Consider the following 55,825-nt stretch of genomic DNA (forward strand, 5'->3'; position numbering starts at 1 on the left):
CTTTATTTATAACTGTCACCTTACTTTGAATTTATATTTCTTATGTGCACGGTTCACTTTATTGCTCGCTTTAGTCCAGTTCAATCCTCTTGTATTTGTGCACATTGTCACCTTAAATATTACCCGCCACTTTTTGGCACTATATCACTTTAATAATCTTCAGGTGCACTTAGTCACCTTATTTATATGATTATACATTTCTAGTCATTTTATGCATTTGAGGAGTTTTTTTAAGTTATTTATTCTTTATTGGATCACATTACCTTGTTTTTACTGTTTACACACAGTCTTATTTATTTATACTCACTTGGCTTACACACTATTGCTCATTGTTTATTTATCACATTATTTTACTGTTGCACCCAACAATATCTATTTAATTCACCACTACAGGCAGCGCCATTACCCTATTTTTACCTTCCTACAATAATCCTATCTCCCCCGCAGCAGCAGCAGCAGCAGCAGCAGCAGCAGCAGCAGCAGCAGCAGTAGCAGCAGCAGGAACCTCTCTCTAGTATAGTTTGAGCAGAGTGATGCGCGGCGCTATGTGACTCCAGCTTATATAGACTCTGGGTCACATGCTGCACTGGCCAATCACAGCCATGCCATTAGTAGGCATGGCTGTGATGGCTTCTAAGGGCACACTAGTTAAACGCTTGCTGATTGGCTGCCTTGCACCTGTTGAAACTGATGCAGAAACCTGTGCTGAAATGCTGAAATGTGCAGCTCATCCCTACCGTGTTTCTCCGAAAAAAAGACCTACCCTGAAAGTAAGACTTACTGTGATTTTCGGGGAGGGCTGCAATATAAGCCCTACCCCCGAAAATAGGCCCTAGTTTAAAGTGTTTGTATAATCCTAGAATCCACTCTATTACTGTTTTATATAATGTCCAATGTGTGTGTTTCTAGACAATAACTGTGTCAAATACCTTTGGTTCAGCTGACCTCCCGCTGCTCTCCCCCTCTTCTCCCAGCTGTCAGTGGGGGATCTCAGCCCCTCCCTCTGCAGAGCTCAGAGCGTGGAAGAGAGCTCCGGCGGGTCACGGAAGCGCCGAGCGGCGCTGTAACAAACGTATTTGCCACACTTAAAATACAGAAACTCACAGTGGATTCTAGGATTTTACAAACACTTTTACTCGGCTCACACTGGGGATTTCTGACATGCAGGGAGGGAGAGGACAGCACATTACATGACAAGGCCTACCCCAAAAATAAGCCCTACTGTGTCTTTTGGTGTCAAAATTAATATAAAACCTGGTCTTATTTTCGGGGTAACACAGTAGTATTGAAAAAAAATCTCTTCTCTTTGAAATCTTTGAGGTACCAAACGTCAGCATTGCTTCCCCTCCCCCCCATGCATATTTAATTTGAATAACTTTTTATTTTTTCTTGAAAACAAGAAAGAAACAAAAGCAAATTTAATCACTGCATGTGAGAAGTGAAAAACATGTATACAGGTGTAATGAATTGCAACTATTATGACATATAAAATCACTGTAACAGTAGAAATGTTTGGACACATAAGCCCAGTCTTGAGATGTACTGTATTTGTGTGTCCGTAAACAAATATTTATATGTCACAGCCAGTAAGACCTAGTTTACACTTGTGGCCAGGGAGTGGTAAATGCAGTCGGTTATTATGTGTTTTTACCAGCCCCCTTAACCGCTTAACAACTGCACGCCTCAGTTATACTGCGGCAGGCAGACGCTCCTGGGTGAACCGACGTAGCTATATGTCGGTCGTGCGCAGGCAGCTAGGTGGCGAGCGCTTGCCGCCGCACTTCAGTTGTAAACACAGCTGACCGTTCTTCTCCCTGAAATGATCACAGAGCTCCTGTGATCCTCCTGTCTCTGTGGTGATTTCAAAAGCCACGCCCCCCCCACAGTTAGAAACACTCCCCTAGGTACACATTTAACCCCTTGATCAACCACAGTGTTAACCCCTTCCCTGCCAGTGTCATTATTACAGTAACAGTGCATATTTTTAGCACTGATTACTGTATTAATGTCACTGGTCCCCCCCCCCCCCCCCAAAAGTGTCAAAAAAACAATATAAATGACATAAATCTTTCCCATAGTATTTTTTTTTACCAAAAATATGTAGCAGAAACAAATTGGCCTAAAATGTTAAAAAATTTAGATTTTTACATTTTTTATTTGGGAATGTTATATAGCAGAATGTGAAAAATATTCAGAATTGTCGCTTTTTTCTTTATAGTGCAAAAAATAAAAATCGCACAGCTGATCAAATACCACCAAAAGAAAGCTCTGTTTGTGGGAAAAAAAAGGACGTCAATTTTATTTGGATACAGTGTCGCACGACCGCACAATTGTCCGTTAAAGTAACGCAGTGCCGAATCGCAAACTATGGCCTGGTCAGGAAGGGGGTAAATCCTTCCGCTCTTAAAATGGTTAACCTAAGATGCCAGCACTTTGCTTTGCAGCAAAAATAATACCGCAGGTCCTGTTTGGCAGGTAGTAACGCCAACAAACGCAACCCATTCAAGTGAATGGGACCACTCTGCTTCCCTGCAATGGCATGTAATACACACGGTTGCGGTGCTGCGGCCTTTGAGGGGTAAAACAGGCATCCTAGAGGTGACTTATTGCCTCTAAGCCACCTGTCAAATGCCTCTGAAGAGTGATCCACTGTGGATCACTTTTCAGAGGAGTGGTAATGACAGTGTAAAGAAACCCTTGCTTCTGTGTTGAAGTGGAGGTCAGCAGGAGGAGCCACTGAGCGTAGTTCTAATTATGCTAGTAGTGTTAGTTATTTAGCAGACTTTGGTGTACATTTCCCCATCAATGGAGCAGAGTTTATTGGTACAAACAGCTGGAGAGATAAGTGTGTAATAGCCCCTTTGCAGGTACAGTTTTTAATCCTAATTTTAATTTAGAGATAGAATCACTTTACAATTTCAGCACATCATTCTATCATGCTTGCTTCTTCGTCATTGATGTCCCAGAGGAACTTGAGAGGTAGACCCTTCATCTTTTCCTTATAAACAAAGTCAAACTTCTCACTTTGTGCCACAGTCATTCTGTTTTTCCAGTCTCCAACAGTGCCTGATAAAGATGAATGGGAGAGGTTTATACAGGTGGCAATGAGCAACGCAAACCACATTTAGGAAAACACCATATATTGAACAGGAAAGCCACGAGTTCTATGTTGTACACCTTGAGTAAGTTACATGTTGGTGGGTTCTGCTCAAACATAATTCATGGAAGAGGGTAATGATTTGCATGTGCCTACATGACAGCACCATAGTTTATAATGTACACTTTTTCCTTTGTCTTCATATGCTTATGACTAGCTTTACTCACAATAATTTAGTGGAACTCAGACAGTGGGACATGCAGGCATGATGCAACCACCCAGAGACATGTCTGCTGGTTGGTTGTCTAATAAATGTACAGAATGCCATTGGAAATGTAATTTTCTACTTGTAAAGAACTCTGCAGTAAGATACTAAGTCAGGTTTTACCCATCCTCTGCAAAGTATCATATTTCGTGAGATACACCCTAAAGGCTTATTACTTCTGAAGGGATGCAGAGACTGCAAGTTTTCTCATCAGAACACTAATAGTGCATCAGCTGATTATAATGAACCATTCACTCCTATTCAGAATCACTCGGGGAAAAACATGGTGAAGCAAACAGCCATTTCTTCAGAACAGAAACAGGTAGGCATCTGCCTCAAGGTTTGTTAAAATCTAAAACATACATTAATCAGCCAGAGAGCATTCAAAAAAGGAAGTACTCTTTAAAGTGGAAGTTCTGTCAAAATGTAACTAAGGCTAAACCTACTCCCACCCCCATTTTAAGACAATTCTATCACCCTATGAAAGAAAAGATGCTTTTACATACCTATTCGGAAGTTGGTCTGGTCCCATCACATGATCTCTCGAGCAGTAGCTTCGGTGAAGAGGAAAGATCGCCAACAACGGCTGCAAATGCCTGTGCGGTTACCTCACCCATAGGCCTACTATGGGGCATCCGTTGTCGCCTGTCCCTTCTCTACACTGAAGCTGGCACTGGAACCTGATCATGTGACTGGACCAAGATTTTGATAAAACTTCCACTTTAAATGTGTTAGTGTTTCATTGGGGTGAATCTACTAAAAACAAATAGGAAGTTAACTTTGCAAGATGAGTTTCGCTTTGCAAGGGAGTTTTCCCCAGAGCTTAGTAAATGAGGTGAAGCTCTGCTAACTTTCATCATCCAATTATCAAAACAAGCAAAGATTTTTTTTAATTTTTTTATTTTTTCTTGCACTTCATCACAAAAAAACTAAGCTCTAGGACAAATTCTCTTGTACAGTAAACTGCCTATTTGCCTTTAGTAAATCAATCCCATTTTATCTGATAAGTTGACTTACTATACCAGATACCCTGCAGGGAAAACCCCTTTCAACACACCACTAACTATTATCTGTTAACTGAAATAACTAACAAAATGTTACCTTTGCGAATAAAGTCTCCTTTTTCAAAGTCAAAGATCTCCTTTTGCATAAATTGATAATTAGCAAGAGGATCTTGTTTCATTGTTCTGAATGATGATTTCTCCACCACTGTATCTACTGCTTGGTCATCAAGTTTGATATCCACAAAGTTGCATATTTTCATTACAGCTGATCTAAGATCCTAAAGCAAATCAACTATTGTAAAACACATTCAGAATAAAAACACAATGTACAGTATATTTAAATTGGTAATGGTGGCATAAACTCTTCTTTTTATCTGTAAAAGCACAAATCCAGCAGTTATCAAATAGCAGCAATAAATTAGTAGTACTTGCTTTTTTCATCTCCTCATAAGTCATAAAAAGAATATTGTAGTCCTCTTTGTGGGTGTACCAGCCTCTAAGATGATCAAACCACGACCCCCCAATCACTGTAAAATAAAGGAATGTTCCCAAGATTATAATGTTTATTAAATAAACAAATTGAAATGTAATAGCATGTGCATTTTATAATTTAAAACTCTTGTTTTGGATAGCTTAGGCTGATTTCACACTAGTGTGGATTTTCCTGCATCCAATTCACATCACAGGAGTCTATGACCGTCTCTCAATGGAGCCGGTTCACACATCTTACTGGTGGCTGCGGAGTGGATTGAACAGGGGTCCTGTGCATCTTTGGCTCCTTTTTAGGTCCGAATTCAGGCAAAAATTGGGTCCTGATTCCTCCCTGAAACTGAGAACAGGGATGCATTGGACCCTTGCTGTGAGCCATATCCGATTTAAGTGTGAACCCAGCCTTAGGGAAGGTTAAAACCTCAGATTTTTATTGCTCTCAGTATTTTTATTAGAGACTCTAGCCAGAGTCAAAAAAATGTGCCAGAGGTTAAAATTCTTCCCATGTTATCTAACATTAGAAAAAAAAAAAATATTTTATGCAGTTAGTGTAACTATAAAGTTATAAACAGTTAGTGAAAATATGATATCAGTGGGTACTTTATTCAGTAAAAACAATATTTATTTGTGAATCACCTCTCCCAGACATGAACAGGTCCAAGAAGGTATCCCACTGTAACGTGATGTGTAACTGGGTATATAATTTATGGAAGTGATAAAATGACACCAAGACATCTTTTGGATTTCTGCTCACATAGATAATCTGTAAAGATGAAAAAACGAAAAATAAATATATATACAGTGGGTACGGAAAGTATTCAGACCCCCTTAAATTTTTCACTCTTTGTTATATTGCAGCCATTTGCTAAAATCATTTAAGTTCATTCTTCTTCCTCATGAATGTACACATAGCACCCCATACTGACAGAAAAACACAGAATTGTTGACATTGTTGCAGATTTATTAAAAAAGAAAAACTGAAATATCACATGGTCCTAAGTATTCAGACCCTTTGCTGTGACACAAACTCAGGTGCTTTCCATTTCTTCTGATCATCCTTGAGATGGTTCTACACCTTCATTTGAGTCCAGCTGTGTTTGATTATACTGATTGGACTTGATTAGGAAAGCCACACACCTGTCTATATAAGACCTTCCAGAGCACAATGCATGTCAGAGCAAATGAGAATCATGAGGTCAAAGGAACTGCCTGAAGAGCTCAGAGACAGAATTGTGGCAAGGCACAGATCTGGCCAAGGTTACAAAAAGATTTCTGCTGCACTTAAGGTTCCTAAGAGCACAGTGGCCTCCATAATCCTCAAATGGAAGACGTTTGGGACGACCAGAACCCTTCCTAGAGCTGGCCGTCCGGCCAAACTGAGCTATCGGGGGAGAAGAGCCTTGGTGAGAGAGGTAAAGAAGAACCCAAAGATCACTGTGGCTGAGCTCCAGAGATGCAGTCAGGAGATGGGAGAAAGTTGTAGAAAGTCAACCATCACTGCAGCCCTCCACCAGTTGGGGCTTTATGGCAGAGTGGCCCGACGGAAGCCTCTCCTCAGTGTAAGACACATGAAAGCCCGCATGGAGTTTGCTAAAAAACACCTGAAGGACTCCAAGATGGTGAGAAATAAGATTCTCTGGTCTGATGAGACCAAAATAGAACTTTTTGGCCTTAATTCTAAGCGGTATGTGTGGAGAAAACCAGGCACTGCTCATCACCTGTCCAATACAGTCCCAACAGTGAAGCATGGTGGTGGCAGCATCATGATGTGGGGGTGTTTTTCAGCTGCAGGGACAGGACGACTGGTTGCAATCGAGGGAAAGATGAATGCGGCCAAGTACAGGGATATCCTGGACAAAAACCTTCTCCAGAGTGCTCTGGACCTCAGACTGGGCCGAAGGTTTACCTTCCAACAAGACAATGACCCTAAGCACACAGCTAAAATAACGAAGGAGTGGCTTCACAACAACTCCGTGACTGTTCTTGAATGGCCCAGCCAGAGCCCTGACTTAAATCCAATTGAGCATCTCTGGAGAGACCTAAAAATGGCTGTCCACCAATGTTTACCATCCAACCTGACAGAACTGGAGAGGATCTGCAAGGAGGAATGGCAGAGGATCCCCAAATCCAGGTGTGAAAGACTTGTTGCATCTTTCCCAAAAAGACTCCTGGCTGTATTAGATCAAAAGGGGGCTTCTACTAAATACTGAGCAAAGGGTCTGAATACTTAGGACCATGTGATATTTCAGTTTTTCTTTTTTAATAAATCTGCAACAATGTCAACAATTCTATGTTTTTCTGTCAGTATGGGGTGCTATGTGTACATTCATGAGGAAGAAGAATGAACTTAAATGATTTTAGCAAATGGCTGCAATATTACAAAGAGTGAAAAATTTAAGGGGGTCTGAATACTTTCCGTACCCACTGTATATATATATATATATATAGATATATACACACGCACAGTATATGTATGTATATATATATATATATATATATATATATATATATATATAATGAAATTAATATTATTGTTATTATTATTACGTATTCTACATAAATTACAACATTAAAATAACACCCATTTGGTGAAGGGCTTGGCGGGAGAACATCGCTAGTCTGTAGCTTGTGGGTGAGATGGATGGTTTATCTGGTTTCGGCAAAGTTACAATTGGGCCGCCAAGGACTTTGGGGAAGGAGGCTGAGAGTGACAAACTAATATACAATTGCTGCAAGTGCGGGTGAAGTGGAGGAGAGGAGGTGGTGATAAGAAGTGATTACACGTTCATATTCCTGATTTTGATACAATTAACAGAGAAACATCAATACGTGGAAGGAGCGGAGAAAGAAGTATATATTATCAAAGCCTGTTTTGTACATACAGCTGGTGAGTGGGGCACACGGGAGGGGAGCACACCACTTTGGATTCACATAGCAGCAAGACTCACCTAAAGTTTATGGACTTTTTTCATGTTTATGAACTATTTGTTTGATTTGATACTGCACTAACCACTTTTATTATTAGCGCTTTTTAACACCTTTATCACTTTATCTTTAGCACTTTACTTAATGTTTATTTTGTATCACATGTTATGTAACTATATGTTTTGCTCATTGTTTGAATGCACCTTATTAGTGTAGATGTAGTTACTACACATTATAAAATTAAATTAACATCCATTTTGCTTACTTTTGCTCTCTTGAAACTGAGATCTTTTGGCATAAGATAGTAAGGCAGGTGTGATGTGAAGAGGCGAGGAGATTTTCGGCTATTAAAGTCAACGTTGTGTATATTATATTCGATCCATGGAACTCTGGTAATGTTGTCAATATTTTCTGATCCATTCCTATGTCCTTCGTGAAAGATCAGACTTAGAACTTGCTGTGTCCATATTGTACCTGCAAATAACATTTAAGTAGTTTTTACATTTTTTTATGCCTACAGCAAAAGCTGTAAACCACAAAACATTCATGATTACTAAAATGCCTTTTAAAATTGTTTATATAATTATAGCTTACATTTTTGAAGTTCTCAATATAAGCCATGGCTCCATAATATCCCATTTAGTCAATGCAAAAGAATTGCGCAACTGTACGAAAAACTAAATTTTCGAGGAGCAAGCCAAGATAGAAAAGCCAAGATACCAAAGATTTGAAGGACACAATATTTTTTGAGACTGATAGCAGGAAAACTAAATTTAAAAAAAAATGACAGGGCTAAAATTACAGAACTCCGGTTCTTCTCCCTCTGCTGTCTTCTTCCTCTGGTTTTTCTCCCTCCGCTGTCATCTTCCGGGGCATTATGGGGCAGTGATGTCACAAGGGACGGGTTCTCCGAATGACATCACCAGATGGCCATGCCCCATGGCTATATAAGAAATAGCATGTGCCGAAGCTAACACAACTGATTTTATTTATTTTTGACACTTTTTTGGGTGAATGAGTAGGGGTTCAGTGTACCCTATACTCATTCACATAGGGGGGAGGACAGGGATCTGGGGGCCCCCCCTGTGTGTGCTCAGATAAGAGCCTGGTATGGTCTTGGGGGAGGGGGACCCAACGCTGTTCTTTTTTAAAAATGTTAAAATTAAAAGTGTGACAGTCTTAACATATAAAATATGTAATCCATATAAAACACAATCCCACTCAGCAGTGCTAAAACACTATTCAGTGCATTTTAAGGTAATATTCCACCACAGTAATAATATGTAGGGCAATATGAACCAATCAATCACCAAATATGTACACCATGATTGGATCACACAATGCCCTGTATAATCAATAAAGTCTCTAACAAAGTGTAAGTGTCCTTATTGGTAATGGTGATAGATGTTATTCCACGGTGTTCAAGTGACAATCAATAATGAGATATCCGTCACCTCACCACTTGTGCTCCCCCATCGGTAATGGGCACTCACCAGAAAACCATATAAAACTGCGCCTTAAGATAACCTTTACACTTCTCTCCTCTCCTCTGTAGTCTTAGACGCTCCTCCTCCACTTCATCATGTGAAGCACATACTAATCATTGGGACAAATAGCTCCATTAAGTTTGCCAGAGCTAGCCCATGGATAAACGTCACCATCAGGGAAAAAGAAAATCAGGGGGCCAATAGCATGATGCCGTTTAACAGTTTATTGCAAAAACACACACATGTCCCGCACCCCCTTTAGGTAATCAGCTTACATAAAATAGAACATGAACAGGCACAGCATAAAATAATGGCTCCCAACGCTCAGTCCCTCTCTCTCATTTACATACCGCTCCACACGGCTGTAGATATTGAGATTTTCAATTTTCAATTTTCAGAATCAGCATATCATATCAAATCATATATACCATAAACAAAACGAAACAAACAATGCATCAGTCCATAAAGTGTCCTTTGGTATGAATTTGCTTGCATATGCTCAATAGTTCATAAAAAACAGGCTTGTGTTCACATATCCAAATGACTGCTTCCTTAATTAGTGTTCACCACTATGTGCTCCAATCATCCACATACATTAGTAATTATCCCCTCATCGGATGTGCCCTCACCTAGTTATAATCCCCTCATCTGATGTGCCCTCACCTGGGGGATAAGTCCAAACAATGGTCTATATGCGCTTTTGTCCCTCTCTGGGCATCTGTTTTATACTGTTTTACTCCTTATCTCCATACGCCCAAATCATAAAGAGAGAAAGCTGGACTTAGTGCTTTATCTTTAAAACAACCGGTTTATTGAACACTAAATATAAAAACACTCACATTTTCCTTGTGCTTACAGTGCACCAAACCGTAAAAAGCATTAAGTCCTCACAGTGCAGGTATCAAACAGTAGTTCCACAGTATGCTCACAATGCGCGCCTCAGCGTGATGACAGATTGGCCCCTCCCCTACGCGTTACACCACACGTGGCTTCCTCAGGGTGATATCCCATTGTTCTTCTTTTCTTCAATCTCCTGTACTTGCTGGTCAGTGAACAAAGCATTCCTAGGGACAGCCACGTACCAGTAGGCTGCGCATGCTTAGCTTATAGTAACTGGGACTGCTATAGGTGACTCTTCACTAAGTTATTTTCCCTGACCACTCGTATCGAGGTGACCATTACAGTGCATTGGTTTTGACACAATTGGTTGATTTGTGTGATACACAAAATACAATGGGGTTGATTTACTAAAACTGAAGAGTGCAAAGTCTGGTGCAGCTGTGCATGGTAGCTAACAGGCTTCTAAATTCAGCTTGTACAAATAAGCTTTAACAAAAAAAAAACCTGGAATCTGATTGGTTTCTATGCAAAGTCTTCAAAAGACTCACCATGCCTTTTAAAAAAATACCTTGGGGTGTTTACCCTCCAAAATGTGTTTTCTTTTTTTTGGGGGGGGGGGGTATTTCCCCTGTCCTGGTGCTCCAGAGCCTCCAAAAATGTGATAGGTAGTCAGGAAATTCAATGTAATTTTTGGCCCTGGAAAGCCTGAAGGTGCTCCTTAAATTTGGAGACCCTATGTGTGGCTAGGCTTTGAAAATGTCTCATGCATGTGGTATCACTAACACTCGGGAGTAGCAGAATGTGTTTTGGGGTGTATTTTCAAGAATGCCTATGATGTGTGTAAGGGTCCTTTCACATGGGGCGGACCATATTTTCCTCCGCTCAGGCACTTTTCTTTTTTTTTTTTACACGGACACGGATGACACTCTGGAGTGTCTGTTCCGTATATCCGTTTATCATCCCATCCATTTGCGGATGATAGATGGAGATAATGTATGTCAATGGGATTACGGATGTCAGCGGATGACACTGCAGACATCCGTTTTTGCGTCTGTTCCATTTTTTTAAACTGAAGAAAAATAGGGTTCTCTTCTGTTCCAAAAAACTGAACTGATCGGAAAGGACACAAATCGGATGTTAGCGGATGGTCATTAGGGTGGCCAGAACACCTGAATTTCCCGAAAGTTCGGTTCGGATTCCAGAACCCCATTGAAATCAATGGGACCCGAACTTCTGGAATAAAAAAAACCCAAATTTGAAGCCCTAAAACCCAATAAATGCCCCTAAAAAGTGCCTAGGGTTCTGGGTCATGCCCCAGGGACTATGAATCACACAAAAAAAAGTTCTTAAAAATTGTCGTTTTTGATAGAGAGCCAATTATTGAAAAAAATAAAAATGAGATTTCTTTGGATTTAGTGTCTGGGGGGTCTAAAAAGTGTACCTGTGAAGTTTCAACTCTGTAGCATGTCCAGAACCAGAAAAAAACCCAGATTATTTTTCTTAGAATTTCAGTAGTGCAGGGATGGTGTTACCCTCCTTTCACACCTGGGCGTTTTTGTTTCAGGCTTTTATTGGGCGTTTTTTTGGATGTCTTTGGAGGCAGGCATGACATCTGAACTTCTGTATAGGGGTATATATATATATATATGTATGTGTGTGTGTGTGTGTATATATACATATGTGTATGTGTATAAATATATATATATATATATATATATATATATGTGTGTGTGTGTGTGTATATATATATATATGTGTGTATATATATATATGTATATATGTATACACCTAACCCAGAATCTGCATAGTGGGGTCACCCTGGCAGAGCAGAGTCAGTTCACCCTAAACTACATACTACGCTACGGTCACCCTGACATTGAAGAGTTCGGTCACCCTGGCATAGCAGAGTCAGTTCACCCTAAAATACACTACGGTCACCCTGACATGGAAGAGTTTGGTCACCCTGGCATATCAGAGTCAGTTCACCCTGAACTACACTACGGTCACCCTGACATGGAAGAGTTCGGTCACCCTGGCAAAGCAGAGTCAGTTCACCCTAAACGACACTACGGTCACCCTGACATGGAAGAGTTTGGTTACCCTGGCATAGCAGAGTCAGTTCACCCTAAACTACACTATGGTCACCCTGACACTTAAAACTTTCCCTACAAAAATGAGATTATTGAATCTAACTATAGTGGTATATAGTACCCTAACTACACTGCATATCCCTTTCCTCACACTAATAATTACAAAATGACACTGGAGCAGCAGGAGTAACAGAAATGCTTCCACTCTATTCCACAGCCTCTCTATTACAGTGCTAGAGTTTTGGTGGGGCAATGTTATATACTGGGGGGCATATTCACTCCTTATTGGCCTCTGGATCCCCTAGTCACTCCAATCAGCTTTTACTTATGTTTCTGGGCCAATCACATGCTTTTAAAGCCCAGTTCCTGTCCCATTGCATTTTGGGCGGTTCTGGTGGCCGAATTCCGAACTTATACCGCAAAAAGTTCGGAATTCGGCCGAATTTCGAACACCCAATGTCCGGGTCGAACCGATGGTCGACCCGAACAGTTCGATCATCCCTAATGGTCATTCGCTGACATCCGCAATCCCAATGACATGCATTATGTCCATTTTTTATCCGCAATCGGATGGGATGAAAAATGGATATACGGACCGCCCGTGTGAAAGGACCCTTAGAAATATCTTTTTAATTGACAGCTTTGTGTAAAAATATAATTTAATTTTCTTTCCTGTATTTTGCAAAAACGTGGCAAAAAAAAGACGTTTTCAAAAGACTCACTATGCCTTTCAGAAAATACCCTGTTGTGTTTGCTTTCCTAATTGGGGTCATTTTGTAGATTTCTCCACTGTCCTGGTACTCCAGGGCCTCCAGAAATGTGATAGGTAGTCAGGAAATTAGATGTGTAATTAATGCTGCTGGAACGCCTGAAGGGGCTCCTTGGATTGTGGGCCCCTTTGTGCATCTAGGCTACTCAAAAGGCATAGCAGGATATGTTTAGGGGTGTAATTGTAAGTATGCCCATGCTGTGTGGGAGAAAAAACTTGTTAAAATGACACCTTTTAAAAAAAAAAGAAAACACATTTATTTTCTAATTTTTCAAAATCTGTGGCAAAAAATACAACTTCAAAAAAATAATCATGCTTCTTACTAAACACCCCAGAATGTCTACTTTCCAAAATGGGGTAATTTAGGGGGTATTTGTACTGTCCTGGCATTTTAGAGCCTCAAAAAATCACATAGGCAGTCAGTACATCAGGATTGATCAATTTTCAAATATATAATATATTCCATAGTTTGTAGACTCTATAATGTTCACACAGACTAAATAACATACACTGATTTGGGTTCTTTTAACCACTTTACAACCGGAGGATTTTGCTGTCTTCCGTCCAGGCCACTTTTTGCGATTCGGCGCTGTGCGACTTCAACTGACAATTGCGCGGTCGTGCGACGCCGTACCCAAACGAAATTTACGTCCTTTTTTTCCCACAAACAGAGCTTTCTTTTGGTGGTATTTGATCACCTGTACGATTTTTACTTTTTGCGCTATAAACAAAAAAAGAGCGTTTATTTTGAAAAAAAATTTGCGTTTACTAACAAAGGGAAAGATTTCTGTCATTTTTGGTGTTTTTTTTTTAACGCGTAATGGCGGCGATCTGCGATTTTTTTTGCGGGACTGCGACATTGCGGCGGACAGACCGGACCCCTGACTGACATTTTTGACACTTTTGGGGGTACCAGTGACATTACTGCAGTAATCAGTGCTATATATATGCACTGTTACTGTAAAAATGACACTGGCAGGGAAGGGGTTAATTTTATTGGAGAGGGAGGGGTTAATGTATGCCTGGTGCTTACTGACGTGTAGGGGGGGAGGTGACTATGTGATTCATGGACAGATCGGATGTCCAGCTATGCTGAACAGTCCGATCTGTCACTCCCTGTCACTATGGAGATCCGCCCGCTGTGTTTACACACAGCGGGCGGATCTCCAGACTCGATCCCCGACGATCGGGTAAGAGCAGCGGCGATCGCCGCTGCTCCTCCCCTGGCCCGACTCCCGCTGTGAATGAAAACAGCGGGAGCGAGCCTCCGGCGGCGCGCAAGCGCCGCCCAGAAGGGGAGGAGTCCAGTCACGTTAATACTACGTGACTGGACGGGAACGAGCCACTCTGCCGCAGTAGTATTACTGTGAGCGGTAGTAGAGTGGTTAATCAAAAACATTTAGCAGAATATATGTTGGCCTAATTTATAAAGAAATATTATTTATTTACAAAATTTTAAAACAGAAACTATGAAAATTTTTTTTTTTTTCAAAATTTTCCTTTTGGTTTTTTCATTTATATTGCAAAAAGTAAAAAACTCAGTGGTGATTAAATGCCACCAAAAGAAAGCCCTATCTGTCTCAAAAAAATGATTAAAAATGAATTTCGGTACAGTCTTGAATGAGTATTTGTCATTTAAAGTATAACAGTGTTGAAAGCTGAAAAATGGCCAGGACTGGAAGGGGTTTAATGTGTCCAGACTTGATGTGGGTCATTTATTCAAGGTTCTTCTGACTATAATACAATGAATAGATTAAAGAGGAAGTAAACTTCCATACATGCCTTTTGCTAATAGGTAAGCCTATAATAAGGCTTACTAATAGGCAGTGTAAATATCTCCTAAATGTGCACAGTTTGGGAGACATTTACTCTACATGCAGCCAGTGACATCACTGGCGCATGCACTCTAAAGGAACGGCCACCCACCCAGTACTTTCAGAGCCCTGTGCCGTGAACATACGTGAGAGTCTGCGAATCCGGAAGCAAGACGGGTGAAAATGGAAGCCCCTGCATCGCTGACATCGCAGCGCTGGAAGAGCTTCGTTTTAAGGTGAGTTTCACATCGCATACTAGCACATTATGACTTTACCTTGCAGGAAAAAAAAACGTCCAGTGGCATACAACCACTTTAAACAATGCTAAGACAATGTGGATTCACAAATGTGGTACTCTCTTTACGGATGGCATGAATGAATGGACTGAGTTCATTCCAGACATCATATTTATACACTTATTCTCTGTCTTCTTTTTTTTTTTTCCTTATTGTTCTGTATCTATAAACTATTCATACAGATTTACCACTAGAGGGCAACCGTTCTTTAAATATTCAAATTTTTTTGTTTCATTAAAAAAAAAAAAACCTTTAGATAATACTGCTAGCCAGTCTTTTTTAAAACAAAACAAAAAAAAAAAACATAAAAATTTGCCATATTATGTCTAATATGTTTATTTCCTATGATGATGTTCCATTTACTGCCCACAATGTGTAATTTTCCTGATTGAGATATTTAAAAAAATACCTTAAGTTGGCCACTAGATGGAGCTGACGATCATAGGAAATAAATATATTGGAATAAAAATGCGACAATTATATACATGAAGGCTTGAGCTTTTTGAACAGAAAATATTAGGGATATTACTATGCAGGTTATATTACAGTTTTTTAATTTCCTTTATTTATTTTTTTGTTGTCTTCTTTTCAGCCTGTACCAGCTTCCCTGGAACTCCCTTGGGCACATCCTCCTACTAAGAAACAGGGAATATGTCACTGCACATGTGCCGTAAGTACTTCTTGTCTATTGAGCGCACCTCTTACAGAATGCACACTGTCTGACGTTCAGCCCATTGCTGCTCACAGTCGCAGAGCTGCCCTCCATCCTGAACATTGCCATATGGGACTTTAGTAAACCTGGCTATCTGATTTATTAATTTGATTTGATGGCTTTTTGCCATTATTAGCATTAAAAACCTAACAGCGGATTTTGCCTTTCTCCACTTTATAAAAAATGTAGCGGTTTCAACTCTTCGCCACTCTATCCACCTAATAATTAATGTTGCATTAAGTGCTACTTAGTCATTGATGATAAGAATAATAATAATAATTACCTGACTTAGGATATGTAACTAAAAACACATCGCTCTCTCTAATTTTCATGTGTTCCAATGAATCTATGATTTCAGGTGTTGTGAATCCATTATGGAAACAAATGTCCTTATACTGGAACATAAAAGAATTCAGTGCCTCTTCCAGACCTTCTTGTGCCATTGTAGGAAATCTATAATTGCAACAATTGCATAAATTAAAAGAAAAAGAACAATATAAATGTGAACATACTTCACAATATTAAATGAGATCTTACCTTTCTGCTCTCTGATCTTACCGCTTCAGTCAGTGTAGCACAAATACAAGGGGTCACAAAAGTTTTATTTATATCAATCCTGGATGATTACTGTGCCAAGATGTCCATGTAAAAAAAAAAAAAAAAAAAAACTATTTGACCCAATCTGAACCCTGTACCTTTGCTTTTTCTAATCTTATCTAATTCTGAACAGTAAAATGTGACCAGCTAAATCGGTTGTCATCTTCACAGTAAAACTATTGACAAATTTGCAGTCTTTATTTTCAGTGTTCGAAAGTTTTGATTTCAAGACATTTTTGTATTATTATTATTAATATTATTATTATTATTATTATACAGGATTTATATAGCACCAACAGTTAGACAATACAATACAGTTACAATACAATTCAATACAGGAGGACTTACGGCTTGTATGTCCCTACAAAGCAAAAGATGTACAATGTGATGGGATTTAAAACTCCTGTTACAACTATTATCCGGGTTACGTCCTGCTGTGTCGTCATTGTCATCTGCAATGACAGCAATTTAGTGACCACCAAAGACATAGCCAATGGAATGGGTGCACAGGTCAAGGAAGTCGAGCGCCCAGCAAAGAAGTGAAAGCAGTTTAGAAAGGCATATAGAGGGTTTTCTGGCAAATAAAGGTTGTAGATATACTAAAAAGGTCCATAAAGACATGGATCAGTGAGTTTGGGGTGGAAGAACTTGACTGGCTTGCACAGAGTCCTGACCCCAACCCCTATAGAACACCCTTGGGATGAATTTGAGTGGAGACTGTAAGCCAGGCCTTCACGTCCAACATCAGTGCCTAAATTTACAAATGCGCTTCTGGAAAAAATGGTCAAACATTCCCACAGACACATTCCTAAACCTTGTGGACAACCTTCCCAGAAGAGTTTAAGCTGTTATAGCTGCAAAGGGTGAGCCAACTCAATATTAAACCCTACGGACTAAGACTGGGATGCCATTAAAGTTCATGTGCGTGTAAAGGCAAGTGTCCCAATACTTTTGATAATATAGTGTAGCTAGCAGTGACTGCTGTTGTTAAAGAGGAGCTGCAGCCTCCCCCACAGGAAAATTAAAATTCAGCAGCTACACATACTGTAGCTGCTGACTTTTAATATTAGGAGACTTACCTGTCCCGGCATCCATCGATGTTGGCACCCTCAGCTAATTAGCTCTCGGGTGCTGCAGCCGCCATAGCTTGTAAGGGTAACTGGCAGTGAAGCCTTTTGGCTTCACAGCCAATTCCCTACCGCGCATGCCGGATGCGCCCTGCGCTTTCTGAATGGCCTGGCGGCAGGGAAGGAGGAGGGGGGCCAAATTTCTGACTAAAGCCCCGTACACACGTACCGATTGTTGGCCGTAAATATTCGGCTGCCGACCGATCGGCCGATTGAAGGCTTGTTAGTATGATGCTTCCGACAGCCGACAGCGCATTTTCGGCCAAACAGAATCTGTCGTGCAGACTTTAAAATTTTTGTTGGCCGACACCAGAACGGCCAATTGTTCGCCAGTCAGTACAGAATTCGGCCGACAAACAGCAGATTAGCAAGACTGGGCATGCTCAGAAAAGAAAAAACACACGGAAAGTTAACCATCACATGACATCACTTCTGCAGTCGGCTGTTGTTGGCCGACAAAATTCATGTGCAGTCTTTAGCAGTTTTCAACAGACACGACAGCCCTGGACAAAAGATGGCCGATCGTTCGGCCGACGATCGCTACGTGTGTACGGGGCTTTACTTCACCATGGCAAGGTCCGACATAAGTTGGGACGGGTACCTGTCAAAAACAGGTATCCCCCCCCCCCAAAGGTGCCAAATGTGGCACTGGAGGGGGGAGGAGACAGATAAGCGGAGCTTCCAATTTTGGGTGGAACTCCATTTTAAAGGTTAAAGTTGATGGCAAGCCTAAATACTCTGACATTATGGGCAGATTTTCTAAAACTCAGAAGCTGGTGCAGCTCTGCATGGCAGCCAATCAGCTTTTAACTTCAACTAATTCAAAAAAGCTTTGCCAATAAAACCTGAAAGCTGGTTGGTTTCTATGCAGAGCTGCACCAGATATATTTTGCATGCTCCAGTCAGTGGTGTATTTAGGTTTTGTGCTGCCCTAGGCCTGACTAAACTTGGGCACCCCCTCATTTAAATATGATCCACACCTTCCTGTAAAGGCCACACCCCTTCCTGTTACCCGCCCTATCATCTGTAAACCACAGACCACAACCACAGTCATGCCCATCAGTGCAGCATATCATTGCGGCCTCATCAGTGGCCATCAATACAGCCCCATCAGTGGCCACCAGTGCAGTCTATAAGTGCAGCTTATTAGTGCCGCCTCATCAGTGGCCATCAGCACAGCCTATCAGTGCCCATCAGTGCAGCATATCAGTGCTGCCTTATCAGTGCAGCTTTTCACTGCCACCTCATCAGTGGCCATCAGTGCAGCCTTATGTCACTGGATTAGTAAGATTTCTCCTTTCTTTTAAGATATTTGGACTTGTTTGCTTCCACTGATTGTAATCATAGGATTATTTCACCAGCCTGTGGCCTGACCAAATGTCCTCACCTGTCGGTATTATCATACCGGCAGGTAGTAGGGTAACTGCTTTATGGGGGTGCCAGACTGATTTTCCTCCTGGACATTGCCCTCTGGCCCAATTTGCCCCATAAGACTGGCACTATACTAAAAGTGTAGCGCAAGCCAGTGGGCACCCTTTTCGTACAGGAGCCGGGAGGAGGCCATTTTTTTTATCGTGCAGGGTGCAGCTTTTTTGCTGCCCCCTGCAAAGTGCTGCCCTAGGCCTGGGCCTTGTTGGCCTAGGTCAAGATACAGCACTGGCTCCAGTTGTAGTAAATCTCCTTCTATATTTCACAGATAACACTATGTATCATTGCCTCTGCAGGGCCTAATGAATAATGACTTGACGGGCTCCCCTGCTTACCAGAACAGGGTTATCTTGAGATATAGTTCATGGATCCCTTCCTTGCTCCTGATGGCTCGTCACACAAATAAACAGTCTAGGGGTGTTGGTTTTCTTTATGTTTATTTGGAACTGGGATAGGAGAAGGGAATAGTGGGATACTCCAGTTGAACTATACATTAGTTGAGGACTTCTATCGTCAAGCCTTCTAGGTATAACGCTCCTGCGTTTCTTATATGGTGTGGATTTTCAGCTGCAGAAATAGTTCCACGTCAGTAGTCATGTAAGAGATATGCTGAGATACCATTCCCAACCTCAATGACTCATCATGTGTGGAAGGTCTTATTTCAGCCAGTAAATACACACAATTAGCAAGCTGGTTCCTAGAGTGACTTTATGTATGTGGTAACACAATGATGAAGGTTGAGGGATAGGTTGAGTGGAGGTGGTAGGTGATAGACACTTGAAGGTGAGACAGTAGCAGATGGATACAGGAAGGTTTAGCAATGTTGTATGGTAGCAGATGACAGAATAGCAGGTGGACATACAAAAGAGATCAACTCAGTGCAGAAAAGTAGCAGTAGTCTCAAGAGCTAGCAATCTAGTTATGCAGATGTGATAAACAGTCTTTACTATGCAGAGCTAGATAGTGTAAGCTTAGTATAAGTTTATAGAGAATTCCCCTGCGGGGTACTTAGCACTATTAGCGATACAGCCAAAGGGGGGTTCAGGAGAGGCGGATGATCCAGTAGCGGGATACAGGGATCAGCGCAGCGAGGTTCCGTCAGCGAGGTAAGCTTGCAAGCATGGAAGCTTCAAGCAAGGTTAGCATCCAGGTAAGGGTGTTTGAACGAACACATGTGAGTGAGAACCGGCGATTTAAATAGCCATCTAGTCCGGCGCTGGGTGATGACAGCTCCAGTCTTAAAGGTGTATGCACACCTTTCCAAAAGTAAATGGTGGGGCGCATACACTTGTGGAAAGTGTAATTTAGGGTACCAAAGGTACCGGAACATTACAATACCCCCCCCTTAAGGCCTGCTCCTGAAGGCCTCTGGAGCTGGTTTGTCTGGGTATCTCGCATGAAAATTGCGGATTAATCTAGGGGCATGTATGTCAGAGGTGTTTAGCCAGGTGTCGTCTTGGGGCCCATAGTTCTTCCATCTAACCAAGTACTGAAGTCTTCTTCTGTAGATACGAGAATCCAGAATCTCTTTTATCTCGTATTCTTCTCCACCTTCAACTTGTACAGGAGGGGGAGGTGGAATATTAGGCCTTATTCCTTGGTCCGGAACATGGGGTTTCAGTAGCGACACATGGAAAATGGGATGGATTTTTAGGTCCATTGGCAATGTAAGCTGCACTGCAGCTTTTCCAATAAGTTTCTTGATTGGGAAAGGTCCAAAGAACAGAGGTCCAAGCTTTTTGCTAGGGATCTTCAGTCTCAAGTTTTTTGTTGAGAGCCAAACGAGGTCCCCGATAGTATACTGTGGAGAAGGTCTTCTACGAAGATCACAGTACTTCTTTTGTTGACTGTGAGCGTGTGCAATGGTAGTATTTAGTAAACCCAGAGAATCCTTTATTTGGGTAAGATAGTCTGAGGCTACTGGGTTATTTGATGGAAGGATGCGTGGAGGGAGAATAGAGGGATGGAACCCATAGTTCAAGTAGAACGGACTCTGCTTGGTCGTACTGTGGGTTGCGTTGTTGTAGGCAAATTCTGCCAGGGGGAGAAGATCCAACCAATCATCCTGTTGGTAAGAAGTGTAACAACGTAAATACTGCTCGATGCATTGGTTGACTCTTTCAGTCTGTCCGTTGGTCTGCGGATGGTAAGGAGAAGTGAGCTTCCGCTCAATCCGTAGTATGTGACATAGTTCTTGCCAGAATTTAGAAATAAATTGGGATCCACCGTCAGACAGAAGAGTTTTTGGGATACCATGTAATCTGAAGACATGTTTCATCAGGAGTTCTGCCGTTTGTTTGGACGAAGGTAGTCTGCGAATAGCAATGAAATGTGCCATCTTTGTCAGATGGTCCACTGACACCAAGATGGTATTAAATCCTTTGGAAGGAGGCAATTCTACGATGAAGTCCAATGACAAAACCTCCCATGGAGTTTGGGGTATTGGTAGACTGCATAGTAGACCGGATGGTCTCGTAGTGTCAATTTTGGACCTGGCACAGACATTGCATGAAGAGACGAATTTTTGTATAGATGTTTTCATGTCAGGCCACCAGAATTGCCGAGAAATCAAATTGAAAGTCTTTGTCATACCCATATGTCCTGCCATAGGCACATCATGCATTAATTCCAAGATCTTGGTGCGTAGGGTAGGTGGTATGTAAAGTTTGTCTTTGTAGTAGAGGAAGCCTTCTGCATCAGTATTTAGTTGTGGTGGGGGTGAATCCAAACTTATACCATGCAGAACCTCTTCCTTCAAGGAACGGACAACTCCAATAATGCGTTTGTGAGGTATTATAGGAACGGAAGGAATTTCAAAGTAGTTTTCTTCAGTTAGTCGTGATAGTGCATCCGCCTTTTTGTTCTTATCTGCAGGTGTGTAGGTCACTAGGAAGTTAAACCTTAGAAAGAATAGTGACCATCGTACCTGTCGATGCGAGAGAGTTTTGCTAGTCTGAAGATATTGGAGGTTTTTATGGTCCGTGTATATAATTATTGGTAATTGGGTGCCTTCGAGTAAATGTCGCCAATTCTCCAGAGCCAATTTTATAGCAAGCAGTTCCTTTTCACCCATGGGGTAATTTATTTTGGGACTGCTCAGGGATTTAGAAAAAAAAGCGACTGGATGAAGTGGTGAAGTGTGGGTAGGTCGTTGGGAGAGTATTGCTCCTACTGCCATGTTTGACGCATCTACCTCCAGAATGTATTGGAGGGATGGGTCTGGATGGCGTAATATGGGAGCGGAAGTAAACCTTGTCTTTAACAAGTGGAAAGCCTTATTTGCTTCTTCTGACCATTTAAATGGTATTTTTATGCTAGTGAGCTTTGTGATTCCTTTCATCTGAAATTAATTTTTCTTTATATATTCTTTAATGTAGTAGTTTTAAGAATAATTACACATATATATCTTTGTGCAGATTGGACAATAGACATTGTTTGTTTGTTTATTCACTTTCATAGTCCTGTTGAAAATGTCTGGTTTTATTGGGGATGACTGGAACACCCTAATGGCCAACTATTTGGATGAATATGAACACAAAGAGTTCATCGAAACCGAATTAGCCTCATTGTTGTTTCAGCTATCCAAATTAGTTGAAAAAAAGTCAACCCTTTTTTGGCACTGCAAATCCTTCCAGGACCATATTCAAGAGGGTATCACCCCTTTCGGCCTTAGAATACAGGTGTTTCCCTCCCTAGAGGATATAACGCCGAATTTCAGGGCAAAATGGGAGGACACCCTACAAGCATGTTCAGGATCTCTTATGGGACTCCTCATAGAGGAGTACTCTATAAGAGCCAAAAAATTAGATATCGACATTGCTCAAACCTGCCAAAAAATACAAAAATTTAAAAATCACAAAACATATGTCGAAAGAGAGAAAAAACTAAAAGATCATTTGGATGTATTCAACAAGAACATCTTAATGAAAAAACAAAAAATCCTAAATAGAAGCAGGAATATTTCACAACAGGGCAAAGCCTATTTTTGGGCACAAAATAGAAACATCTACAACAGTGATAAAAAGGATAATTCTTCCATTCCTACTCAAAAAGACATACCCACTAATGCCAAAACTAGAACAAATGACCGCACAAAGCGTCCATTTCAAGACGATCTATCTTTCCAACAAAAAACCAAAAAATCCAATCTACCTCTAAACAAAAAAGACAATGTTTCTTTATTCCCTGCACATACCCATTCACGTGAGGCACCACCACTTCTAGTTTCACAACAACCCCAGGATATTAGTATCCCACTTCCACCCACTAGCACTTCAACCAACATTAAGTTACAGGATTCCACTTTTTTAGACGTAATCCACCAGCAAGCACTCCAACTTACACCAGTCACAGACACTCTACCCTCATCCCCGATTCCAACACCATCACTTTAGATCACGCCTCTTCTTTGGTGCAGGATTTCTCTATTATTAATTTATCACATTATACTCTCACCCAAGCAGAAACAGAGATCCTTCATATGGGTCTCAGTTTCTGCCCCACATCCAATACAAATAAATTTGAGGTTATAAAAGACCTACATCTGTTTGCACGCAAACTCAACCTCAAATTGTTATTTCACAAAGGGAATAGCGAAAATATAAATAAGGACCCAGCTTTAGATATTCTAATTTCGTTATTAGAGGAGAACGAAAACTTAATCGATCGGATTGACATCGATGCGCTATTATCAGGTGCGGCATCAGACAAAACTAAAGACAACAAAAACAGCACGACGCTAAAAAAGAAATCAGATATGTATCCCCCCATCCAAAACCAGAACATTAACACGTTTCTCAGGATTGTAACTAGTGAAATTGAAAAAATGAAAATTGACTCCACCCCCCATGCCAACATTTCCCCCCAACATCGAGAAGCCATAAATAAACTTTCAAATAATAAAAACATAATTATTAAACAAGCCGATAAGGGGGGCAATATTGTCATAATGGACGACACACAGTATGTACAGATGTGTATTCAGATCCTCAAGAATACCAACTGGTATAGACGTATCACCTCTACCATTGTAGCAAAATTCTACCAGGAATTTTGTCTCCTGGTAGATCAAGCCTACCTAAATAATGTCATCACTAAGGAAACTTGGGATTTTATTAGAACTAAATTCCCCAAAGTACCAACGTTCTATGGACTTCCTAAAGTCCACAAAAATCCCACTAACCCCCCTGGTAGACCCATCATATCAGGGAGAGGATCCATATCAGAAAATGCTAGTCGCTTGGTCGACACTTTTTTACAACCCTTCGTGCAGGAACTTCCTTCCTTCACGAAGGACACGATCCATTTCTTGAACAAGATTGAAGGCGTTCCTGTGTCCTCCACAGCGGTACTTGTTACCATCGATGTAGAAGCTCTTTACAGCTCTATACCCCATGAAAAGGGTATAGCTGCAATTCAACACATTGTTTCCAAAAAAGCTACAAACAATGCATACAGTGAGTTTATAATCAACCTCCTGCGCTTTATTCTTACACATAACATCTTTATGTTCAATGGCTCCCACTACCTCCAGGTACAGGGCGTAGCGATGGGCACTTGCTGTGCCCCATCCTACGCCAATTTGTACCTGGGGGAGTGGGAGACATCCTTCCTAGATGACGAGACCTTATCTCTATACACGGACCACATTTCCCTGTGGACCCGGTATATAGATGACGTGTTCCTCATCTGGGAGGGTCCCCTTGAACTGTTGTATACCTGTTTGGAAAGGATGAATAGGAACGAGTTCAACCTACTCTTCACGATGAATTGGGATCCTAATCGCGTGACATTCCTAGATGTTGAGATCTTTAGGGGAGAGGATGGCACTCTACAGAGTGAACTTTACCGTAAACCAACGGCAGGGAACACCATCCTCCATGGTTCAAGTTTCCACCCCGAGCCATTAATCCGATCGATTCCGATAAGTCAATACTTACGCCTACGGCGCAATTGTAGCGACCTACAGTCTTTCCAACTTGCGGCAAATGACCTACGTCAGAGACTGACACGAAGAGGGTACTCCAAAATGTCTCTCAAAAAGGCATATAAAAGAGCCCTCTTAAGTGATAGACGGGAACTTCTCAATCCATCTAAGCATAGTAATACCAACGATAGGAACAACATCAGGATAATTACCCCTTATATGTATCAACACAAAAAGATAAAACAAATAGTGACCAAACACTGGCACTTACTAACATCTGACCCAATATTAGGACAATTTCTATCCAATACACCGGGTTTTACTTATAAAAGAGCCCCGGCACTTCGGGACAAACTTGTTCGAAGTGAGTTTAATAACGATGATGCATCTTGTTGTAAATACAAGGGTACCTTTATCTGTGGTGCATGCCACTATTGTGGCTACATGCTGACAAGCAAATCCCCTAGTCTACCTAATGGTCAGATCTTTAGGGCAAGACATTTTGCGAATTGTCGCACGATCGGTGTCATTTATTTACTCCTATGTACATGCGGATGCTTCTACATAGGAAAAACTAAACAGGAGTTCTGGCGTTGCGCATACCGCCACATCCTTAGTATGCGCAAATCAGACCCCGAGCTCCCCCTAGGGCGTCACGTAAAATTAGTCCATAAGGGCAAATTTCCAAAAATTAAGTTCCTTATTTTGGATCGTATACACCCCAGCCCGAGAGGAGGAGACTGGAACAAAAGTCTCCTCCAACTCGAGCTGAGGTGGATACATCTGTTAAAAGCGACGGAGTCTCCTGGCCTCAATGGAGCAATGTCGTTCAAACCCTTTCTTGAAGGGTTTTCATCAGGAGGGATGGAAAAATAACTGTATTCTATATCTCATAACATCCATATTATTTCCCAATGTCCATACTCCTTAATGCACATGATGTGTTTTGTATATAGAATTGTAAAAGGAGTAGCTAATTCCAGACCAGATATTACCGCATAATATTCTGCTACCACAGTAAATCCTTCATTAGGTGTATTGATATATATTTTTTGAACTTCTCATTATCTCTACTTCTTGTTACCTGTCATTGTTCTATTCATGTTTAAATATGGGAACAACATCTAATAAATAGGAAAATCACCAATTCATTTATAACCTGGGTAATCTAAGATTCCCATTTCCCCCACACAATTTTTCCCGATCTCTGTGGCCACCCCGGCACGGGGAGACAGATCGCCGAGTGGCGCTCACTGTCCCTGGCTGGCCCTGCCCATTGCAGTTTTCTGCACACATGGGCGGACCTAGCCAATCGCAAACCGGATGCGGTTCTCCGCTTCCGGTTGTGTGACCCGTGCCGGTGGAACGCAAGCGCCACTTCCGGTTCCGCCTAGCGTCATGACGGTTTGTCATGCGCACACAGATGGCGGGGCGGTCCTGGCGCTTGTGATCCAGGAAACCCCGTAGGCTAAGCACCAGCTGCCGGCAGTTAAGGACCAATTAAGGTAATACTTTAACACCCCACATTGTCAGCATTTTTATCCACACTTTTCAATTTGTGCTGGTCGATCCCGTATGTGGAATCGGTGGGTCTTACAACATACAGGTAATTACAACTTCTATGCCCCTATATACGATACTCTGGTGAATACTTTATTGATCCAGATGTCTACCTTTGGAGACTTATACTAAGCCCAAAAAACTAATCAAGACATCCTGTCTATACACTTTTCCCTTATAGCTGGCCCCCACTGTCAGTTTCCTGTGTGCCGCAGCCAAAATATTGGGACTTCAGGTGACCACAGAGACTGGGAGATCCGGGGGTTTTCTATGTGAATCACCCCACAATTACTAATCTGATACACCGGTCCCCTACAAAATCTTGGAATGCATGGACATCAGTGATAGTGGATTCACATATGCGGTCAATCAGCTCTGCTTTTAGCTACCCTACAGGCTCCATATGTATGACAAGAATAACCATGTAAGTGTTTTCTTTCCAACTGTTTTGGGGGGAGAGAAAAAACATACAATAACAATGTACTTGCTTGTTATTGTGTTTAAAGTGTAATAGTCATACTATATATGATGATCCTGCTTAACATATGTGGTGGGCCTAATTATATTGTTATCTCTATTATTAGAACACTTCTACTGTGAATTGCCCCTGAAGAAGGAAATTGATTTTCCGAAATATATTGGGACACAACCTTCATCATTCACGGTTACGGTTATATATTCCTGATGCATACATTTTCGCCTGTAATGTTTTTAACATTTATGCTCCTATGTTTGTCACTTTAATAAACTTTATAATTTTTTGCATAGATCGTTGAATCTGTATATTTATGTGCCTTAAAAGTCCCAACAATAGGGGAATTCTCTCTTGTACTGTGAGCTGTGTGAGGGGTCTCACAATAGCAGAAAAGTTTTTTATGAACTTCCTGTAGAAATTTGAAAATCCCAGGAATCGCTGTAGCGCCTTGCGTGTAGTTGGTGTAGGCCAATCCTGAATGCAGGATATTTTACTCATGTCCATCTCGATTCCTGTTTTGGATATGATGTAGCCTAGAAAGAGTACCTCATCTTTATGGAACAAGCATTTCTTCAGCTTCACATAAAGATTATGTGCAAGCAATCTCGATAATACAAGCCTTACATGTCTTATGTGTTCAGACAGGGTCCGTGAATATATAAGTATATCGTCCAGATATACCACAACACAGACATCTAGTAAGTCTTTAAAAATATCGTTTATAAATCGTTGGAAAACTGCAGGGGCATTGCATAGGCCGAATGGCATCACAAGATATTCGAACAATCCGTATCTAGTTCTGAATGCAGTCTTCCACTCGTGTCCATCACGGATTCGAATGAGATTGTATGCTCCTTTCAGGTCTAATTTTGAAAAATAGGTAGCTCCACGCACCTGCTCAATGAGTTCAGGGATAAGCGGTAGAGGATAGCGATCTTTTATTGTGATAGCATTCAATTTCCTGTAGTCGATGATAGGTCTGAGACTTGAATCTTTATTGCGAACAAAAAAGAGTCCTGCTGCTGTGGAAGAAGTGGAAGGTCTAATAAAACCTTTTTCCAAGTTCTCATCCAAATAGGTTTTGAAATGGGCAAGTTCATCCTGTGAAAGAGGATAAACATGACCGAACGGCAATTTTCTATTTGGGAGTAGATCAATGCTACAATCATAGTCTCGATGAGGAGGTAATGCTTGAGCATTTTTCTCAAGAAAAACCTCAGAAAGATCCTGATAACATAGTGGTGCGATCTCATCTGTCACCACAGACAGAATCTTCCCGGAAAACGGGAGGTTACACGTTTCCTCGCAATAACAAGAAGGGAAGGTCAAGGACCGTTTCTTCCAATCTATGGTTGGTTGGTGTGTGTGTAACCAGGGAAGTCCCAACACAATGGGAAAGTGGGGTGAAGGTATTAAATCGAAGGTAGAAGTCTCCCTATGAGACTCGTTAATAGTGACTAGAAGTGCTTGTGTCTGATCGGTGATCGGACCAGAGGATAACGGAACACCGGTAATAAGACTTACTGAGACAGGTTTGAGTTTAGAAATAATAGGAATTTTATTTAAAGCAGCAAAACATATATCCATATAATTTCCACAAGATCCTGTGTCAATCATGGCCTTAGTAGTAATCCTGTTCTGGTCCCACTGTAATGTCAAAAAAACAGAAATGTAGGGGTTAGTGAATGAAGTTGTCAATCCTCCTAGAGAGACATGTGAACACTCACCCTTCTTTTTGTTGACTAGGGGACAGACGTTTATCTTGTGATCCGGGGATGCACAGTACAAGCAGAGATTTTCATTTCGTCTTTTGGCTTTTTCCAGAGTTGATAGCGGTGGGCGTATGGTTCCTACCTCCATAGGAACGGGGTCAACGGCCGGAATCCGAGAGGAAACGGATAATGGCATTCCCATCTTTTCAGCCTTTCTTTCTCGTAGTCTTCTATCTATGGTAATACTGAGTTGTATTAATGCATCCAGGGTTTTTGGCAGATCCGCTCGGGCGAGCTCGTCCTTAACGGCTTCTGATAGGCCAAGCCTAAATTGGGTTTTCAGAGATGCATCATTCCATTCTGAATCAAGGGTCCATCTCTTGAACTCTGCGACAAAGTCTTCTACAGGCCTCCTTCCTTGTTTCAAGGATCTTAACTGAAGATCAGCAGTACTCTGCCTATTGGGGTCATCATACAGGCTAGTGAGCTCTGCCAGGAACAAGGCATAGGAGTTGAGAAGCTGGTCATTTTTCTCAAAAAGAGAATCTGCCCAGGCTCGAGGATCGCTTGATAGGTAAGAAATAATAGTACAAACCTTAATGTGATCAGTAAGGTAGGTACGAGGTTTTAGTAAAAAAAGTAACTCACATGCGTTTTTAAATTCGCAAAATTTTTTGCGATCGCCTGTAAATACCAAAGGGGGATTTATCTTGGGTTCAGGGGACTGAGCAGAGGTAAGTTGTGTCAGTCTAATTACCTGCTGCGACAGAGCCTGATTGTCTTCTTTTAATTCAGCAAGTGCGTGTATTAACGCACATACTTGCTGTTTTAATTGTGTCACCTGAGTGGTTATTTCTGCTGAATCCATTTTTGGGTTCGTTCAATCTATAACGCTCCTGCGTTTCTTATATGGTGTGGATTTTCAGCTGCAGAAATAGTTCCACGTCAATAGTCATGTAAGAGATATGCTGAGATACCATTCCCAACCTCAATGACTCATCATGTGTGGAAGGTCTTATTTCAGCCAGTAAATACACACAATTAGCAAGCTGGTTCCTAGAGTGACTTTATGTATGTGGTAACACAATGATGAAGGTTAAGGGATAGGTTGAGTGGAGGTGGTAGGTGATAGACACTTGAAGGTGAGACAGTAGCAGATGTATACAGGAAGGTTTAGCAATGTTGTATGGTAGCAGATGACAGAATAGCAGGTGGACATACAAAAGAGATCAACTCAGTGCAGAAAAGTAGCAGTAGTCTCAAGAGCTAGCAATCTAGTTATGCAGATGTGATAAACAGTCTTTACTATGCAGAGCTAGATAGTGTAAGCTTAGTATAAGTTTATAGAGAATTCCCCTGCGGGGTACTTAGCACTATTAGCGATACAGCCGAAGGGTGGTTCAGGAGAGGCGGATGATCCAGTAGCGGGATACAGGGATCAGCGCAGCGAGGTTCCGTCAGCGAGGTAAGCTTGCAAGCATGGAAGCTTCAAGCAAGGTTAGCATCCAGGTAAGGGTGTTTGAACGAACACATGTGAGTGAGAACCGGCGATTTAAATAGCCATCTAGTCCGGCGCTGGGTGATGACAGCTCCAGTCTTAAAGGTGTATGCGCACCTTTCCAAAAGTAAATGGTGGGGCGCATACACTTGTGGAAAGTGTAATTTAGGGTACCAAAGGTACCGGAACATTACACTAGGTTAAAGAGAAACAGGCTGCTTAATCCACACTGTCACAAGTGTAGAAAGGGGTTAAGTCTCTTGCTCTTTACTTCCTAGCAAGACATGAATGATAACTTATCTTCAGGACACTCTCACTAGCATCCCCTTTCAATCAACACCCATCCACCCATCCACTGACCCCCTCAGGTCAGGCCCCTTGACATGAGATTCTGTACTCACTGTACTGCAGAGACAGATCCTCCAGTGTCTCTCCTCTCAGTTAGCTCATTTGGACCTCTGGGTTCAGTTCCTCACTGCTACTCTCCAGGCCAGGGCCCCTAATGGCACCTCTATAAAGGAGGAGGCAGGCCCCCTCCCTCCGGGACTCCGCTATCCAGACAAAAGACCTTGAGCACATGTGCTCCTGGCTTTTATACAGTATCCTAGCATGCACCCATTTGTCAGGTTTCCTCCCACTGTCCAATATGCTTCCCTATTGGACCAGGATGAAACAATCTCCAGACAAAGCGAATTGCATCCTGAGCACAATGAGCAGACCTCACTAACAGATCCTGCTCACTGGTAGGCAGAGAACAATATAAATGTACCTTCAGCCCTTCTCGTGAGCAGGGAATTGTATGTGGATATGGACTTTAATGGCACATAAGGAAAAAACGGGTATAAAATCCATATACATTTATTTAAATAGTCAAAGAGTGTTTAAAATTGCAATGAGTACATGTAGATAGAGAGAATGCATATACATATACTTTACATACAAAAACATAGACCCATGTTGAAACAATATTAACAGAGCTATACAGACAGATACCAACTACCATTACTACACCATAGGAGAGTAAAAATCATGTCTTTCCTTCATGAAGCTATTCAGAGTTGATACTTCGGAAGTGTTGTTTTTTTGAAGTAGTGGGTTTTTTGGCAGTGGACTGTGTCCGTAGTTAGGCATCTGTTAACTCGCTTTTAGCTCCAGGCTCAACATGTTTCATGCTTGCACGCTTCTTCAGGGGCCTGTTAGGGAGCACTATAAATAGTAACATACAATGAGTGGTTGATACAGACAATGTATTCAAAAGATTGTTTTTAACAAGTAGACGTCCTATGATGAAACGCGTAGGGTGGAGTTTTGCGTCAAACGTCACTTCCGGTTTCGGAGTCTGAGCCGTGGACCATGGAAGCATCCCGGCGCCTGCACTGATCCCTATCAGCCTAAATAGTGTGTCAGTTTTACTTGCGCTTATTCGCTTATTGTACTACACCATGGGGTTTCTTTCTGTTTGAGCACCCAGATCGGACGATCGTCTCTCTTCCAACTGAACCTGCTCAACACAAAAACAGAGAAAACACCTGGATTTCTTTGCTTGGTTTGGAGATTACCTTTAACAACAGCTGACACCTCATACCAAAAGGTTATATAGGGTGAGTGTGATACCTAGTGGACATCACAGGTACAGGCACCTACTCACCATTTTTTATTATATTGTAACAACTTTCATTTGCCATGGGCACTGTACCCAGCACTTTAAAGGAAAAGGTTTTTTCCCTCTTCCTAATTTACTTTCATCCGTTTATTTATTTAAGGTGAATTATACATTGATCACCCACACACGGATTTATTTATTTATTCTTACACTGAACCATTCACTACCAGCACTTTATAAATACATTTTATTGCAATTTGTGCACTTTTGTTTTATTTATTGTTTGCTCACCATATATTATTATTGTTTGGACACTGAGCACCTTTGGGGGCGTGAACATTCAGCACAACTACCACTCCTAACTTGCACTTCTGCACTTTAAACATCACCATTGGACAACTTCTTATTCTAAGGTTTGATTTTATTAATATGCATATATAAGACTTATCCAATATATCATTTTTAATAGGTAGCGCCTTTACCAACCTCTCCTACCTTTATCTATTAATTTCTTGCTCATACCCTTCTGGTAAGCAGACAGAGCACAAACTATACTTTCTCACTAGCACCTACCTAGCAGGGTATAGCAATACAGCTAGATTTTTTCCCCTCATGTTATTGCAGTCACATTTAACGCAGACCTGGGGCAGACACTACAGTGAAGGTGACAACACTGCTGCAAGTTCTGCAGCAGTCTTATAGCACTGTCAATTAGAGAAACTGACAGGACCAACAAGTATAAAACGAAAAAGAAAAAGGGAGTCCGGCATTGGGATATTGTATTACAATTAGAACACCTGTCAGTTTTTTTATTGCTATCTGTGCTCCCATTATGTAGATTCAGTCTCTCTATTTGTCTTGGTTACCATTATCATCCAAAGTGAAAGTATAAAGAAAATCCCAAATTTTGGGTTGACACAAGAAAAGGATTAGAGGGGAAATCTTCCAATAGTGACATAAGTTCTGGTCTTCCTGGTAACACCCTGGGATTTCTTTTACTTTGGAAACATTTCCTCTCACCTCCTGTTTTGGCAGTGAGAAAGGAAGTAAGGGGAAATCTCTTTTTCTGTACCAACCCCCCCCCCGTCCTCAGCCATCACGGTAACCCCCCCCCCCATTCCACAGCCACCTCTGTACCCCTGTGTGCACAGCGACCACTGTGCCCCCCTGTCAACAGCCACCTCTGTATTCCCCCATGTTAACAGCCACCTCTGTACACCCCCCCCTCCACAGCCACTTCTTTATCCTCCGTCCACAGTTACCTCTGTATTCCCCCCCCCGTCCACAGCCACCTCTGTACTTCCCTTGTCTCCAAACTACCTCTGTACCCCTCTCATGTTCACAACTACTTCTGTGCCATAGCCACATCTGTACCCCCCGTCCACAGCCACCTCTGTACCCCCCCATGCACAGCCACCTCTGAAATCCCTGTCCACAGCCACCTTTGTACCCCCCCCACACACAGCCACCTCTGTACCCCTCTGTCCACAGCCACCTCTGTACCCCCCCCCGTCCACAGCCACCTCTTTACCCCCCCTGTCCACAGCCACCTCTGTACCCCCTGTCCACAGCCAGCTCTGCCCCCCCCGTACACAGCCACCTCTGTACCCCCCTTTACAGTTCCTACCTCTTTTCACAAATTCACCCCCTCCTTCTCACAGTTCTCATCCTCACAGCCATGCTGCACCATTCTGTTATGTGTGTGCGTGCTTTTCCCAGCAAACACACACACTGCTGTCTCCGCCTATCAGACCTGTACAGCTAGAACACTTCACTCTGTTCTGTGCTATAGAAGTCTGAGAGGCGGGATGGGGGTGGGGAGCACAGGGAGCCACTCTGCCTCACTCCCTGTCAGGACGAGCCAGCTCTTTCACATACAGCCAACAATGGTGCTTCTCCCCTGTCAGTTTTCCTTGTCTTGTGTTAATTAGGTCAGGAGAGCAAACGGGGGAGGATGGGACAGCTGTATTCATGACCGCTACACTGGGAGAACTATTTAAGGCCAGCGCAGGCTCCAGGGGCAGCTGCTATGGGCCCCCAACAATGACAGGGCCCTAGGCAGCTGCCCCTTTTGCCCCACGTCAAAGATGGCCCTGGCTCTGAGGTGCGCACCGCTGAAGCTCCACTCTCGCTGTGATTGGACACAGCAGGAACAAATCAGTGGGTCAGGTGGACGTGTACCCTGCCAGGAACCCAGCGATTGTTCGAAGAGAAGCAGAACGGCGTCTTGTAAACAAGGCAGACCACCATACTGCCAGAGAGGAACACAGATCTATATTTTCCTTGAGGCAAAGCACTCCCCACACAGTTAGAAAATACTTATAGGGAACATCTTTAACCCTTTGATTGCCTCTGATGTTAACTCCTTCCTCGCCAGTGTCATTTATACAGTGCATTTTTTTTTAGCACTGATCACTATATAGGTGTCACCAGGGCCGGATTAAGAGCATAATGGGCTTGGTGCTGAGGATTTTGAAGGGCCTTAAGGGCCGTGCCTTGCCATGCACCCAGAGGAGGAAGGGTGCAGCCATGCATGCCTAATTCAACATGGGATGCTGTCTCTGAAGCCCATAAACACATCCATGCATCATCAACTGTCCCTCCTTGTCCGGCCTTCGCGCTGTGTGGGGAGGTTCTGAGGGTGCTGCCTGGGGAAGCGAGCATAGAAGCCAGACTTCTGTGTTTACAAGTGACAGAAGAGCGGTAACAGTGAATATGGCCAACCCGGGGCCTATATAAAAGGTAGGGGCCTGGAGCTGCAGCTCCAATAGCCCCTACGTTAATCTGGCCCTGGGTGTCACTAGTCCCCAAAAAGTGTCACTTAGTGCCAGATTTGTCCGTCACAATGTTGCAGTACCACTGAACATTCTTGATCGCCGTCATTCCTAGAAAAAAGTCACTAAATCTACCCCATAGTTTGTAGATGCTATACGTTTTGTGCAAACCAATCAATATACGCTTATTGGGTTTTTTTTTTTACCAAAAATATGTACATATTGGCCTAAATTTATGAAGAAATTAGATTTTTTACATTTTTTTATTGGATATGTTTTATAGTACAAAGTAAAAAATATTGTTTTTTTTTATATACCAGAGCTTCGTAGGTTGCCACTGGAGTCCTCTTCCACTCCTCCATGACGACATCACAGAGCTGGTGGTTGTTAGAGGCCTTGAGCTCCTCCACCTTCTGTTTGAGGATGCCCCACAGATGCTCAATGGGGTTTAGGTCTGGAGACAAGCTTGGCCAGTCCATCACCTTTACCCTCAGCTTCTTTAGCAAGGCAGTGGTCATCTTTGAGGTGTGTTTGGGGTCTTTATCATGTTTATCACTGCGGCCCAGTCTCCGAAGGGAGAGAGATCATGCTCTGCTTCAGTATGTTACAGTAAAAGTTTGCATTCATGGTTCCCTCAATGAGCTGTAGCTCCCTGGTGCCGGCAGCACTCATGCAGCCCCAGACCATGACACTCCCACTACCATGCTTGACTGTAGGCAAGACACACTTGTCTTTGTACTCCTCACCTGGTTGCCACCACACACGCTTGACACCATCTGAACCAAATGATTCCAGTAATCCATGTCCTTAGTCTGCTTGTCTTCAGCAAACTGCAGGCTTTCTTGTGCATCATCTTTAGAAGAGGCTTTCTTCTGGGGCGACAGCCATGCAGACCAATTTGATGCAGTGTGCGGCGTATGGTCTGCACTCCGTCCGTTCTTTCCCCTCCCCTACGCGTGACGACACAGGGATCACGTGTCTTCCTCAGGGGGATCCCTGTGTCGTCACATGTAGGGGAGGGGAAAGGACGGACGGAGCGATACACTATTGTCTAGGTGAGGCTGTCAACTATCGGCACATGCTGTGGAGACCGGCGGCGCTGTGCAGTCTCTCCCACTATACCACCACGATTTCCACCATTTACTTGATGCTATTGTCCAAGTGCATGTGTTGCACCTACAAATGTGAGTGAGATTTATCCACCTTTATTTAATAAAAGCTGATTGTTTAAGGATTTCATACACTATTGCAAGTCTTTTTGTTTGCATATATACTGCATTGATTGACGCTGCAACTCCTGTGAATGAGAGAAACCCTGAAGAATATGGATGGATGATCTTTTTGGGATAACAATCTATGCGCTCTTCTTAAGGATTTGAGGTGAGCACCCATTCACAAGGGGGTGCTCGGCTGGCTGTCCACTGTGACACTCTGGTCACTTCTCTCTGGGAGCACAGATCACTTTAAGTTTACATTTTGGACTTTGTTTATTGGCTTTTTGCACTTTGCACACTGGACTTTTATATCTATATATTTTCTCTTTTCTATGAGTATTATATTATATTATATTATATTATATTATATTATATTATATTATATTATATTTACCACTTAACTAGCACTATTGGCACTTTAATATTATGTCACATATAAATATTTGGGGTTTTTAATAATTTAAGCACAAATTAATTAATTAATTTAATAATTTTTTATTTGCGCAACACTATATATTTATTTCAGTAGTACAGTGTCCTACTGCACTATCATTAATTCATTCATGTAAAATTTAAAGGAAGTTCTAGGCAAAGGTGACACTGCAGTACTAGCTGCTCCAGATAACCAGACTTGAATAGTCAGATGCAGAAATCTTGCTGTCAGAGTCATTGACAGATATAACAAACCAGTGGCCAATGCAAGCAACTAGTAACCATGCAAATGTAAACATCAAATTTGGGTGAATGGATAACTGTTTCTTGCAGTGTTTTTTTTTTTTTTTTTTTTTTTTTAACTCTAGCATTTCTTTTCAATGGGTCTAAATAATGTATATGGGTTCACCTTAAAGAAAAACTCCAGCTTTTCCTCCCCAAAACAAAAGATGTATTGTGCATGTAAATGAATCACATACCCACTATTAGTCTGTGTGTAACTTACCTCCTTTAGCTGTATAGAGCAGGTTTCCTTGTGTGTGATGTCACTTCTCCTTCTGGCTGAATTTCTACATTCTCTGACTTTCCTATATCATTCCTGTAGCATCAGGGCAGGCTATAGGAGTCACTTGTGGCAGTTCTGGGAGTTGATGTGGGTGGGTCGTAGGGTTACTGTGGGTGTTTCTGGGTCTTCATGTGGGTGGTAACAGGTATATATGTGTCATACCTCCTCCTGTGTCATTCCTGTCTTGCAGCATTCCAAAGAATAATGGCTCATAGCAAGACTACAGAGGAAGGGCTAAGGGAGGTTATTATGGAGGAGTTTCCTTCACATGCAAATGATTCACCTCACAGAGGGCAGAGCTTGGGGGGGGGGAGCGGGATCTGGGGGTGGGACCAGTGGCGTATTTAGGTTTTGTGCTGCCCTAGGCCTGACTAAACTTGTGCACCCCCTAATTTAAATATGACCCACCCCTTCCTGTAAAGGCCACACCCCTTCCTGTTTATGACCCGCCCTGTCATCTGTAAACCACAGACCACAACCACAGTCTATCAGTGCAGCCTCATAAGTTCCCATAAGTTCAGCCTCATCAGTGCAGCCTCATCAGTGCCCATCAGTGCAGCATATCAGTGCAGCATATCAGTGCCCATCAGTGCAGCATATCAGTGCCCATCAGTGCGGCATATCAGTGCCCATCAGTGCAGCATATCAGTGCCCATCAGTGCGGCATATCAGTGCAGCATATCAGTGCTGCCTTATCAGTGCAGCCTCATTAGTGCCCATCTGTGCAGTTTATCAGTACCCACCCGTGCCGCCTCATCAGTGGCCATTAGAGCAGCATATTAGTGCCCATAAGGACAGCCTATTAGCGCCCATCAGTGCAGCATATGAGTGCCCATCAGTGCCTGGGGGCAGAGGAGAGTAGGCGGAGCATTTGGCTGCAGTGCCACACTTATTAGCATTGGCGGCCGTCGGGCCAGTTGTATTAAGTGTGGTCGGCGGCCTGCAGTCTGTCAAAATGTCCTGACCAGCCGGTATTATCATACTGGTAGGTAGCAGTGTGACCGCTTTATGGCGGCACCAGACTGATTTGCCTCCCAGCCCAATTCACCACATAAAACTGGCACTATACAAAAAGTGTAGCGCAAGCTGGCGGTGACCCTTTTCATGCCGGGAAGAGGCTGTTTTTTTTTTCGTGCAGGGTGCAGCTTTTTGCTTCCCCCTCTGCAAAGTGCCGCCCTAGGCCTGGGCCTTGTTGGCCTAGGCCAAGATACAGCACTGGGTGGGACTCTCCCTGTTCACACTGGTTGGTATATTTAACTGGGCAGGACTGAATTCCAGTCGTAATCCATTCCATCCTGCCAAGCAGCAGCACAGCTAGCTTTCAGAACAGGCTATGTATGAGGGGAGGGGTTTCCTTCTTGAGTAATGCTGTGATCTGTGAGGAGGGGCTTGGAAGGTTTGGGCACATCTTGTAGGTGTGATTGGACAGGATTGAATGCTAAATAGGATGTAATAAATCCCACCCACCATTAGAGCTGTGAAGGAAGTTACATAATTTACAGAGTCTGAAAGACCACAAAGAGGAGTGTTATAGACTCTACCTGCTGCAGGAATTGGCTGCGGAAGGGATAGAGTCTATCAGCAGGATATACAGAATGTCACATGGTACAAAGCCACAACTAAACCCAGAATATCAGGGGGTCGGCAGACAACAGGGCAACATGGAACAGAGGTATGGTCTATGCTGGAATTGATCATTCCATTCACTTTTGGTGAGTTCAGCTTTAACTTCTAAAGTGGCCCTAGGTCCATAGAGGCAGCACCTCAGGGAAGCTAAAAAGAAACTATCTAGAATTTCATACAACTGCAACCTATTCCTCTTGGTTTTGGACCTTAGAACTGAACATCTCTACAAGATAAACAGTAGATGTTGAAAATAAAAAAAACATCTTGTTTGCTCAAAGTACTTTGACTCTTATGTTGAACAATAAATGCAAACATGTTGACTTAGGCATGAAACTCCTGTGGCCAGTGATTTGGCTTTATTACAAATGGGTGCTCTAGCTGTATTGGCAGGAGAAAATGTTTTCCAGGGAATCCAAAAGAAGGGTTGATTTAGGATATATGAGCTAAGGTATTCCATACAATGTTTAGCAATCTGAAGTGCTGGAACAGGGCTGTCTTGTTTCTGTAACAGTAAATTCCAGACAGAAAATATTTACGGGTTAGGAAACTGAATCAATGCATTAATAAAGCAGAAATATCACTATATAAGGCAAACTTTGCTACCCCATCCACTCCATTCTTGTTTTAGCTCCATAAATAAAAGATAATTGTAAGATTTGGTAATATGACTTGTGGCTATATACTAGCAATTTTTTCTTTCTAGGAGTTCTTCACACCTAAAACTATCCTAGGTAAGATATGCCATTGCAGTGTGACAATAATTCAAGGGGATAAGGGCAAAATCTATCAGGTATCTTGCAAAAACTTCTGTCCTTATTATGACATTCTCACAAATCTAGTGATAGGATGAGCTGAAAGAGGTGTAAAAAAAAAAAAAAGAAAATGAGGTTGCATCTGTACCTTTAAGGCCTCATGCACACATGTGTATTTGCTTTTCTCCTCTGAATGCCAGAGATCTTGGTAGGAGAAAAGCTGCTTAGAAAATGCACCTAATGCCCCGTACACACGTACCGATTGTCGGCCGTAAATATTCGGCCAACGTCCGATCGGCCGATTGTCGGCTTGTTAGTATGATGCTTCCGACAACCGACTGCGACTTTTCGGCTGAACAAAATCTGGTGTGCATGCAATAAAATTTTTGTTGGCCAACAACAGAACGGCCGATTGTTCCTCAGTCAGTACAGAATTCGGCTGACAAACTACAAATCGGAACACGCATGATCGGAACCAAATAACGACCCGAAAGAATATTCTCAAGTAAACTAGCCATTTTATCAAGAAAGAACTTTCGTCTCGCGGCAGTCCTAAAAATATGTGAAATGCGGAGCACTTGCTCATCTTGGTAAATGTGAGAAGAAGGAAGATGCTGCTCATAATTCTATACTTTACAATTAAAAAGGCATGTGTTCTGTTATGATGAAGATAATGATTTGTCTATTCTATATGGTGCATCAAATGTTAAAATTAAATAGTTTAAACTCTTCACCATTCTCTTTGTATTTTTACTGCAAAGATCTAACTATTGATATGTCCCTTTATTCATTTTTGATTTAATGACTAAAACATATATTGCAGCTTACTCACAATATTCTACATTTTAAAAAATAAAGATAGGCAAGTTTTTTTTGGGAACATTGTATTTATTTGCGAAAAGAAGAAAATCCAACATAAATATATAAATACTCTCCGTATTTTTAAAAATAAAATAAAAAAGGACCATTTCGCCTCATATAAATTTGAAATAAATAAAAAGGGGTAACATAAATAACAGGGTCCAAATTAGGGTAAATTATAATTGTGCATAATGGTAATCATGCTGCCATGACTGGATGTTGGGATCTTGAGGGCCATATTGCCACTGACTGCCATGTGGCAGTTGTGGCTGATGTGGAGGTGGTGGCTGGGGTTGCTGTGGTGGAGGTGGAGGTGGAGGGCATGGGTGCTCATCGCAGAGGTGTGTGCGCTCCTGTAGGTGGCCCCGTTCTGCTTTATGCAGCACCTGCATAAGGAGCAGCTCAGCCCTTTGGCGCTGCAGAAAATCAACTTTTTTGAGCTTATTGCCCATAATGTTTCCAAAGGACTCATGGTCTTCCGGCTTTCTTTTTAGGGCAATGGAGGCCTGGCTCAGGAACTCTGTTGTGATGTCATCTATATGCTTCTGTTTCTGCCGCCGTTTGGCAGGAGGTTGGGCAGATACAGATGGCTCCACAGCCTTCTGGCTGACACCTGCCTCATCCTCTGTGACACTTTCCTGTTGATGAAATGAACAATTTATTAGAATGTTATAGTGTATATAAAAAGTAATGTTTGTTGTATTTCGTTTAACAAATAACAGACTTTACATACAGTGGCGTACCTAGGGTCTCCAGTGCCCTTGGCGAGGAGCTGTATTCCCCCCCCCCCCCCATGAAAAATTACAAAATTTAACAAACAAAAAATAAAAGGGAATTTAAAGTTTCTGATGTGTCCCTTGTTTGCCCAGTGTAGAGCTCTCTAGTGGGCAATCATTGTCTCAGGTGTGAACAACAAGAAAGAGAGGGGTGAGAGATAGAGAGAGGGAGAGAAAGAGGGGGTGTGAGAGAGAGAGGAGGGGAGTTGCAGAAAGAGAGGGGGGTGACAGAGAGAGAGGGGCCTGAACTTGCAGAGGGCTTGATGTAGGGCATTGAGGGGGAATCGGTGCAGGGAAAGAGGAATAAGGGAGCCACCTGCCTTGCTGACCCGGAGTGAGAGAACAGAGACATGGAAGCAAGGATGGATGTATCATTTGCAGGAGCTGTTAGTTTGTTAGAGGGAAAAAAACGGTAGAGCCGGAGGAATGCTGAGGCTACAGCAGTGTGTGTAAGACCGGAGGTGTGCTGGGGATGCAGTGAGAGGCAGTCTCAGTCTCCTGGTCTGCTGGCTCAGCTGCTCTCAATGTTTTAGACCTGGATGAAGCTGCATGCTGCCTGGAGGTTCTGGAGAGCGCAGGCTGAGCGGAGGTCTAAAAAATCACTAACACTGCCAATGTATTTTGCACCCCCCCCCTGGCCTGCGCCCCTGGCGGGCGCCGGTCTCGCCAACCCCTTGCTACGCCCCTGTTTACAGAAAGGGTCAATTATGGTCTTGCTAATTATTTTGTTACATCATTATATTTATTGCAGACAATATATTGTGAAATACCATACCTGAGTCAAATTGCCTTCTAGGATAACTTCCTCCTGGCTGGCCTCAAATGAGGCCTCTGCCGATGTTGAAGGGAGTGTGGACAGGGATGGCCTGGATTCCTCCACGTCCGTCAGGAACCTGAGGCTTTCAAAATACCACAGCCGTGGTACATAGACCTCCGCTGCAGCAGTTCCAGACCTCGTTGTTTTCTCAATTTTATTCAGCTCCCGTATGTACACAGTACGAATGCTGCTTATTTTGCTTTTGATATATGTAACGTTAGCCTTTGGATTAGCCGTTTGGTAAAAGGCAACTAATTTTTAATAGGCCTCTTGTCTAAGTTGCCTATTACTGTAGTTTTTTGTTTCACTTACCACAAACAGGGCAGTTTCCTGTACTCCTCAATAAAGAGTTGTAAAAACTCAGGGGTCGTGAATTTGTCCACCATTATGTAGTACAGTATATGCCTGCAAGACACAACACAACACAAAATATAGTAAAACAGCATGTATTTTGTCACATAATAAAGATATTCCCAATATAAGCTGTATAGGACCAAAACCACCGGCTTTTGAATCAATAGTCGTACCTTTGTTTGTGGTGAAGAGTCGTGATTCGCCGATCGATCGTGCTCCTACAAACGATTTGTCCGATATCATTGACCGAAAGATCTGGCGTCCTTTAAAGACAGCGCATGCGTTAACTCCGCCTCCAGTGGCAGGCTGACGCAGGGGCGTGTACGTGCCGAAGATTAGGCTGCATGCGACACACACACACGTGAGTCGGCGGAAGATTCTTTGCCAAGTGAACATGTCCCAACAATCTCAGAGTTCCACAAGTGAAGGCCGAAGTGGTTGGGCCACCAAAAAAACCAAAGCAACACCTATGACCAAGGGGTAAATGGTGGAGATGGTTGGCATACTTGAGAAGCACGACTATGATGGCAGGTTGGATAATTATGAAAGGCCCAACTCACGAAAAGACCGGATTCTGGACAAGGTGGTGGCATGTTTACTAAAAAAGTACGGTGTGGAACGATCAAAAGACCAAATCCGCAAAAGATGGTCAGATCTGAAACATCGGGAGCAAGAACAGCTTGGTCACATACATCGTATTCTAAAAAAAAGTAAGTTTATTTATTTTATCAAGCAATATGTATTGGGTCGATTTGGTGTATGTTGTATTAAAATGTATAGATTATAATGTATATTAAAACTTTCAAATTATTTATTTGATTGGTCATGTCTGGATTAGATCGATCTATTGATGATTTTTTTGTATATTACATTAAAAGACAGGAAGCCACAGTAAAGAATATATGCATTTTATTGCAACGAATGTTCTTTCTTGCAACTAATTTTCTATGCAAACATTCATATTATTCCCATATTATTTTTCTAACCTTTAAATAGGAGAAAAACGCTAATTAAAAGAATGGGAAAAGAGGAGGAGAGGTGCAGCGACTGTGGCAGCTCCATCCACATTGGAGGAAGAAGCAGAGGACATGGGCCCAGATGCTGGCACACATTTTTCTTTTTCTTCAGTTTCCTATGCTGAGTCAAACATTAATGTTCTAACTTTTTAGGAGATAACCATGTACATGTCTTAATATTTTTAAAGAAAATAGCTGTCAAGCTGTGCACCATGTCCTATCACATTTACCTCTTGTGAATTTTATTATATGCCACATTTTTATTATTATGTAGATAAAGACAGTAGTCCCGAGTGCAGCATGGTGGAGCCAACAAGTGTGCAGCCACCACAGCAACAGGAAGGTTGGTAGGCCCAGATTTTTGGGTATTGGGATACTAAAAATATGTGTATTTGCGATGATTGTTTAACCTTATATTGTTGTATTACATAAAAAATGTACATTGCAGAGGTTCCCTCATGTGAGGTATAGGATGTGTCACCTCCAGCTGGTTCTGATGTGGAATTGTCAGAAGCCAAATCTCGTGCCACCATTCCAACCAGCCTTGCAAGCACATCTGCAAATGATCCAGATCAGGAAGCAAGTGTCGGGGAGCCAGTTGTGTGCACAAGTAAGTTTTTTTATAATGTGTTTCCAAGTGTATTTCTCATTTGCTGTATTTGATGTAATGCTTCAAAGGAACTACCTGTTTGTTAAATAATGTGAATCAGGTGCGCAAAACTTTAAAATTATGTGTCAATTATATAATCATATAGTGTCAAATATTATTATTTTTTCTTCATTTGTGTAGATTTGTGACTATATGATTATATATTTGACACATGATTAAATTGTTTGGCGCACCTGATTCACATTTTAGACCAAACATATGTTTTAGACGTTTGGTGGTTTTTAGGCCCCATGCACACGGGGCATTAGAAAAAACGTGTGTCAAAGCTAGTTCGGACGCCGGAAAAAGCAGCTGTAAAAACGTGCTTTCAGTAGTTTGCTCAATTAGCGTAATCACACGTTTTGCCATGTTGCTTTTAGCAGCGTTATTTTCAGCCTCCATTTCGAAACAATAGTTCCCTATGGGAGCCGCTTGATTTGAATGGAAGTCACACCGTAAGTCGGATCAGGATGATCTGACTAGCGGGGCCACTTGCGCTGTAAGATTATTGAGGGGGAACTCCACGGAAAAATGGGATAAACCGCCGCGGGTGTCCCCCCCAAAGTTCGAAAACAGGCCCTTTGTGTGTGGTATGCAATTTGAGGGTAGGCCCACACCAAAAAGACGGCGTGGGGTACCCCCAAAATCCATACAAGACCCTTATCCAAGCATGCAGCTTGGCAGGCCAGGAAAGGGGAGGGGATGAGCAAGCAGACCCACCCCCCCTTGACCACACCAGCCCACATGCCCTCAACATGGGGGGGTGTTGTTGCTTTGGGGCAGGGGGGGCTCTGCACCCCCCACCCCAAAGCACCTTGCCCCCATGTGGATGAGGACAAGGGCCTCATCCCCACAACCCTGTCCGGTGGTTGTGGGGGTCATGCGGCCAGGGGACTCATAGGAATCTGGAAGCACCCTTTAACAAGGGGTGACCCCCAGATCATGGGCCCCACTCCCTATGTGAATGGGTATGGGGTACATAGTACCCCTACCCATTCACCCCATAAAAGGAAGTGTATGTGAATAACGACAGGAGACGTCTATGAAATGTTCTTAAAAATCTTCATCCGGTCTTCTCCACTCTGCTCTTCGGGTTTCTTCTCCTCTCCGCTCTTCTGCTGTCCAATCTTCTACTCTTCTTTTGTCTGCTCTTTTGCCCTAGGGTCTTCTTCTTCCTCCTGTCCTCCTCCGATGCTGTTGCTGATGATTCTGCCGGTCTCCGGTCTCTGCAGCTTAATATATATCCATTATGGACGTGACCTCTCGATGACGTCATTGTGCGTTCACGCCCCTAATGGATATATATTAAGCTGCAGAGACCGGAGACTGGCATAATCATCGGCAACAGCATCGGAGGAGGACAGGAGGAAGAAGAGGAGCCTAGGGCAAAAGAGCAGAAGAGCAGGGTAGGTATTAACTCTTGAGTAGTTTAAGCTAAACTTGAACCCAAGTGTTCCTATATTATGACCTCATCTAGTTGCTTCGCATGTACTTAATATTTATTTTTTGTATTAACAGGTCATGTTTTTCCTAGTTGCACTATAGCCAGGATGACAGCAGAGGCTCTACAATGCTGCTCAGAGCTAGAAAAAATGAAGGAGGCGGCAACAGCCTTACAAAATAAAATGAGAGACTTTGTTGACATGCTTGCCAAATTTTAAACAAATTTTTACAGATCTTTTATTGGTTTTTATTGGGATGTTATTGTTGTTACCCATGTTCGTGGTAAATTTTATGGCATATTTATTGCACAATACATGCATCGTCATCTGTTAAAGGTGTACTGAAGTTTGTTCAAGTTTTATACAGGACTCCTATGCATATGAAGCACTTTACAACACCCTAACCCTAACCTTAACCCTAACCCTAACCCTGTGAATGTGTTTTAGTAAAAAATTTTTACATTCAACAATGTGTGTTCGATTCTTTCTTTGACTTTCGCTGGGGGGGGGGGCAGGTCTTAAGCTGGGTAAGGTAGCACAAAATGTATGATGGCTGTCCTATTCGCATATTTGCATGTTAATGAAAGCAGTTTTGATTGTGTGTATAATTATCAGCTGGGCAAAATGTTTGTGCCTTCAGGACCAGTGGACATCTAACAAGTGATATTCACTAGTACACTGAATGCACTATGATATCTGTGAACTGAGTGGCAATCAGTCTACTAAAATACAGGTTATATTTAGTGCCGGTTCACACTTTTGCGGCTGCGGCAATGGCATGTAATATAGGAGCTCACTGCTCCTTCATTACATGCGATCGGCTGTGCGGTGCGAATTCAGGCATACACTTTGTATGGCCAAATTCGCACTGCACCCGCACACAAATCGCACATGACCCTTTTTTTCAGCCCCATCAGGATCGGATCGCACAGTGGTTTACACTTGTGCGATCCAATCCTGTTCGAAATGTAAGTGCCGGGTCACACTTATGCGATGTGGGAAGGCTGGAAATTCGCAGCCTGTCCCCGCATCGCAAACGCACCCTTGGCAGTTCACACTGCCATATGCGATACGCTGGGGGTGTCAATGAAATGTTAACGACACCCCCAGTTTGATCGCATATCGCAGTGCGATATTTACAGTTTGCACAGGATTGGATCGCACAAGTGTGAACCACTGTGCGATCCGATCCTGATGCGGCAGAAAAAAAGGGTCATGTGCGACTTGTGTGCGGGTGCAGTGTGAATTTGGCCATACAAAGTGTATGCCTGAATTCGCACCGCACAGCCGATTGCATGTAATAAAGGAGCAGTGCGATCCAATATTACATGCCATTGCCGCAGCCACAAGAGTGTGAACCGGCACTAAAGATCGCACTGCAATATGCGATCAAACTGGGGGTGTCGTTAACATTTCACTGACACCCCCAGCGAATCGCATATGGCAGTGTGAACTGCCAAGGGTGCGTTTGCGATGCGGTGACAGGCTGTGAATTTCCAGCCTTCCCGCATCGCATAAGTGTGACCCGGCACTCAAAGTACAACACTTGTTTGAGCTCAACAATGAGCAAGTTTCACATAACACTGACATCTCCTTACATTGGTGGGCAGTGAGAAGGATGTCATAAATGAACACAACATAACAGGTGGAGGTAAGTTGTTAATACACTAATGTATTAGAATAAATATATAGTATGGGCACCTTCTGGACAATGACCACCAATGTAAGGTGACATTGGATGAACCTTGGGTGTGACCTACTTCTCAATGTGAGAGGGTTTGTATAAATTTAAAGGGGTGCAGAAGGCCCTTGTATTTACACCACTGGGAAAAAAAATAACACATGGCCATCATCGCATTGGAACAGCTGGGGAGAGACAACAGTAGAGAAACACACTGATGAATGTATTAACCCTTCTAAAGTAACACATATATAACACATGATGAACCCAAAACATGTTGTTTTGGATATGTGCCCAAATTATTAGAATACACAATACAGAATCATTGCAATTTTTTTTTTAATTTCAGAAAAATTATTATATCTCTCACCTTTATCTTGTGTCTGGCAGATCAGACAATATTAACGACTGTCTGGCAGTGATTCCTGCCAGGACACAGCTCCTCTCCCCACAAAATATTCTAAATATTCCTGGTGGATCTGACGGGCTCTTTGTGATGCCAATCCGGAACGTCCAACTTCCATTGAGGTCATGGACTCCACTTGTTCACGGGGTTGTGCCTCTCCACTTGGCCCTGGCATAGCAGGGTCAGTATACAGTTGCTGCATTAGATAGTTCTCAGCATTCCTGCGTAAAAAGTTATGTAAAATGCAGCAACAGAGGACCACGTGATCTATTTTGTAGAGTGCCAGGTGTATTGAAGTCAGAAAGATCCTGAACCGGTTGGCCATTATCCCAAAGGCATTCTCCACCACTCTGCGAGCTCTGGACAACCAGTAGTTAAAGATCCTTTGCCCGGGGGTGAGGTTCCTCTGAGGGTAGGGCTTCATAAGATGCTTCCCAAGCGCAAAAGCAACATCTGCCACAAAAACGAAGCTCATCCCCTCAATGGTTTGATCCCTGGATGGCAAGTTCAGAGTGCCGTTATGAAGGCGACGAGCGAACTCCGTCTGCTCAATAACTCCCCCATCCGAATTGCGGCCATTTTTGCCAATATCCAAAAAGATAAACTCATAGTTAGCATTAACTATGGCTAGCATTACTATACTAAAAAAACCTTTATAATTAAAATAAAATGAGCTGGAATTCGGAGGGGGGACAATGCGGACGTGCCTCCCATCTATAGCACCCCCACAATTGGGAAAATTCCACTTTTCCAGAAATTGAGCAGAAATCTCCATCCATTGCTCTGCGTTTGAAGGAAACTGTGGGGGGGGGGGGGGAACAAAAAACTATTAGTGCTTGAGCACATCACATTATTACACACACAGTTGTCTGTTAAATGCTTATGAAAATTTAAGATATAAACAACAGGAAGCCAATCGTTTGCATTTGGGGATCTAACATCTACATATATTTATTTTACATCTCCTAATGTTATTATATTGTAATTCACCAGCTAGAGCTTTGGTATATGCTGACTTTTACATTTAGCATGGGTGGGTGGGGGGGATGGGTAAGTAAAACTATGCATTTATACATCAATAAGGGCTTGTGGCCACTGAGCGTTTTTACATCATTACATAAACATACACAATCATAGGTTGGAATGGATGGACTGATGTCTTTAAGATAATTCATAAACTAGGTACTAACACATTGGCAAAGGAAGAATTGGTTCAGGGAAAGTCAGAAAATGACACAGATTCAATATACTGTTAACAGGCAATGCGTTTAGGGACACATAGGAGAGAATGCTGGGGTGGTTAGTGGGTAATTTTACAAATGGTTAAGATAATATAAATCTTTACTACTATGTGCATGTGGACATAGGGTAGTTACAAATTAAGGACCTCTGTAAATTGATGTACATCCAAAAACATCATAATTCGGGTGAGATGACTAATACATGTAATGTCATGTAAAACATAAAACATACCTTGATATAGTCCTTCTGCAAGACCTTGATGATAGCAGAGCAGGTCTCAGGGATGATGATACCAAGAGCTTGGGGGGAGATGCCTGTGGTGAACTTGAGATCCTGCAGGCTTCTCCCTGTTGCAAGATATCTCAAAGTTGCAATTTACCTTTGCTCAGGAGTAATTGCAAACGCATACACATATCCTGCTTGATAATATAGGGGGACACCAGGCAGGGCCGGACTGGGAATAAAAACCAGCCCTGGAAATAATTTCATACCAGCCTCATAGCATTATTATACCGGCCCAATAGCATAACACCATTTACGCCAAGAAAATTCCGGTTAAAAGTGGTGAAGGTGGAGCAATCAAGGGGGACCCCAGGAACTCTGGGAATGTGTGTGTGTGTGTGTGTGGGGGGGGGGTAATGATATAAGGGGAGCCTTTATATTAATGCCCTCTTACATTATTGTATTCCCCTTCCCCCCTTACATCACTGCCCCCCCCCCTTCAGACTTGCCTGATGGCGCTGTCCCTGACCTCCTCTCAACTTTTGCGCAAACCAATCAATATACGCCTATTGGGACTTGTTGTCTTCTACTAGTTGGGGGAGTGTAACATATCCTCAGTTCTGAAGGGTTCATGCTGGGACTTGCAGTTCTTCGCTTTAGGGAGGGTCACATCCCCCAAAAGTGACAGAGTACAAGTCCCAACATGAACCCCTCAGAGGTGAGGATGTGACACCCCCCCCCCCAACTAGTGGAGGACAACAAGTCCCAACATGAGCCGCTGAGATTTAAGAATGTGATCCCCCCAAGAGTGCAGGACTACAAGTTCCAGCATGAACCCCTGAGATCTAAGGATGTGACCCCTTATATCTGACGGGTTCTGGGACTTGCAGTTCTTCACTATAGGGAGGGTCACATCCCCCAAAAGTGACAGAGTACAAGTCCCAGCATGAACCCCTCAGAGCTGAGGATGTGACACACACCCCCCCCCCCCAACTAGTGGAGGACAACAAGTCCCAACTTGAGCCCCTGAGATTTAAGAATGTGATCCCCCAAAAGTGAAGGACTACAAGTTCCAGCATGAGCCCCTGAGACCTAAGGATGTGACCCCTTATATCTGACAGGTTCATGCTGTGACCTGTCATTTTTCAGCTCTGAGGGGTTCATGCAGGGACATTGGGACCTGTAGTCCTTCACTAGTTGGGGGGGCAGGGTGTGATACATCCTCAGCTCTGAGGGGTTCATGCTGGGACCTGTAGTCCTTTACTTTTGGGGTATAACATCCGCAAAGGTGAGGGACTACAAGTCCCAGCAAAAATTTCTGAGATCCATCCTTGTGACCTCCTCCTCCCATCCCTCTGCGGGTGTCATCTGCTTCCACTTCGGCCTGCCCAGCAAACACAATAAAGAGACTTCTGCTCACTTCCAGTGCTTCTTCTTTCCAACCCACATCTGCAAGAGCTTCAAATCAGTTTTTTCTATTTACCTGGTTACAAGGGACAGCAGACTCCCACCGCCTCGATACAGTACAGCCCCACCATCTTCTGGCTGCCCACATCTTCTTTTCAAATGTGGCGGGCTGTAGAAGGGGGGGCGGGTAAAATTAGATCTCTAATGCTGATTGGCTGAGAGGTGGCGGGGGCGGAGCAATTGTTGCAGCCGCAGAGACTCGGATCACATCGTCTCGGGCGGCTGGCTCTCGAGCATCTCCGGAACTGCGCATGTGCAGTTTCGAGCCGAGCTGGTCAAAGGCCGGTTTGTGTTCAGTTCAAGGCTCCTGGGCGCAGGTCAGAAGAGGACTTTGACGCCCCTCCCCTCTGTGTCATCTCACGGCGCACCTGCTCTTCTTTGTACCCGGCCACCGTGACCCGCCCGGGATCGGTCCTGGGCAGGCACTGCAGCAGCTGCCCAGCCCCAAAGCGGCCCCAGGGCAGGCAGCCTACCGGGAAATTTCCCGGTATCCCGGTAGGCCAGTCCGGCCCTGACACCAGGGCAAGAAGAAGGTGAAAGATGGGATCCGTCATCCTCAAATAATTCCTGAAGTCATCAGGATTATTTTCCTGGATCTCCCTCAGCAAGGACATGTGGGAAAATTGATCACGGTTAAGCAACCAATTTTTCGTCCAGGAGGTCTGCTTCTTCTTCCTCTTGCTCATAACTCGCCTCAGAGCCAAAACTCCAAGACCAACTACAGCAAAAGTCGAATCCTCGGTCTCCATAATAAATTCTCGAACGATGTCTCGGAAAATAGCGAAATGTCGTCAACCAAACAAATGCTACCGAAATCAGCGCAAGATGCCCAGAAGGGTCACGGCCAAACACTCACTTCCTCTTTTGTAGCGGCGGACGTGCGTCGAACGTGCGTTGAACGTAGTGACGTCATTTTCTGTCGGCCAACAAAAGTCAAGTGCAAGTCTAGAGTACATTTCAACCGACAACCAACCAACACAACAGCACCGGACAAAAGACGGCTGAACGGTCGGCCGACAATCGGTGCGTGTGTACAAGGCATTAAGTCTTGAGCTGTAGGCCTTTTTTTAAAAAAAAAAACACAGAATTTTGGGGATGTCTGGTTTAAAACGGATTGCCTGGTTGTTTTTATAGTTGAAAAACACAGACATTTTCCAGATTCATAATTATTTAGAGGAAGTTACAAGCTTTTTTCTACAAAGTAATGTAGACACCACTCTTGGAGAAACCCTTCTTTCAATCAGCAATTCTAGGTAAAATCTCAACCTGTCAACTTTGCAATTACAGTGCAAAAACAGAACTGTGCCAACAGGTCCAACAATAGCAAGGGTCAAAAAACCCAAGTCAGAGGGCTGCTGCAAGAACTTCTGCTGCTAAAGGCTGCATCCTCAGTGGCTTGGATGTCTACCTGCTAGAACTTGGAGAAAGTATGAAGGTGGCAGGCCTTTCAAAGCTTGGCAACAGATAGTTGATATCCATATGCCAAAGAAACATTTCAACATGATCTGGTAGAGTGAGCATGTAATAGTGCAGGAGGTGTTTTATCCTTTTAAGTCTAAGCTCTTGAGATGAATTGTCTTATCCAGCTAGCAACAGTGGATTCTGAAGCAGGACATCCTTTGCAGGTCCCTGTCAGTAGGACAAAGAGACAAAGAGAATGTCCATCTTTCTGATATGAGCTATGGATGGCTTTTAGATTCAGTTGTGCATAAAAATCTGCATACCTAATATACAATATGTACCAATTTTAAAGAAAACATGAGTGAGCAGGCAAAACACATTTATTTTATTTCTTATGGGAGTCAAATTCAACTAAAGGTCAAAACAGAATGTAAAGAAAATTCTGCATACCCTTAGTTAATAATACTGTGTATTGCACACTTTAGCATCAATGACAGTGTGTCGTTTCTTGTAATAGTTGTCTATGAGGCCCAGAATTCTTGCAGATGGTATAGCTGACCATTCGTCTTGCCAAAATGCCTCCAGGCTACGTAAAGTCTTTGGCCATCTTGCATGAACCACACGTTTGAAATCTCTCCAGAGTGGCTCAATGATTTTAAGGTAAGGAGATTGTGATGGTCACTCCAGAGCCTTCACCTTTTTCTGTTGTATGCACTGGAGGGCCCACTTGGTCTTTTGATTATGGTCATGCTGGAAAGTCCAAGAGCTGTCACATAGAAAAATGCAAATTGCCTGCCAGTATTTTCTAATAACATACTGCATTCATCTTGCCATCAATTTTTACAAGATTCTCTGTGCCTTTAGAGCTAGCAACTCACCCCCCCCCCCAAAAAAAAACATCATTGAGCCCCCACCATGCTTCACAGTGGGGATGGTAATCTATTCCTATAGGTCTTGTTTATCCTTCTCCAAACATATCACTTATGGTTGTGACCATAAAGCTCTATTTTGTTCTCCTCACTCCAGATTACAGTGAGGCTGTGAGGCATGTCAAGGTGTTGTCTGGCATATTTTAACCAGGCTTTATTGTGCCATTGACGCAGTAAAGGCTTCTTTCTGGCAACTTGACTATGCAGCTCATTTTTGTTTAGTGTTCCTCGTATTGTGTTCCTTGAAACAACCACACCATCTTTTTCCAGAGTAGCCTGTATTTCTTCTGAGGTTACCTATGGGTTTTTTTTTTTATATCCCGAACAATTCTTCTGCCAGTTGTGGCTGCAATTTTTCTTGGTCTACCTGACCTTGGCTTGGTATCAGGAAATCCCCATATTTTCCACTTCTTAATAAGTGATTGAACAGTATTCGAGGCTTATCTTTTTATATCCTTTTTCATCTTTATAAAGTTCCATTACATTGTCATGCAGTCCTTTTCTGCTTCCTATTGCTCAGTACCTAGCCTGCTCAGTACATCCATTTGAGAACTAACAAAATCATTGGCTATTGATATACAGACTCTAATTGCAATTTAAAGAGCCACAGATGTGGGAAATTACCCTTTAATTGCCATTGTAACCTATGTGTGTCACCTTGTGTTTCTGTACCAAGGCCAAACATTCCAGGGGATAGAAACTTTTGATCAGGGCCATTTGGGTGATTTCTGTTATCCTATGATTTAAAAAGTAGCCAAACAACTATGTGATAATAAATAGCATCCTATGATCACTATCCTTAAAAAAGACAGCTTTTATTTCATGATCAGTCATATTTTCAATATTAATGCCAAAATATCACAATTTCTGCCACGGTATGCAAAGTTGTGAGCACGGTTGTACAGTATGTATACATGGTTAGCTCTTATTTTCATCAGTTTTGTATGCTGGCTTTCTGTCATTATTAATGGAATAAAAGCAGTTGTAGCCTTTCCTCACTTTATCCAAAACGTAGTGATTTCAACTCTTCACACACACAGGGCCACAGTTTCAGTGCGGCAGTCCGGTGCGTTTCTGTTCACCGGTTTAGGTGCAAATTTTTACCGTTCACATTCACATGTTATGTGAATTGGATGTGGTTAAAAGCACATCCAATTCACATACATGTAAACCCAGCCTTACCTGCTATGTCCACTTTTATAATTATTGTTGCTTTACGTGCTGATTATATAAAAAAATAAGTTGCGCTAAATTGAAAAATATTATAACGAAAAATATTAACAAAAAAGATCGGAGGTGATGGTGTTATAACCATAAACTAAGTGGTGTAATACCATATATAATGTCCAAATAAATTGTCCAAATATTCAAGGAATTGATCTGGAATCTAATCCAAATGTGAAGTATAAGCCACCAGGTATACAATCTCCTTACCGAATGCAGGTAAAAGATTCGCTCAAATGACAGAGGAATGATTCCAATCCAACAACCTCAAAGTGACTCCTCAGACTTGTAAGATGTCTCAGTGATTGTGTGTCAAATGCATGTGAAGAGAAAAGCTTCCATAGCATAATACTGTTTGTATCATTAAATAACAATAAGATCACCCGAAGTGCATGCCACCACCCATGCTAACCAAACATGTAGTGATAAAAAGTGAAAGGAAGTGCCAGCACCCTTAGATCCAATCTGCTTACCAGATGACAGATGTACAGCATGCATTCAGAAGGAAAACAACCTGAATAGCCACCAAGATTAAATTAGGGACTACCACCGATAACACTGCCGCTTACCAGACACTGATAACAAATGAGCCAATGACAATCTCATGCGGGTGTCTTCAGGATATGTCCGAATAGCTGAACCAATTGCATCCAAGGTGATCCAAGAGGGTTATATGGAAAAAGCAAAGCGCTCTATAGGGAAAAACTAACGATTTATTAATGTAAATAAAGAAAGCAACTTACAAACAAAGGTAAGAGAGCGTGGGTTTGAACGAGCCGCCGGCCGGTCGGCTCTTCAGCCTGTCCTCAGACACGAGATGGTGACGTCAGATGGTACGTGCTGATTAGACATTGTTAATAATAATAATAATAATAATAATAATTACCTGACTTTGGATATGTGACTAAAAACACATCACTGTCTCTAATTTCCATGTGTTCCAAAGTCCATATGTTCCATGTGAATCCACTATAGAAATAAATGCCCTTATGCTTGAATTGAAACAATTTCAATGCCTTTTCCAGACCTTCTTGCGCTATTGTAGTAATTCTATGAATTTAAATAATTGTAGGAGTTCAGTTAAAGAAAAATGATAGGGATATACATGGCAGGGGGAGTTCTTTGAGCCACCAGCGGGGGAGGACTGTCACATGTAAATACAGAAGCCGCGCTTCTGTATTTACAAGTGATGCTAGTGAACGGCCAGCCAGGGACCAGTGCCAGACGTTCCAGCTGGAAAAATCCCTGGATAAAGCTAATTCGCTTGGGGTGATAAAAGTGTGCCCAGGCACACCCAGCACACTACGTGCACATGCCTATGCCACTTGCTTTGGGGGCACTAGTGCAGGCTCTCTCCCAAGCTGGCTCTGTTTGTTCATACAAAGTGCGGCTTGTCCCCTGCCACCCTCTCCCTCCTCACTTGCTGCGATAAACAGCAGCTGCAGCCAGTGGCTCCTGATGCTGGCTCTGTGCCTATGAGAAGGGAAAGAACCAACGAGCCCCTTTGTAGCAGGGGCAAGATGTTTGGTACCCAAACTGGAGAGAATACACACAGAGACCAATGAATGCAAAGTGTATTAATACAAAGTTCCTACAGGGTGGTAACAGGATCTGTGTAACATGGCCAATCCCAGCTTGCAACACAGTCTCAGTATTACAGAAGATACTCTAAACAGCTTACAATGTCCAGGAATTATCTGAAGAAGGTGGTGGCTAGAAGGCAGTCTGGCAACAAGGTGTTTGGAAATGGCAATGACATTTTCCAGCTGCTTTGTTTTGTTTTGCAAACAAAAGCAGCCAGGAATCGTATCCACAGCCATACCAGACTCTTATCCTAGATAAGGGTCTGCTTTGGAATGTTAGAGGAACCCCACAAAATAATAAAATAAAAAATACTGTAGGGTTCCTCTCAAAAATCCTTCATGAGGCTCTGGTATATATGTTAAGGGGGAACCCCATGAAAAAATAAAGAAGAAAAAAGCGTGGGGCCCCTCCCCAAAATCAACACCTGATCTTTATCTGAGCATTCCTGGCCTGTAGGTGTAAGTGCACCAACCCCCCCCCCCGAACCATATTAGGTCACATGCACTCCACATGGACAGGGTACCTTGCCCCCCTTCAGGTCCTGAAGACAAGAAAGACAGACCTGCACCTTTAAAAACCAAATCAGCAGTTGCACATTTTGGTCTTGGTGTGTGCTGGACAAGCCATATAACTCAACAATTACATAATAGGAAACCATTCCACTAGATTTGACTAAC

The 55,825-nt window shown here is 42.6% G+C and overlaps 1 protein-coding gene across 2 annotated transcripts; it reads right to left on the minus strand.

The window, feature by feature from the left end:
• Positions 1-2,790: 2,790 nt before the first annotated feature.
• On the minus strand, positions 2,791-54,512 carry LOC309551822 (amine sulfotransferase-like). Of its 2 annotated transcripts, XM_082252517.1 has the most exons (7): positions 16,326-16,412; positions 16,072-16,241; positions 8,046-8,254; positions 5,492-5,618; positions 4,799-4,893; positions 4,464-4,644; positions 2,791-3,066 (listed from the first exon to the last, which is right to left on the minus strand). In XM_082252517.1, exons 2-7 carry the CDS (start codon positions 16,229-16,231, stop codon positions 2,927-2,929), a joined length of 912 nt encoding a protein of 303 aa, XP_082108643.1. In that variant the 5' UTR covers positions 16,232-16,241; positions 16,326-16,412; the 3' UTR covers positions 2,791-2,926. The 2 variants fall into 2 exon arrangements, with proteins under 2 accessions (XP_082108643.1, XP_082108644.1); XM_082252518.1 differs by lacking the exons at positions 16,072-16,241; positions 16,326-16,412 and adding an exon at positions 54,451-54,512.
• Positions 54,513-55,825: the final 1,313 nt, after the last annotated feature.

Source organism: Pelophylax lessonae (assembly GCF_965119305.1).
Source record: "Pelophylax lessonae genome assembly, chromosome: 3".
NCBI lineage: Eukaryota > Metazoa > Chordata > Amphibia > Anura > Ranidae > Pelophylax > Pelophylax lessonae.

Coding starts and splice junctions, on each gene's coding strand:
- LOC309551822 (XM_082252517.1), bottom strand. CDS start 16,231: ATGGCACAAGAAGGTCTGGAAGAGGCACTGAATTCTTTTATGTTCCAG. Junction 4,645..4,798: donor CTTATGAGGAGATGAAAAAA/GCAAGTACTACT, acceptor GATTTGCTTTAG/GATCTTAGATCAGCTGTAAT. Junction 3,067..4,463: donor AGGAGACTTTATTCGCAAAG/GTAACATTTTGT, acceptor CATCTTTATCAG/GCACTGTTGGAGACTGGAAA.